The following is a 68,666-nucleotide window of genomic DNA, read 5'->3' on the forward strand; positions in this document are numbered from 1 at the left end:
AAAATGGCTGTTGCCATGGTGCCCTTTAGGACGTGCTGTGGTTGCCAGGCCAAAGTGCCGAGCGGATGATTCCACAGCAGCTCCCCACTGTTTGCTTTTCTCCCTCAATCCCTGCAGATAGTCTTCTCATCTGACTTTATCTTTGTCGCTTCGCCTTTCAGAATCTAGCTGAGGGAGAAGGCTGAGCTGTGTCCAGGGGATTTGGTGACTTGATGTGGGATGTGGGCAGGTACGGATTACCCAATAAGCAAGGTACCACGGGCTTACTTGTGCTTACTTACTAACCTGTAGTGCACAATTTCACCTGTTTTTCACATCAGTGATGTGGTGAAACTCATGTGAAATTGTGTACTACAGATTAGTAAGTAAACACAAGTAAGCCTGGGCGTACATTGCTTACTGGTTAATACGCCCCTGGATGCGGTCACCAGAGAGGTGGTGGGGGAGGCCAGACGGAGCAGGTGGAGGAGAGAGTGGGGGGCCGGGGAGGAGGACAGTTATGGGCAACTCTTTCCAGAAGGCTGTGTGCGGATGGGAAAGAGACAGGGCAGTGGCCAGACAGAGACACAGTATCCAAAGAGAACATTTGGGATGGGAGAGATGTGTGATATGGGGAGAGGCCAAGAGGCTCTGGCTGGGGGAGGCTAAGGATGAAGGGCCCCGGCCTTGGGGCTGACCTGGGTTCATTTCCCCACATCCCCCTGACCTTTTTCCCTTCTATACTAAGGGGGTGATGCCTGGACTTCAAAACTAAAGCCCATCCAGCTTTGACGCTCCTCTGGTGCAGCCTCTGTGTAGCCTCAGGCCCTCCCCTGCCAGCTTGGGTCTCAGGGCTGATGTAACTGGGCCTCAGCTGACCTGGGGAGGAGCGGTGGGGGCGGCAACAGGGGCAGGGCTGGTGCTTCAGACCTTGCTCAGGATAGTCCTGATGCCCGAAGGTCCTAATGTCCTTCCTCCATTCCTTTCTCCCCTTAGTGAGCTCCTACACAATGTCTCTGCACCAACCCTGATCCCCAGTGCCTAGCTGGAGAGTACTCCAAAGACTGTCTCTTCCCTCAGCTGGCCTCCCAAAGGCAGACCAGAGTAACTGGGGCGGGCTGTGTACCCTTCAGCCTGCTCCCAGTGCTACGCTGGGCCTCGAGGCAGGCTCCAGGCATGGTGGATCTCCATCATGGAGTCCCTGGTGCCAAGCCCAAGGCCAAGCTGTGAGGCTTACCTGGGAAGAGGGCAGAACCCCTGAGTTCTTTCCTGCTGAGTTTGAATGTACTGCGAAGACCATCCGACCCACCATGGTCTCCCTATCTTTATGCCCAAGGGCCCTACCGGCCAGCTCAACCTCTCTGAGGCAGCCCCACCCCAGCCACGCGGGGACAGACCAAACAACACACACTTGGGGCTGAATGCTGACTTCTTTCCACAAAGGACCAAACAGTCTAGGTGTGGCAGGGGGACAGAGCCAGGTTGGGGACCTGGACATTACACACCCAGGGGGCCCTTGGCGGACGCAGACAATTTAACAACTGGTCTGAAAGTCAAAAGAGAGAGAGCTGGTTAGTGGGGTGAGCAGCAGTGGCTGGGGGCAGGCAAGGACTGTGGTGCTCAGGCCCAGACAGCAGGGCTGGCCAGCTCAGTCCCATCTTGGCCCTACCCTGCCTGGGGCCCATTCCTGGGGGTGACGTGGTATGTCCCAGTCCTCTGTGTGGGTGTCCACAGCAGTGCTGGGCATACTGGAAAGACCTCTAAAACCTGAAGTCAGAGGGACCCGGGCAAGTCTCCTGGTCTCTCTGAACTTCTGTTACCTCGTGTACAGTGCGGCATGTTTGCCATCCCACACTGCCTCCTCCATGGGCTGCTGTGGGGAGTCAGCGGGGGTCAGGGGGCCAAGTGCTTTGCCCACACAAGTTGCTGGGCACTAAAGTCTCTCCTGTCCTCTGGCGTATCCTCAGGGCCTGGCACATAGCAGACACTGTTCAGTGAGTGAGTAAATGGACAGGTGAAAGGGATGGCACGTGAGCTGATGTGTGTGAGCCCGTCCATCTGGTGCCCACGAGGCTGTGTGGGCAGGTCTGAGGGCCTGGACCTGACCTGTGCCTGCACCATGTGGCTGGGCCCCTGCCACTCGGCATGTGTCTGGGCCTGGGTCTTGGATCTCAGGGTGGGTATCTCTGTGGGGGACAAGCTGTTCAGGTCCCCAGAGTTGCTCGGGGGACATCCTGTGCCCCACTGGCCCCAGCTGGAGTGCTGGGCAAGAGGGCCACTGGGTGGATTGGCTGCCAGGGCAGGCGGGGCTCAGACGTACTCTCGGGCAGCAGCTGAGGGCCCGGGTCGGTAGGGCTGTGGGCTGTTGTTGGACCGCTCGGGCTCCGGGCATGTGCAGCAGAGAAAGGAGCCCCCCAGGATGGCCAGGCCGGCAGAGGCCCAGCCCACAAACAGGGCCGGGCCAAATTCATACCTGCAAGTATAGGGAGGGAGCCGTCAGGTGTGGCTGCACTCAAGGAGGGATGCCCCAGGCCCTCCCTCACCTCTGTCCTCTCAGGGTCCCATTTCTTGCCCAGGGCCTCCCCAACCTCTTCAGTGGCAGAGGGTGACACAGTGAGGGGAGCCAAGGCTGGAGGCCTCACAAGCCTCCCCAGTCTCTCTAGATAAGTCAGGGTGAAGGCTCAGCCTTCCCCAACTCCCTGCTCCAGCATGTCCACGCCACACAGTGACCCAGGCCCAGGACAAGCCCTAGTCCCTGCTCTGTGCCACCTTGGGCAGGCCCTTGCCCCTCTCTGGGCCCATTTTCTCATTAGGCTTGTGGAGGGCGCCTGGGAAGGGCTTGAGGTCTGGTCAGGGAGGAGCAGAGCAGTTCCCTGCATCCTCTTCCTCTTAGTTCCGGTCTGGCCCACAAAACTCTCTGCAGGGCTCCCCACTGCCCTCTGCGGAAAAAGCCAGACTCCTCAGCCTGCACTCAGCTCTTCCAAAGGGGCTCTGCTGGCCTTCCTGGCTGCCTCTACCACACTCTGGGTCTCCGCCTCTGTGCCTTTGCACAAGGCCCCCCTTCTCCTAGGACATCCCCTCTTTTCAGCGCCTACTGAGCTCCTCCACCTTCAGGGTCAGTTCAAATGTCACCTCCTTTTGAGGGCTTTCAGTGATAAACCCCACCCCAATACTCCAGCCTCCCGCCCTGACCACTGACTCTGCTCACAGTCACTCATTCGTTGTCTGGCTTCTTTTGCCCCCTGGGAAGGAGCACCTTCAGGGCAGAGGGGCAACTGATTCCTTTGTCCCCAGTACAGGGATCGAGCCTCATACAAGTGAGGGCTCCTCCTTTCCTCCCACTCCACAACTGTTTCCTCCAGGAAACCCTCCTGACAGTGACAGCCCAGTGTCTTTTCCCACCCTCCCTCCACCACAGGATCTAGGCCCACTGGAATGCCAGGGTTGAGACTCTTCCATCCTCAGCTCTGGGCCCTTCCAGAGCCCCCTGTCCTGCCCCCATGCCCTTGGTTTTACCAGTCTTGCCCATTTTAATCTCCTAAACATCTTTCAGCTTGCTCTTCCTCCATCTCCACTGCTGCCTCCCTGGCCCCAAGCTGTCTTGCAGAGACTTCTGCAACCGCCCTTTACTGGGGGACTGCCAGCTGCCTTTGACCCCCAGGATGAGGAACCACATTCTTCCTAGGGCTGCAAGGCCCTGCATGATCTGCTCTGATCACTTCTCCATCCTTCTCTCTGACCGGAAGTAACTGCTGTCTCCTGCAGGAAGCCACCAGCCCTGCTGCCACCAGCACAAATAACTACTAAGGCTTATTGGGAACCCCAGTGGCGTAGCGGTTAAGAGCTGTGGCTGCTAATCAAAAGGTGAGCAGTTTGAATCCACCAAGTGCTCCTTGGAAACTCTATGGGGCAGCTCTACTCTGTCCTTTAGGGTCGACTACAAGTAGGAATGACTTGACAGCAATGGGTTTTTAAGGTTTATTGAGCACTCTCCAGCAGGCCAGGCATGTGTGAAGTTCTTCAACACATCTTCTCATTAAGCCCAAACCAGGCACAGAAAGATTAAGTAACAGGCCCCGGCCACACAGTCAGTACCTGCAGAACCAGAATTTTAACGCAGAGCCAGAGTGCTTCACCCTTACCACTCTAGCTTCTTGGGGAGTTCCTGCTATTCCTGGGTGCCCACCACTGGTCTCCTGCCCCTTCCAAGGACCCAGCCACAGCCCACCTGGCTCGCCACTCCAGAGAGCTTCTCAATGGCAGCACCTGGGTCCTGTCCCCCTTCCCTCCACCAACTGCCCTGTGAAGGTCTGGCTCTTAGGTGATAGCTGGACAAAAACCAGTGGCCCTGACCCCAGAGGAGGGGGAGCAAGGAAGCCCAGGCTGTCCCTGTGGCCCAAGCCACGCTCTGGCACTCACCTGGCATTGACAGGTGTGCTTGGGTTGAAGAACTCCTGGGTCACCAGGGTGGCATACCACGAGACAGCCGTCAACGTGCAGAGGCCTAAGGACAAAGGATGGGGTGCTGAGCTCAGCTCCAGCCCCGGCCATCCAGGGTTGGGGCTGCCTGCCATGGCCAAGATGGTGGAGAAGGAGTCAGGGGCACTCACCTGCCAGGAGGAAGAGGACACCCCCAGAGATGGCCACGCGGCCCTTGGCGATGGGGTTGCTGTCTCCGACCCGCGTGCACTTCATGCCGACCACGCTGAGGACCATGGCCACGAAGCCCAGGAGCACCGCCACCACCATCAGAGCTCGTGCTGACTGGATGTGACCTGGGGCGGGTGGCAGGGCACCGAGTGAGCTGCCCGCTTTGTAGAAATGGGAAGAGGGGCACCCTAGGGTCGGACCTGAGGTGGGAGGAGCCCCACTAGGGGAGGGGCTTGAGCAGGAGCTGGGCCAAAAGTCTGACCCATGCTGGCAGGTGTGAAGAGATAGTGAGGGGTCCTGTGTGTGACAACCAGGGTGAGGACAGGGCTCTGTGTGTGTTGGGGGGGCGGTGAGAGTCCCCTTCACAATTAACCCCATTTTTCACTCCTATGTGTGGACAATTTGGCTGGTGTATGTGTTTGGGTTGGGGGAGCAGTTTAAGTTCTCTCTTCTGATGCTTTCTGGCCCAGGGACTCCCTCTTGGGCCTGGCCTGCCCCTCCCAAGCAGCTGGGGCGGCTCCTCCTGGGGCCCTTGTGGATTCAGCAGGAGGAAGAGCTGAGGTGTCTGAGGCCCAGCTCAGCCCAGTTTGGCCCTCCGTCAGGGACTCCTCACCTCAGCCATCTGACTCTCATCATCTTCCCCTCTTAACCTTAAGTTGCGCACACCTACCTGCCATGTGCCTGCTTCTCTGTGGGTGCTTGGGTCAGCCCTGGGCCCCATGGTCCCTGAGGGAGGCCTGAGGGTCTGCTTGTGACCAGCGCAGCCAGAGCATGTGACGGCAGCCTGCCTGCGGGGCCCTGGGCAGGATGAGGCTGGGTCACCCTCCCTACACCAGGGCTAGAGGCTGCAGTGGGGCCTGTTTACAAGCCAAATGTCAGTCTCAACTCCACAGCCTGGGAGGAGAGAGGCGTGTGTGTGTGTGTGTGTGTGTGTGTGTGTGTGTGTGTGTGTGTGTGTGGTACCCGACTGGCAGGACTGGTAAGTAGGTGTGTGTACCCAAGTGTGTGTCCATGTATGGAGGATGGAAGAGGTGGAGGACAGGGTCTTCACTGAACATTTCTGAGTGCCAGGTACTCTTCTCACTCAAACCTCCCCTGGCCCTATAAAGGTCTTAGTACCCCCCTTATAGATGGGGACAGGACAGGGGGACACAAAGAGGCTTAATGACTTGTTCAAGGTTAGAGTGGCAGAACAGGAATCTGGGCCCATGGCTCTAGGCTGTTCTGGGTTTTTTAATGTACACAGGGGTAGTAGTGAGGGGAGGCGGAGTGTGTGTTGGGAGCTGGAGAGTGGAGCACAGAGCTGACGCAGACTGTAGAGAAGCTGGTTCCAGACTTCCCTGCACCCCGCATTCCATGTTCTCTCGGCTGAGCCCCACCGTCCAGGGAGGCTCACTCCCCACCCAGCCATGGAGGCCCACCATCCAGGGAGACTCACTCCCTACCCAGCCATGGAGGCCTACCTTCCAGGGCGAGCAGTGAGTCGTAGAGCTTGCACTGAACCTGCCCTGTGCTCTGGGAGGCGCAGGACATCCAGAGCCCTTCATAGAGGCCCACGGCGGTGATGATGGCGTCTCCTGCGTAGGAGGACTGCTTCCACTGTGGCAGGGCCGTGCTGGCGATGATGCCCACCCAGCCACCCAGGGCCAGGAAGTAGCCCAGGAGCTGGAGGCCCGAGTTGGCCATGGCCCAGGGGTCCCAGGGCTCAGAGCTGGGCCAGGGTCCCTAGGAGGGCCGGGGTCATGGCAGGGTGAGAGCGGCAGTGGAGGGGTGAGTGGTTAGAGACAGAGGAGAGGTGGTAGCAGTGGCGGCCAAGGCAGCGGCTCCGGCTCCAGGCTCCAGAATGCAGGAGGAGGCCCAGGGACTGGAAAAGGCCAGGGGCCCGCCCACAGCAGCAGCCTAAGCTAGGACTGGGTCCCCAGTAAAGCTCAGGCCCAGCCCCCTTGGGTGGGAGGTGGGGCCATGGCCCAGGTGGGCACCCCTGCCTCTGCCCTCAGGGATAGAGAAGGGATTGGCTGGGAGGAATGACCCTGCTTGCCCTCAGAGCCTTCTGTCCAGGGAAACCTCTTGCAGAAAATGATACAAATGCCCTGAAATTCTCATCATTCCCACCCAAGGCTCCAGCCCCAGATGGTGGACATTGCTTTTTCGAGGCTGATCTGACCCATAGGGCTTTCTGTCCTCTAACTTTAGGACAGAAAGGAAAAGGAATTCCAGTTTGCAGCAGGTAAGAAAAGAGTTAGGCATCAGGGAGAACTTTGTGGCGAAAGGACTGAGGCTAGATGTGTAGTCTGGGCTGGAGAGTGGGTGTTGGGAAGAGGGGATCCTGGGGGCTGTGTGTATCAGGAACAGGAGAGGTCAGACCAGGAGACATGTACTGTGGGGTCTGTTGGAGATCTGGGCCCCCCTCAAGGCGAGGCCACCCTGGCTGCTGGCCAACAAGGGGCCTGGCAGGGAGGCAGGAGACAGTACCGACCTGGCATGCTTAATCCCCTTGCTGGCTAGCTTAGCAGCTCCTGCTGGGACTTGGGGCACCTTGGCCCTGGCTCACAGCTCCAGGACGGCCTGGTGGGGAGCAACAGCCTCTGCACATTCCTGGGGTTCAGGCTGCCCCTTCTTAGCACTCCCACCTCCCCCTTCTCTCCCAGACCCCAGTTCAGCCCTTGGTAGCAGGGGAATGTTTAACTCTCCTCGACCTCATTAGCAATCCCCTCACGTTCAGCCCCACAGGCTCCCAGTGTGGGTGCAGAGGAATGTCACAACCCTGCTCCCACTGCCAACGGCCCCCAGGCTGCCCCCTTCGTCCCCATCGGCCCACCGCCATTCCTGGGCTGCACTGGGGGGAGGCGGGGTCCAGTGTGGACCCCAGCCAGCCTCCCTCCCCCATAGCACAGCCCCTCTCTGCAGGGAGAAGTCCCCAGCTTGCTCTCTCACATTCTTCACGTGGCTATGCAAACGAGAGAGTGCCAGGCACAGAGCAGACAATGGCAGCCCTGTGTGCCCGCCCAAGGCGTGGGCCCCTGGTATGGCCTGCAGCTCCGGTGGGGGGCTGGGGAGCGGGCCACTCTCTGATGGATCAGGGGTGGGTGCTGTTTGGCCTGCGGTCCTCCAGTTCTGCACCCAGGGGCCCTCTGAGGGAAAGGTGACCAGAGCCACGTGGGTTTGTGGATGCACACACCTGTTTCCCAGAACTGCCCGTGGGTCCCAAAAAGCACACAGGGTCTAGAACAGGTGTAGAGAAGTCAGTCGTGAGTTCAAATTCTCCTTCTGCCACAGGCACTGCGTTCAGGGGGAGCAGGGCAGCCAGAGTGGGAAGAGGAGACAGAAAGACACGGGACTCCTGTGTGTGCAGTAAGGACCCTGTGTCTTGTCCCTGGTGCGTTTTACATATTAATTCATTGAATCCTCGAGGCAGCCCTTCCAGGTAGGCTGATCTCTGCAGATAAGAAAACCTCTGCTGAGGGAGACAGCTTACCCCAAACTAAGAATTGCCAGGGAGGGCTTCCCGCTCAGATCTGTGGGCTCCCACGGCCTTTCTGGGAGGGAGAATGGGGGAGAGGGGCAGTCATAGATGCATCCTAGAGGTGAGGGGTGGCTGAACTGCACAGCCTCAATTTCCTCTCCTCTAACGGGGACATCTGCTTCACAGGGTTGTGATGATATTAGCGGGCGGGCAGGGTACCCTGCACATAGCGGCCACTTAGCACATTTCCCAAAGGGCTGAGGTCCCCTCCTCTCCCACCTTGGGCCTTGGCAGGCCCCTTCTCCCTGCCTTCTGCAGGGGCTCGCTCTGTAAGGAAGATCCAGGGATCATCCCAGGTTTCTAGGAGGACCTGGGTCAGGTCCCTGTGCTCTGGAGCCTCAATATCTTTAGCACAACCCAGAAGCCAAGGGTCACAGCCACACAGGCCGGCAGAGACCGTGGACTGCAACCCCCTCTGTTGACAAGTGAGGAAGCTGAGAGGGGCAGTGTGCTGCTTGGGGTCACTCAGCCTCCTCAGGGCCCAGGTCTGTGGCTCTAAGGCCTTGGGGGCATCAGAGTGCCCAGTGGGCTCCTCCAGCCTGCCCCCCAGAGCTCCTTTGTGACCTAGAACAATGCTCACATCTTCCTCTGAGGCTCTTCTGTTTATCCCACCTCTGTTATTTGAGGTTTTGGGTGTTCTGCCAAAATTGCCTTTCTTACTCTCATGGCCTTCCCTCAATAATGTTCAAAGCCTTTTGGGATTCAGATCTTCTCCCCTCTGGGTGCAGCTCCCTAGCCTGGTGTGGCTTCTCCACCCAGGGCCCCTCCCAACCCAGTGGCTCCCAGGCACGCAGGGAGAAGAGATAGACCCAGGGTCCCTCCCCAACGTCCACATGAGAACTAAGTGTAAACCCCCCTGAGGTGTCACACTTCACCGTAAAGTGTTTTCATGTACAGGACCAGAAGCCAGGGTTCTAGCTGTAGCTCTGCCACTGAGGAGCTGTGTGACATTCAGCAAGTTCCTTAGCTTCTCTGGGCCTGGTTCCTGTAATGTAGAAACGTGGTTTTCTGGATGCAAAGCTGAGTATCACCTGCTTGCACCAGGCCAGGTGCTCTCTGAGCATCCCTTCAATGCTCTCAATCATCAGGGGAGGGAAGGACTCTTAACCCATCTGACTTGTGAGGAAGCATAGTTGCTGAAGGTCATATAATTCCAAGTGGTGGAAGTGAGTCTCAGTATGTGGGTAAAGCTCCAGCTGTTTCCATTACACTCCTGAGTCCCCTCACTGTATGGTGAGTCACTAGACAGGACGTGGGAAATCAGTAATGATAAAGGTAGTAGTAGCCAGCGATACTAGAGCACTTCCATTGGCACACTAACACGGGTACTATCTCCCAGCTTGAGAAAAATCCTTCCTTGACTTCACATTTCCCTCCAGCTCTTTTTCTGCTCCCCTCTAGAGCCGAGCCCCTGAAAAGAGTAGTCCAGACCCAACATCACCACTTATTCTCCTTCCATTCTCATGTGAACTCACTCCAGCCCAGCTTTCCTCCACACCTTACCAAAACATCTCTTGCCATAGTTCGCAGTAACCTCCATGCTGCCAAACCGAAAGGTTGACTCTCAGTTCTCATTTTGCTCAACCTCTGAGCAGTATCTGACACAGTCGCTCCCTTCCTCCTTGAAATGCTCTCAGTCTGTTTCCAGTACACTTGCTCTTGTTCCACCTTCCTTCTCTCATGGCTGCTGGTCCCAGTCTCTTCTGTTGGGTCTCCCTCTTCTGGCCCTCCAATCACTCCGCCAGGCTGCCTTGACTCCTCCTGTATCTGCACTCATCTTCATCTCCCGGCTTTGAACACCATCTACATGCTGTTGAGGACTCCCAAGGCTACATCTCCTACTTAGACCTCTCCCTGAACTTCAGACTCACATACTTGACTATATGATATTTCCACGTGGATGTCTAATAGGCTTGTCAAACTTAAACATGTCTAAAACCAAACTCATTTCCATACCCCGCCAACTAGCCTCCCTGCTGTCTTCCCCATCATAGGAAAAGGCAATATTTTTTCCAGATGCTTAAGCTGGGGTCCTTCTTGATGCTTCTTTTTCTCAGACTCCACACCCACATCCAGTCCATCAGCAACTCCTGTTGGTTCTACAACCTTTTTCACTACCGTGACTCCCAACACCCTGATGCAAACCGTCTTCATTTCTCTCCTGGATTACTGCAGTAGCCTCCTCACTGGTCTCTTGGCCTCTATTCTTGGCCCCACAGCCTTTTTTTTTTAAATTGTGCTTTAAGTGAAAGTTTACAGTTCAAGTTAGTTTCTCATACAAAAACTTCTACACACTTTTTTATGTGACCCTAGTTGCTCTCCCTACAATGTGACAGCACACTCCTTCCCTCCACCCTGTATTTCCCATGTCCATTCAACCAGCTCCTGTACCCCTCTGCCTTCTCATCTCACTTCCGGACAGGAGCTGCCACATAGTCTCATCTGTCTACTTGAGACTATGTATGATTTTATGTCTTATAGTCCAGTCTAATCTTTGTCTAAGTTGGGAATGGCTTTAGTTTTGGGCTGAGAGTCCAGGGTCCATGTCTTCTGGGGTCCCTCCAGTCTCAGTCAGATCATTAAGTGTAGTTTTTTTTTTTTTTTTTTTACCAGAATTTGAGTTCTGCACTCCACTTTTCTCCTGCTCCATTGGGGACCCTCTGTTGTGTTGTCAGGGCAGTCCCCACAGCCTATTCTTGACATACATTGTTCAGCAAGGCTTTTAAAATATTAAGTTAGATGCTGCCACTCCTCTGCTCAATACCTTTTAAGGATTCTTGCCTCATTCAGAGTAAAAGCCCAAGTCCTCACAATGGCTGACAAGGCCCACCTCAAGACCTGACTTCATCTATGGCTGTCTTGCCCAACCCCTGCCACCACGCTGGCCTTCTTGCTGTCCCTTCCACCTCAGGACCTCGCTTTATTTTCTGCCTCAAAGGTTCTTTTCCAAGACTTCTGCAGGCTTGCGCCCTCACTTTCTCCAGGTCTTTGCTGTAAAGTTCTTATTTAAGGTCTTTGTTGTTGTTAGCTGCCTTCGGGTCACCCGACTCATGGCAGCCTGTGCACAGCGGGGTCCAACCCTTGTTATCCACAGGGTTTTCACTGGCTGATGTTTGGAAGCAGATCACTAGGCCCTTCTTCTAGTCCATCTTGGTCTGGAAGCTCCGTTGAAACCTGTTCAGCATCACAGCAACACGTAGGCTTCCACTGACAGGTGGTGGCTGTGCCGGATGTGTACTGACCAAGAATCAAACCTTGGTCTCCTCATGGAAGGTAAGAACTCTACCAGTGAACCACCACTGCCCACTGTTAGAGGTCTCACCATAAATAAAGAAGCAATTCCCTTTAGTATTCCCAATCTCTTACCCGCACTCTTTATAGCATTTTTCATTCTATGATACATACACACGTATGTATACACACATATACATCTACTTTTTATCTGTCTCTCCTACTAAAATAAAAGCTCTATGAGGATGGGTGAGCCCTGGTAGCGTAGCGGTTAAGAGTTAAGGCTGCTAACCAAAAGGCTGGCAGTTTGAATCCACCAGCTGCTCCTCGGAAACCCTATGGGACAGTTCTACTCTCTCCTACAGGGTCACTATGAATTGGAATCAACTCAAAGGCAATGGGTTTTAACATGGGGGGGGTGGGGGCTTCTATTGTTCGCTACCATACCTTCTGCTAAATAAATATTGGTTGATAAATAAATAAACGTGCAAAATTTGCTCAGTGCATAGGTTCCTAAACTCGCTACTCTACAGCATCTCAAATACAGCAGGGGAGAGAGTTCACGGGGTGTGGCCTGAGGAGCTGGATCTCCAGCCCTGCTCTTTTCTGCCTCCTCTAGGCGTGCGGCCGGACACGGGGGCCCTGTGGTCAGGCAGCAGAGCCGGAAGCATGTGGCTGACCAGGGGCCAACACATGCCAGAGCACTGCTGACTGGCTGGTCCGTGCCAGAAAAGGATTAGTCGTAATCCCTACCAGTTATCCAGAGCTTTACAGTTTATAAAGTGCTGGCACATCTAATATTGCATCTGGGCCACACAACGGCCCCAGAAGGTGGGCAGAGCGAGGATTATGATCCCCATTGTACAGATGACAGCACTGAGGCTAAGCGTCTGGCCTGAAGCTGCCCGGTAGGTGGCAGAGCCAGGTCCTGAGCTGGCCTCCTCGAACCACATGGCCATTCCACACTGCCGGGACTAGTTTTTATCAAGTGAGACTCCTGCAGAGAACAGGCATGTTTCCACACTCTGAACAAACTACCAAGTAAAAAAACCACAAGTCCTTTATTTTTTGGTTGTCTACCCTAGACACTTAAATACAGCACCACAGTCACGGGGCCACCTATGCAGACACCCTGGGAGTGGCTCTGGGTCTGCATCCTGAGCCCTCAGCCAGGTCCGGCAGGGGGCCGGCCGGCCTGTCACTTCCACTCCCAGAGCAGCGGCACCATGCAGATGGCTGTGAGCAGGTCCCCTCGGTTGGACAGATGTCAGTTACCCACTGCTCCACGTTCCTGAGGGGCTGGCCAGTCCTGGTTACAGGACAGAGTACATCTCCGTGGGTCTCCTCATTCATCCACACATGACGTGGGCACTGTCATAGCTCATCCTTGTGTCTTGACTCACTGCCTGAGAGAGATTCTTCTGCAGGTTGAGGGGGGTCCTGCTGGGCTCCCAGGGGCTGCTCCTGGGGGAGGTCCATCTCTTCAGGGCTAAAGAGCATCTTCACTAGGTCGTCTGCCTGTACTCTGTCCTGCAAGCACAAACCCCTGCCTATTCAGAGCGGCCTCTGGACCAGGTACTCTGTCTACCTCCTGGAGAACAGTAATGATCTGGAGTCTATCTCCTTCTCAGAGCAGGCTTACTCTCTGGGTAGACAGCTGAGGGGGCGCCCAAGGAGGATCCAAGAACTCAGAACTGCTCCCCATCTCAGCACCCCAACCTACCTGGAGCCCCATTTCCAGGTAGGGTAGAAGGCCCATGGAGGTAAGGAAGTGCCCCAAGGTGACACAGTTGGAGCTGGGAGGCTCTCTGAACTCCAGGTCCAGTGCTCCTTTCATGTCTAAGCTACTGGCACAAGGGTTTGGGGAAGGATGAGGAGCACAGAAAGGGCCTTCCTGGAACAGATCATGCAGCCCACAACTCTCACCCGCTCACTGTGGCGAGGGTCCAAGGTGAACCACAGGGCAATGGCACAGCGCTGCCCCCTGGTGACGGCCTTCACTCCATGTGGGTTCTCAGTGCCAGACGAGAATCCCACAGCCCTTCCACACTGGGGCTGCACCTCCGCCTAAGGCAGTAAAAAAAAAAAAAAGGACTGGGGGCTGTGCAGAGGATAAGACTGCAACCGCCCTCAGAAGAGGTATGGGGTCACTAGGGTCCAGAACTGGGGGGCCTTTCAGCTTGGCTTCCCAAAGCCCAGAGCTAAAGAGAAAGGGTGACCAGTCAGAGGAGTGACTGACACATCTCAAAGCTCCTCCTCTGGTGGGGGGTTGGGGCAGGGGGACTGGCCACCAGGAAGCTCAATTGCCCATTCTACCTCCTGTACTGTGGGGACATCAGCCCTAGAACACAGGCTTTTGTCTCCAGGGCTGAGGATGAGGGGCACTCACCGTCACAGTCTTGGCATCTAGTTCAGTGAAGTAAAAGTTTCCTCCATCAAAGTCCCCATTTAGGTAAAGAATGGCACTGGGAATGGCAGAGAGCACCTCAGCATGGCCTGTCCTCCCCCTACTGCCCAGGTGACCCCCAGCACTGGTGCCTTCACCTGCAGTGCTCTTAGCCAGCAGCTAGAGGGCAGTCTTTTTGGCAAGACAGCCCTCCTCAAGAGCTTTCTCTGAAGCTGCACAAGCCCAGCTCCCAACCTTCCTTCTCCTCCACCCTGCCCCAGAGAATCCACCATGCTTTCTCTGGGTACTTCTGTACCAAGTCCACACTTCACTATCGTACTGATGACACTAAGATATAATGATTCCCTGGTTCTCTATCTTCCTATCCAAGAGGTCTGGTGACAAGGGATTGGATTCTGGGAGCACCTGTATCAAACCAGTGTGTGTGCGTGTGTGCGTGTGCGTGTGCGCGTGTGCATGTGTCAGATGTAGGGCACTGGGGTGACTAGGGAGACAGGGCCTCAGAGGGAGAACTGGCACCTGTAGTCCCGGAAAGTGTAGGCAGGGGGCTCCTTGATGCACACGAGGGCCTCGGCGTTCAGGATGCAGTTGTCCACGTGAACTGGGTGGCTACTGTCCTTCCTCTCAGCCTGTGACTCTGGGGCCAAGGTAACCATGTTAGTGCTGGGGCACCTCAGGAAACACTGCAGTGCCAGTGATGGCATGGTGGGGGGTGCTTCCCAAAACGTGTTGGGGTCTAAGGCTTAAATGTCCTCCCATCACCCCCTGTGCACTCCAAAAACTCCTGTTCATCCTGCAAAACTGTAATCACCTCCTCTCGGAAGCCTCCCGACGCCCCAGGTGGGTTGACTATAACTTCCTCTGTGCTGCTACTACTTCTCACACTGGATTGCCAGTTATTTGTCTATACTTGGCTCCCTGACTGGAGTGAATGGGACTGCATCCTGTTCTCCATGTCTCAGCATCTAGCACACTGCCTGGGGTGCGGCCTGGGCTCAGTGACGCTGTGTGTGAGGAGGCCCACCTTCGATCGCAGTGCGGCACACCAGGTGGGAGTAGGAAAAGTAGAGGGGTGTATCCAGGCGGAAGTAGGACTCCATGATGCGTCGCACCTTCTCGGTCACGTTGTAGTACAGGTGGGCACTCTGAAGGGGAACTTTCCCTTCCTGTCCCAGCTGCCAAGGAGACCAGAGGTCAGCTGCCCCTGACTGCCTCTCCCCAGATCAACAGGGACCACTGAGGCATCAGGCCCCACTCCTTGTCCCCCCACGGAGAGGGCAGTCTCTCTGCTTCCCACACACAGCTCCCTGATCACATCACCCTTCCCCTCTCCTTCATGCTTCTTTTCATGAATGACTGCATCCTGCTCAGAATTACAACCCATGGAATCAGCCCATTCTTCAGACAGCATGCTTATAAATTTGGATATAGTTCTTGTCTTGCTTGCACTCTTTTTATTACGCTTGGTCTAACAATCAGGATTCAAACGCTAAACTCACTCAACCTACTTCACCCTCTCTCTGTGGCAACTGGAACATCCACAGGCAGACACCGTTACCTCTCCTACCACTGCCTCCAACTTCTCCTCAAAGCCTAAGCCTCCCTTTCTTCCCCTACGGGGCCAGGCAGATTCGCCTTCTTCATGCTCTAAAAGGCAGAACATGGAGTCTACCTTGAGGGCTTTGAAGACAGTCACGCCATAGAACTTTTCGTTGGGGGTGTGTGGGGAGGTTTGGCCCCGGTAGCCATCTCCTGCAGTTGCTGCTGCCTACAAGGACAGGAAAGAAATTAGCCAGGGCAGCTGAGGGCCCAGTAAGAGGCAGACAATGGGAGCAAGGGGCAGGCAAATGCTCAACACCTAAGAGGCACTTGGTAGGGAGGGAAGTTGGACCCTTTGGGCAAAAGGTAACATCACTGGGTTTTCCTTACATTAGTCAGTCTCTGCAGCTCCTGACACTCATCATCAGAGATTACACCATCTATTACCACCCGCTGGGAACCATTCAGGAGCTTGGAGTTCATGGTGAGACTGATTCCTTCATAGAGCAGGGAGCCACCTGCAAAGCAATGACAAGACTCAGGCTAAATTGGGCAGCAGCTTAGCCAGAGGCTCTCCATCGGATACTGTCTCCCTGTAAGGAATAGAAATTTCAGTTGCTTCCTGTTAACCAGAGAAACTTCTAGCTCAGTCACTTCCAGAGGTACATGGTCCTAATGGAAGGGCTTAGTGCTGAAAGCCAGGAAATCCAAGCCCTCGTCCTAGCTCTACAACTGAATGGCTGCTGGCTCTTTGGCCTTCACAAATTACTGAGGAAACATCATGAAGACATTCCTAAAAAACATGAGCTTCCGAGTCAGAAAGAACTGGGTTTGACTTCCAATCCTTTATTTAATAGCTGTGTGACCTTGGCAAGTTACTTAACCTCCCTGAACCTTAATTTTTTCATCTGTAAAATAGCAGCTACCTCCTAAATCTGATGCTACTTTTATGTAAAGAACAAGGCAAGTCAAAAGTTTAGCACAAATCTGGCACAGAGAAATGTTCAAAACATTTTGCCCCCATCATATCATCATCATCCATCCATCCATCCATTCGTTCATTCATTTATTTAAAATGTGGATCCTACAATCTGCCCAACTCACCTTAAATTAACCACTGCTAATTTAAGCAACTGTTGGGCAAGGGCCACCATTTTTCTCCTGTGTTTCTCATGGTGTTGCTTTGTGCTGGGGCAACCTTACATCTTTACTGAGGCTTTTACTGTGCTAGACAGTAAGAAGGATTGATACTTGAAAACAATACCTGTTCTCCAACAATTACACAAATACCCAGCACGAGGTAGACCACAAATGCCCTAACGAGGTATAAAGTGCCTTGGAAGTTCAAAAGGAAGAGGGAGGGGATCCCAGCCAGCTGGGAGATGAAGAGAGGCTTGGTAGGGTGTATCTGAGCTGCCTTCACGGGCAGAGGTGACAGGCCATGCATTAGGTGTAAAGATGAGCATGAACAAAGACTCGTGGGCAGAAAGCAGACTCAGGAACAAGGAGCAGTCCAGTTTGCAAGAAGGGAGGGCGTCAAGAGGGGAAAAGCAGAACCTGTGGTTAAAGGCGTAGGCAGGGAGGATGGAAAACTGGTCCAGCAACCACAAATGGGAGGGGTGGGCAGACTGCACAAGGAGAGGTGAGTACAGAGAGGAGACAGCAGGGGCCTGAAGCAGACCTGTTGCAATTGAAAAGGCCAAGGGTTGGGAGAGGTGAAAAGCAGAGCAGAGACATAATCGGTGGATGAACTGGAGGGACAGGCAAGGGAGGAGAAGGAGCCAAAGACGACCTGATGGTTTTCAGTCTTGGTAACAAAAAGAAAGATGAAAGTTGGAAGAGAACAGTTTAGAAGTGGAGGGACAGGATGAGTTTTGAACATGTCCTATCAATACTTCCTGAAGCAAACAAACCAAGAACCAAAACCAAACCCAGTGCTGTCAAGTCAATTCCTACTCATAACGATCCTATAGGACAGGGTAGAACTGCCCCACAGTTTCCAAGGGGAGCCTGGCGGATTCAAACTGCCGTCCTTCTGGTTAGCAGCCGTAGCCCTTAACCACTATGCCACCAGGGTTTCTGAAGCAAACTAAGCTAGCGTTATTATGGACAGGAATCTTATTTCCTAACCAGAGGCCAATTCTCGGTGCTCTTCCCAGGCAGAAGTCCTCCTGGCGGGTTAGGAAGGACACAGAAGCTTCCAAAGGCTGGCCCACAGTCAGCTTTTCACTACTTGGGGCACTGCCTAGCTAATGCTGATGCCCCCAAATGCCCTCTCACCTTCCCGAACCAGCATGCTCACATCCACCGACTCCTTAGTCTTCTCTTCCACAAGTGTCTCAATTTCCTTCATAAGGTTTCCGATCTCCTGAGAGATGCGTACGGCTGTTTCCCGTTCTGATCTGTGAGCAAAGCCCCTCTGAGGACTGTATTCCAGGGCCATCCCTGGGTTCCCACCCCAACTTCCCAGACTGGGCCACCCCTCCAGGAGCTCACAGCTGCCTGGGCCCAAGAAACCCTCCAGTGCCTCGTCAGACCGATCCAATCATGCAGTGTCTTCAAGGTCCTCACTTCTGTTTCTCTAGTAGTCTCTTGGGGATCACCTCCTCTGGAGTCCATGAATCCTACAAGTAGGTCAGGAAAAAATGACTAACCTACTTCATCTTTTAGGTCTCAGTGCATACACTAGGGTCTACAGGAGAAATCTAACTTATCACCCTGACTCCTTTCAGGAGACAAAGTGGGAGGCTTCTGAACCTAAGATACATCCAGCTGCCAGGATTCTCTTTTTAGTTTTCTGTCTCTCACCCATGGGTTTTATAGATGCCGTGTTTAGCTCAATCCTCCAATAATTTTCTCCCCAGAGTCACACAGTGCACCACACTCACCCACCCCTTGACCCTTCTTGATCTTTCCTCCCTCCCCGTTGGCTCCTGCATCATGGCTCACCGGATCAACAAAGGGAATTCCAAAAACATCGTAAGCGAAGAAAAGCAGTTCTTTCTCCACCAGGCTTCGCTGTCGGTACTCCTGGGCACTCTGAGGAAACACAGTGGGAGGAATCACCTAGGACTTGACTGTGGCCTTTAACCCTTGGGGGTGCCCTTCCCTGGCACTCTTCACTGCTGTTTCCTGTGTGACCTGAGCACGCCCCCTCAATCACTATTAAGCCTGGTCCCAGCTGGGGACAAAAGCCACACTTTTGTGTTCAAGTGTTCCTCTGGCTCTTGCCCAGCACACGCAGTACCTCTGAGGGTATATACCCAGACTCCTCTTGAAGGAGAAAAGGACTCCCCACCTGATCAATCTCTCAGGCAGATGATCTAATGATTCCTGGGAGATGTGGAAATACAATTCGAAGAAGAATTCCTTCTTGATTTCTACAGGGGTCTGATACTCAAGGAGGGAGCTAGGTGTTAGGCAACTCACACAGAATTCATTTAATCTTTACAACCCCTTTTGAGGTTGATACTATTATCCTCATTTTACAGATGAAGAAACTGAAGTGCAGAAGGGATATGCGACTTTTTAAGGTGACACTATAGGAAGTGGTAGAGCAGGGACCTAGATTCAAAACCGGGTCTCCCCAGTCCTTAGGCCCAAGCACTTTCTGCTATGCCACTGGCCTCCCCACAGACTCTGGCAGGACCACGTCCCTCTATGAAAGCAGCTGGGTCCGGTGCTCTGGGCCTTCCCACACTTGCTCACTACTAGGGCTTACCCAGGGCAGGGACACTGAACACCTCCCAGGTCGCATCTCTCCCTAGGTGCCATGCCCATCAGGTGCTTTCACACCGAGCCCTGCTAGTCTCCAAGCAGCAGCAGAAGGGAGAGAAAAAGACACAGTCAGTTGAAATAAATGATGATGGCAGTTCAAGGAGGAAAATGTTAAAGGAGTCAGTGAGTCCCATATCATCTACTATATTTACCCAAGAGGAAGGTGCCAATTTTCTCCTGAGGAATTTAAATTATGGGCTTCCTTCACTAAGTGCTGGGTATGTCATCTCATTTAACCCTCTCAACAGCTCTATGAGGCTTCTAGGAAGCAAGTTCACCTTCTATCATTTATAACGAAGAATACTGAATATACCACGGACTGACAGAAGAACGAACAAGTCTGTCTTGGAAGAAGTACAGCCAGAATGCTCCTTAGAAGTGAAGATGGCAAGACTTCACCTCACATACTTTGGACATGTTATCAGGAAGGACCAGCCCCCGGAGAAGGACATCATGCTTGGTAAAGTAGAGGGTCAGCAAAAGAGAGGAAGACCCTCAATGAGACGGATTGACACTGTGAGTGCAACAATGGGCTCAAACAAAACAACAATTGTCGGGATGGCGCAGTGCTTTGTTCTGTTGTACACAGGGTCATAATGAGTTAGAACCAACCTGACAGCACCTAACAACAACAACATCATTTACTCACTCAGCAAGTATTTACGGAGGATCAGGAACTGTGCCAGACTGGGACAAAGCAGGAAAACAAAGAGGTTCTGGTTGCTGCTGACCAGCCACAGCCCATTAGGCAAGTTACTTTGCTCTCTGAGCTGCAACGTCCTCATCTCTAAAGTGGGGAGAAGAGTAGCCACCACACAGGCAGGACGGCTATGATGAGGAAATGAATGATGGGTGTAAACCACCTAGCACAGTACTTGGCTCAAGACAGGCATTCAACAAATATTAGTTACACCTCCTTCCCAGAGAAGAGTTCTGGTTAAAAATGGTAGATTGACCACATAGGCTTATTTTTCCTCTCTTCCCCAGACTCACTAATGTAACCATAAAAAGGAAGGGGGGAGGTATTACCAACCAAGACAAAGACACAGGAAGTGCCATCTTGTTCATATAGATGGTCACCACCTAGTGGCCAAAGAGGACAACTACAAGGACTATAAGGTAACAGGTACCCGTGGGAGAGAACGGCAAGGGAAAAGACTCCTGATCAATTTCTACTGGAGACTCTCAGAGCTCCAGAGCTGGCAAGGAAGAACCTTAGTTCTTTGTCTTCAGATCAGGGTGGTGACTCCACTTCACTGGGTTGTCACGAGAATCAAATGAAATAAAGGCTCTGAAAGAATTTTGTGAACTATAAAATGCCATATACATTTGAGAGGTGGTTATTTTTAATAACTTAGTGAGCTCCTCAATAAGAATCGGAAGTCTGTTACTGCCACATCATCTACCTGCTTATGCTAATGAACAGAGGAAAATTAAGGCCCCTGGGCTGGATTATAGGTAGGGCAGGGGCCTCTAAGGAAAGCACCCTGCTCCTCCTCCTGTGTTCCCTGGCTAGGTGAGCTCCATCCCTACTGTCTCTCAAGCTGGGAACTTGGTGCCTAGCTGGATATGAAGAGCTGGGAGGAGTGCGAACATCCTCGCATTCTGCCAATTCTTCCTCTACTCTACCTAATCGACCCCACTGTCACTGAGGCTGCCTCGCTTGGGCCTCACAGCTCTCCTTTGCTCACAGCGATGCCTTTAACTGTTCTCCTGCCGCCAGCGTCTTCCCGTTCTGAGCCATTCGCCATCACAACTCGTCATTCCACTGCTTAAAGGCCTACAATGGCTCACCACTGTCCACCCTACAGAAGAATGTCCAAGCTCCTTGGTTAGGCACTCAAGGCCCATGAGAATTTTACCCACTCAGGCCTCATCTCATATCACAGTTCACCTGGATGGGACAACTGTCCAGGATGTTTGCACATGTTGTTCTTTGTCTAAGAAGCCCTTCTCGGCCTCAGTTGTCTACTGAAGGCTTTTGAAACCAATCTTAAACATCACTTTCTCTTGAAGTCTTCCTGACTTGCTCCTCAGTTGATTGCTTCTCCAGGCTTCCACTGTAGCTTGCATACACCTCTGTTACATTCACTACCTGTTAAAGTAAACCAAACCGGCTGCCGTTGGGTGGATTCTGACTCACAGTGACCCTATAGGACAGAGTAGAACTGCCCCATAGGGTTTCCAAGGAGCACCTGGCAGATTCGAACTGCCGACTGTTTGGTTAGCAGCCGTAGCACTTAACCACTACGCCACCAGGGTTTCCTATACTCACTACAGTATGCTTTAAATTTTGGTTTACATACCTATAGGGTTGCTATGAGTTGGAATCGACTTGACGGCACTGGGTTTGGTGTTTTTTTTTTGTTTTATACCTTTCTTGGAGTCCAAGGACCTAGTCTTTTCTGTATCACCAGTAACCTAAGGTGTGTTTTAGGTGGCATTCAAAAAGACATAAAGGTAATACATACATGGCCAAAATAAATCCACAGAATATAAACAGACATAAACGTTGTTGCTGTTCCTATCAGTTGCTGTTGAGTCGGCTAGAGCTCATGGTGACCCCACATACACCAGAACAAAATGTTGCTTGGTTCTGCACCATCTTTGGGATCATTGGTATGCTTGGGTCCACCACTGTGGTAGTGTATTTTGAGTGCCTTCCGATCCAGGGGGCCCATTCTCCAGCATTAATCAGACAATGTTCTGTTGTGATCCACAGGGTTTTCATTGGCTAATTTTTGGAAATAGATCACCAGGCCTTTCTTCCTAGTCTCTTAGTCTGGAAGCAGCACTGAAACCTGCCCATGGATGACCCACCACAGTACAACAAACTGACAGACGGGTGGTGGTAGACATAAACAGGAAAGTTCAAGTCTCCCTTCTCACCCCTGACCCGTTGGCCCACACCTCAGGGATAATTCCTATTCACAGTTTCATATCAATCTGTCCAGAAAATTTTGAAGCATATATATGGATTTCAAAAAAACATAAATAAGATATAGTATAATTATCGGTCTAAATCTTACATGTTTTCTCTTTACCTGAAAACGTATCATGGAAGGCTTTTCACATCAGTGCACAGTAATTCACCTCATGCGATGTAATAGTTGTCTGCATGTCACTGAATGAATGCACCATAATTTATTCTACCAGTCTCCAAAGGGATGGCAGTTAGCTTGTTTCCAGGGGTTTTTTTTTTTTTTTTTTTTTGCCTTTAATAACCACTGTTGCATTTCAGTGCATTTCATTCTAGTCTGTGTTACATAGATTTTCTCTGGTTTTGAGTGAGATGGAATAATGTTGAGATGGGAGAGAACAGACAACGGCAGGAAAGACGGAACAGGGAGGAGAAAGGAGACAGCCAACAGGTGAGTGCGGAATAAAGACAGGTGTGAAGTAAGAAATGATGGCTCCTGGCCAAATGGTATCAGGTGCCAAAGATGGGAAAGAACATGCCTGCAGAGAACAGATTTCTGGGCTCATAAGGCTAACTAAGGCTGTCATGCATCCCACTCACTTCCTGTGCCCCCTTGTTCTGCGTGTCACACGCCGGGCCAGTGCACTCACACCCAGCCTGACATCCTGCCCTGCCCTGCACAAGCAGTGCTGACTCCCCTCCCCTACCCCACTCTTCTATTCTCTGTCAGCAGCTGCCCTAGCTAATGTGGGCCCCTCACCTCACGGGGACCAATGGATCTGGCTTGCTCCTCTCCAAGCACAGCTGTGTAATAGGCCAGATTCTGGCTCATCACCTCATCATTGGGGAAGAAGAGAAGATAGGTCTTGGCACATTCAACAGCCTGTGTATAATTCCCGACTGCAAAGAGGAAAAAGAAAGGCTTAGAAGAAAGGGTGCAATCCTTGTGTACCAGGGACCACTTAGTCTTCAGTCTCAGCAAAGCCTGAAGGCAAGGCCATGACAAGGTGGCCCCTATTACATAACACTCCTGCCTGATTTTGGTGGGAGAAGTTAAAGAATATACACTACACATATCTTCAATTTTAAGCTGTTCGATGACCTCAGGGTTGCCTAATATTGCAAGAGAAAAGAATTAGAACCTTTTGTATGCCCACATCTTCAAAAATTCTGGCATCTCTCAAAGTCCTGGCATCCACATTCCCAATCATTGGGTCCACTTCAGGAATATTCCCCTTGTCTCCCTACCTTCTTTTCCCTATAGATTTCAGGAGGGGGGAATGTTACAATAGCAGATTGCCTTTTTGGCAAACTGGTTCTTGTTCATGTGTGTTAGTCATCTCAGCTTGACTATGTTGTTGCTCTGGCCGTCAAGTGGATTCCGACTGATAGCGACCCTATAGCACACAGTAGAACTGCTCCACAGGGTTTCCAAGGCTGTCATCTTTAGGGGAGCAGATCACCAGGTCTTTTCTCCTTTGGAGGTAGTGGGTTTAAACTGCTGACCTTTCAGCTAGAAGCCTAGCTCCTGACCATTGTGCCAGCAGGGCTTCTTTAACCTGACTGTAAAAACCTTATACTCTCGAATATGCTGTAATGCTTAGCATACAACAGGAACTCAGTAAAGACCTGCTGATGTGCTGTTTTTTAGGATACAGATACAGCCCCCAGTAGCATTAGTGCTACAGTATGGAGAATGGCTGAGAAATGTCCTGCGAGTGGGTTTAAATGGTAGCGCACCCTTACCTTTGTTATTACTTTTCACTTAAATGCATTTAATATAAATGTTATAGACAGGGCAAGAGAGAGAGGTCCTAGAGTCTCTTTCTCCCAGCTTTCAGGCTGCTGGTACCAGCCAGTGGCTTGTAACCAAGTACCCAGGGATCATCTGGCAGGGTGCTTCCCAGAGCCACAAAAAGAAGCCAGCTGTGTTGAAGAAGTAGAGAGGCCATAATCCCTGCCTACTTCACTTTTAGCTCCTTAGTCAAAGGTAGCAGAGAAAGAGGAAAGAAGGCCTTACTGTTATAGTAGGCAAACTGCAGATAATTATAATGCGATGGCAGGAAGTCTTCAAAGGGCTTCTCTCGGCTGGGGTGGGTGGCAAGCTCGGTGACACAGTTCTGCTTACAGCTGAGGACCTGGATGTAATGATCTGAAAGAAATCAAACAGGGGGAGTAGCCATATCAACCTCAGGATTCAAAGGCTGATTAAGAAGAACAAATTTAAACAGAAGCAATTTTCAGTCAGATGTCCCAAATTGAGAAATGTAGGAATGAGGGTGAAGATGCTCTGTCTGTATGATCACAGCATTGACCCTGGCCCCGGGAGGTCTGTGGCTGCGCACCTGTGATGGCTTGGAAGAGGTCAGCATTGTAGTCGAGGTAGTTGTAGCCGTCGTAGTCGTAGGGCCCCTCGCAGAGTGCATGGCACTCCTCGTAGGCCACGAAGTATTCTTGCAGCGCCGCCTCTAGGTGGCGCACGGCTTCCTGCGGCTGCTCCTCTGAGTACAGTCGCACTCCCAATCGAAAGTCGTGCTACTGGGAGAAAGGAGGACTCGAACTCAGGCCACAGAGGAACCCTCTCTCTCCTTGCCTTCGGCCACCTTCCCTAGGTTCCTAATTTCTTGTTTGTCAGGTTATGGGTGGTAAGGGGTGTCCTGGGTGGCTGCTACATAATGAAGGCCTGTGCGAACGGTCTTCACATGTTCCTTTCAAAATTTAAAAAACATTTTACTTCTAATCTAGCTGAAAGATACATTCATTGTAATAATCTTGTATTTTTCTGTAGGAATAAAAGTTTTCAAAATAAAAATTTAATTAAAAAAATCCTATCTCTTCAATGTTAGAACGTGGTCTGCGGTGAAGCTAGCAATTGTTCTGGTAATAAGGGAAGATTTGGGCTCCTGCAGCTGATTACAGACTGCAATTTTGCTGTCCGTGGGATAGCTCCCATTCTCAGGGTCAAAAACCATTTTCGTTTGTCACAGAATCACTATAAGGAATATTGTGTACAACTGTGTAATGTATTAGACTTATAGTTCATGTTTAAGTTATTCTGGTATTGTTTCTAACACCCCTATTTCTAAACTATTAAAATTTAAGAGAACATAGCTCTTCATTAAAATCCTACATCATCATAAGGAATATCTCTTACGGAATGCAGGCTTTTCCTGTTAAACAAGCAGAGTAAGAACACTGAGGAACGCTGCACCACTTACGGAGCCCTGATGGCACACTGGTTAAGAGCTTGGCTGCTAACCAAAAGGTCAGCAATTCGAATCCACCAGCCACTCCTTGGAAATCCTACGGGGCAGTTCTACTCTGTCCTATAAGGTCACTATGAGTCATTGACTATGAGTCAAAATCAACTTGATGACAACGATTTTGGTTTGGTTTTGCACCACTTATTGTAGTGAAAACCATCATGACCAAAAAAATGGGAATAGTTAAATTAATATGACATATGTATAAGATGGACTATCAGATGACAATTTAAAATCGTGTTTTCAGAGAAAATTTGAAGACATGAGAAAAGGCTCATGACTTAAAGCTAAGTCAAAAAAGCATAATGCTTAGGGGATACTGTGCTTTGTTAAGGGCAATGGAAACATCTGGAAACTATAAACAGTGATGGCTGAACAACATGTTAAACACAATGTCAACTGTACATGCAAAGAATGTTGAAATGGCAAATGTTTTTTGTTACATATATTTACAGTTTAAAAAATGATGAAAAATATATTGACAAGATGGTATCAAATTAGGTTAAAAATGTAAGATATGGAAGACATAAAAAATAGGCTAAAATACCAACTAGTGTTTTTCTTAAGGTGACAGTAATACAGATGATTACTGTCTTTTACTTAACTGTATTTTTCTAATGTACAACTAACATATATTACTTCTGTAATTAGAAAACAACTCTAAGAAATGACACTTTGAAAAGAAAAGGGAATATAATCTTTTCACCATATGGGGTTTGGCCTCAAGATCCTTGAAGTCGGTCTCCTTCACCCCAGACATGGTTTGGTAATAGTCTAGGTTCTGACGCATCTCCACGTGCTCCGGGTTGCCCACAAAGAAGGTGTGTGCTGCTGCCACAGCTTTCTCCAACTTGTTTATCTAAGAATGAAGTACAAGAACGTAATTCTCACATCCGAGCTCTGAACGTTTGCTGGGGATTCAACCAAACCGAGCACTTGGTAGTGGTGTCCAAATGTGCAGGCCACAGTAAACAAGGAACCTCAGCTTTCCTGAGCCTTTCTGAGTGCCATGGCTCAGCCTGCCACTCAAACATGTGCCCAGCTCCTGCCAGCCCCAGAAAACACACTGACTGCAGGGACTACACACCAGAAGCTAGGAACACAGTGTCCTGGGCAGATTTTCAGCTATTTCCCACATCAGGCTTGGGGAGCCCCCAAATTATGAGAGGTAATACTTTAGGAGTATAAATGTCCCATTTTAAAACAAAGGTCGTATTGTAGGAAGCATGATGGAATACTGACTGCCCAAATAATATGTTTCAAGACTCAGATGCAGTGACTGAGCTGAAGAAAGTCTAAAGCATCAAGGATTTAGGGGCAGGGGAGAAGGAACAGTTAACAAACTGTGCCTAAAAATTTTCCTAGAAAATCCTTTTTTTTTTTTTTTTTTGCATAAAATAAAACCAAGTGTTTTTGACATATTAAGGGAAAAGGTGGGTGGCTGAAAAATCCTAAAGTTTCCTACAAAATTCAGACATGGTCTCTTCTAACTCAAAGCACAGGGCTCATATGAAGTTAAAACAAGTGGCTATGTAGAATCAAGAGAAAAAAAATGCGCTACAGGTTACAATAACGCCCACAGCAAGATTCCAGTATAGCCAAGTAACACAAGTTCATATAAACCAAAAAAAAAAAACCAAACCCAGTGCCATCGAGTGGATTCTGACTCATAGCGATCCTACAGGAAGGACAGAGTAGAACTGCCCCATAGAGTTTCCAAGGAGTGCCTGGCGGATTCGAACTGCTGACCCTTTGGTTAGCAGCCGTAGCACTTAACCACTATGCCACCAGGGTTTCCACCAAATAAATCACTGATGATCTGATGCTTAACCACATGGGCTCTGGTGTCAGACAGATGGGTGACAAATCTAGGTTTTATTACTTACTTGCTGGGGGCTTTAGATAAGTTACCTAAAGTTTCCTGTCTAAATTCACTTCCCTTATCTGTCATATGGAGATAGCACTACCTACTTGATAGGACTGTAAAGACAGTGAAATTGAGATATATATATCTTCTAAGACATGGTGTATTAAGTACTCAATAATGTTAGCTGGTATTATTAAGGAAACCCTGGTGGTGTAGTGGTTGTGTTCGGCTGCAAACCAAAAGGTCGGCAGTTTGAATCCACCAGGCGTTCCTTGGAAACCCTATGGGCCCGTTCTATTCCGCACTATAGGGTCTCTATGAGTCGGAATCGACTCAACAGCAATGGGATTTTTTTGGTTTTGGTATTATTATTAAGAAATTTTTTTTTCTTTTCTTATCACTCGTACTAATAAATGCACACTAAACAAGGAGTCAGTCATAGCTCTGCCCTTAAAATAACTTTAGGGTTAAAATAACTTTATCTATAAAATTAGAATTTCTCCCAAGTCTGTCCCAGCCCTGGCATTCCATCAGGACATGGAGCCCTTTTATGGATGTGTTCTCTTTCCATACCTCTTAGCGTGCTCTCATCTGATCCCTCCCCTGCGCGCGCGCACACACACACACACATCTCTCTCCCACCTCCCCTGCACACACACACACACACACACCCACCCCAGCCTTTTCTTACTCCCTGAGCACTGAGGCACATAACTTCCCTCTCTCATCTGGACAGCTGCAATGGGCTCCCAACTGGTCACCCTGCCACCACTTTCTCCTCCTTCCAGGACTTTTCTCACATTGCTTCCAGAATTAGCACGCTAAAACCCAATTCTGGTTGTGGCTCCCTGAGGCCTGCAGAATTCTCCTCCCAACCCAGCCTCACTTACTTTTCTAGTCTCCTCTCCTGCAACTCCCCACACACATCCAAGCCTCAGTCACAAAAAGTGACTTATTTCCTGAATAGATCATGCTTTGATTCTATTTTCCTTCTCTCTGGAATAGCCATCCTTCTTCTCTCCCCAACAATATTTAAGACCAGCTTCCACTGTCATCTCTTCTTTCAAGCCTCTAATTTCTCTGAGACAAGCATGACTCTCCCTCCTTTGTGCTCCCACAGTCCTATGCACATGCCACTCTTGTAATCCCTGCTACAGTGATCCATAACAGCAAAACAAAAGGTATAAAAGTCAAGCATTTTACTATCTGTACAAGAACTGGAATGTGGTAGGTATTCAATAAATGTTTGCCAACAAATCTTAGAAAGCTCTGTTAAACACATGACCAAAGACATAGCCCCATTATTTTGGTCTCAAGTCTAGTACGCTTCCCAGTAATCAGTAATGGAGAGAGACTGTGTAAGCATAATGCTTGTGGGGAGGTAGAAATCTCAGATCCCCAAGACTCTCTAAGTCTCCCTCTGGGTTGAACTGAAGGTCCTTTAAAATATAAAAAAAAACAAATCCGTTGCCATCGAGTCGATTCTGACTCATAGCGACCCCATAAAACATAGCTATTATCAACACACAGCACAGCACATTCTTTTTTATGTTTAAAATTCTAGCCAGCCCCTCCTAACCTTCCCCTTATCTGAGTTCTGCATTAGAATCCACCACTTATCAGGTGTGTGACCCGGGGAAATAAATTTAACTCTTGGTGCTTCAGTTTCCTCATCATTAAAACTGAACGAATAATAACATCTACCTACCAGATAGTGGTTAAGAGCTACGGCTGGTAACCAAAAGACTGGCAGTTCAAATCCACCAGTCACTCCTTGGAAACCCTATGAGGCAGTTCTACTCTGTCCTACAGGGTGGCTGTGAGTCGGAAGCTACTCAACGACAACGAGTTTGGTTTGGTACCAGGATATTGTGAGGATCAGAGCAAATGATTTAACAAACGTAAAGTGCTTAAAACCGTTCCCGGAAAATGGCACAACCTCAGTAGCATTGACTACCATCATCATCATCGTCATCGTCATCCTCACCGCACAAGCGAGAAGAGCTCAAGCCCAAGTGTACAATGGAACTCACTCGGGTATTCCTAAAAACACTCATCTTATTTGGAAACCTGACAGACTAGCCAGAGGGTCCCCCACAGGGAGGGGCCAGGCAGCCCCTGCCGGCGACGTGGCAATCTCAAGTCCTGAAAATGAGAGCTGCTGGACTCTGGCAGCAGGAAAAGCCTCGTGGAAAAACGTACCGGAAGGAAGATACTGTAGAAAGGTCCTAGCTTCTCAGGCGGACACATGCATTGAAGTCAGGATGAGAGACCCAAACTACCACCTTAATTCCGTCTAGGACGCCTCCCGGGGAACAAAAGGCCAAGTTTCACTCGGTCCTGCCTTAACCCCAGGCTGAACATTTGAGGTTAGCATTTGTCTAAGCCAACCGGGGGAGGGAGGTCTCCTGGCAGGGTCCCCACTTTTCCTGGGTCCGGGGAGAAGTCAGAGCCCGGCCAGAAAGCCACCTTCCCTCTCACAGACACTTCCCTGGCCCCCTAAGCTTCCCCGGATCGCCTGCAACCACGCCTCTCCCCAGAAAGGAGCCGGCCGCCCGGCCCTGGGCAGGGCTGCACCTTGAAGTAGGCGACCTGCAGGTAATTGTAAGGGCTTCGTTTGCGGAACTCGAACTCCAGCTCCTCGCTGAGCGAGTGGGCGCTCGGCGGCCCCAGGCAGCGGCGCAGACAGGCGGCACGGCGCAGCAGGCCCCCGAAGAAACGTAGGTCGTGCAGGGCGGCGGCGCCCGATGATTGGCCAGAGCTCGGGGGCGAGTAGGGGTCCAGGTCCCACGGCAGATCCGCGGCACACCGGGTGCGGCAGCGCAGGCGGAGGGAGCGCAGGGCTGCCCGGGAGCGCAACGCCCGCTCCATGCTCAGTACCACCGCGGGCCAGTCCCCGCGCGCATAGGCCGCGGTCCCCTCCGCAAAAAGTAGATCAGGCGCCACCATGTCCCATCCCGCCTCGGATTCAACCTCGGCCGGGGAGGCGGCGGAGGCGGCAGCCAGGAGAGTGGTCAGCAGCCTCAACACGCATGCCGCCATCGCTTCCGCAAACCTAACGGGACCGGCCGCCACCCGCCACGAAGACCAGAGTCCCACCCCCGGAGAAGCCCGGCCCCCGAGCGAAGTCCCGCCTCCCGAGCCCGGCGACCCATGCCCAATAGGTTCGCACGTCTCCAGCTTTCGACCAGCCGGGACCCCGCCCCTCAGCTGGAGCCCCGCCTCCGAACTCGGGCCGTGCTCAACAGCTCTGACGCCCAATGACCAAGGAATACGGAGGCCCCGCCCACGAACCTTTATGCGCATGCTCTTTCGACTTTCACAGCCCCCCTGGTAGAGAAGAGAAGACGTCGTCATGGCGGCAGCTGCGACGCCGGTGCGGACTCAAGGAGTCGCTGAAAATCAAGGGGTTGAGTCCGCGACAGGTGAGGGAAGGGTGCGTGCGGGTCGGGAGTCAGAAGGAGGAAAGAAGCCCTCACGGAGCACCTGGTCTCCTGGGCTCCGTAGGAGACCGAGGGCGGGAGCTCACAGCCTGTGTTCCTGGGTGTGTGTCGCAGGAGCCCTGGTGGAGCTCACCCCGACCCCCGGCGGCCTGGCCCTGGTGAGCCCTTACCACACCCACCGGGCCGGGGACCCCTTAGACCTCGTGGCGCTCGCACAGCAGGTGCAGAAGGTGAGAAGGCGCGACTGGGGAAGTAAATAACCATCTTCATTCACGTTTTGTCCGGCGTTTTACGGCTCGGACCTGACAAACACTTAGTGTGGGGTAGTATTTGTCATTGTACCCATTTTATAGACAAGGAAAGCTGGCTGACATTGAGTCAGTGGCCTGACTCGAACCTTAATCTTCTGAGACCAGAGGCTCCTTCATCTGCAACTTCGGTATCATAATCACCCTCCGTAGGAGTTTTGCACAGCACTTTTCAATATTCATTATTTGATTTGGGCCTTAGGGCAGCCCAGAAGGTAGGCAGTACAGAAGTTATTCTTCCTAGTTGACACACGAAGAGACAAGTTGCAGGGAAGTTTCAAGATCCTATAACCCAAATTATTGTTTTACTAGTTGCAGACGAGTCTATTCTGATTCATAGCATCCCATGTGTGGAGAGTGGAACTGCTCCTTAGGGTTTTCAAAGGTGTGACCTTTCGAAAGCAGATCACCAGGCCTGTGGTCCACTCATTTTAAACTCCTTCCGCTAAGATCTTTATATGTGACCTGAGAGTTTATAGAACCTAACATCTTCTAGGAGAGCAGCAACTCTTAAAGTTTTGTCCTGTGTTCTCATTCGTTGGACACAGTGTTCCTAGAGCTAGTGCTTAGACATTGGTTACCAAAAGAAGTAAAATAAAGAGGAAATGTGAAATAACAGAAAAAGCACTGGAATTTTGGATACATAAGTTTTAATACCACTTTTGATACTAACATGCAGTGTGACTTTAGGCAATTTATTTCTTTATCTGTAAAATGAAGGCTTTAAACTAAGAGAGTTCCAAGATCTAAAGCTCTGATATTCGGTGAAAAACCAAATTCCTTCTAGTCATTACCAAGACTTCTAATTGTAGAACTCCCTTTAATTAGGCATGGATATAGGACCCTGCTGCTTTAAAGCTTAGAATATCCCCTCACCTTTGTATACATTATCAGATTTGGCCTTTGTTATGTCCAGAGGCCTTATTTTTGCTCAAAATATTTAATATTTAAAACTAATGCTCTCAAATGCCCTCATATACATCTCTGTACTTTAGTCTTTTTTTTTTTATTAAGAAAAACTCAAATACTTATGAGAGCCCCTTTGATTCAAACCTTGTGCCTTTTCTAAAGAGACGGGAAGCAAAATACAACTTTTATGGATCAGGAGAATATCATAAGCCTGTTTAGTCTGATCACTCTTATTGGAGGGAGGCTGTCAAGGTCAAAATCTGGGGCAAACAGAACACTTTTATGTGTCACTGAGTGATCATTATGTTCATTACAAGGGTCTGAGCCAAAGAAATAAGGAACACAATTTTTGTCTTTTAGCCTGTAGTAAAAAAAAAAAAAAAAAGTAGTAGAGACTGTATTATTGTGCTACCTTCATTTTTCCCATATAATCAGTCTTTGAAAAGTTGAAGACAGAACAATCTAGAGACAAAACAAATTGAATCGAATGTATATACTCTCTGTACTGAAATGTACCTTCTAGCAGGGCTGACCACTAACTTGCCATTTAGGTATCAGTGTGTGATCAGAAAGGAGCCCTGATGTCACAGTGGTTAAACCCTTGGCTGCTAACCAGAAAGTAGGCAATTTGAACCCACCAGCTGCTCTGTGGAAGAAAGATGTGGCAGTCTGCCTCTGTGAAGATTTCATACAGCTGCGGAAACCCTCTGGGGCCAGTTCTATCCTGTCCTGTAGGGTCATTATGAGTCGGAATTGACTTGATGGCAGCGGATTTGGTTTGAGTTTTGGTGTGTTCAGAAAGCTCGGGAGGCCTAGTATAAAAGCATGGGTTTTAGAATCAGACAGATAAGTGTTCAAATCCATCAACTCCCGTTTATTAGCTTTGGAACCTTGGACCAGTTACCTCACCTAATTCCTAAAACGAGAAAGTAGGGCCATAGTCTCCAACTAGATAAGGTTGCTATAAGAATTCAATGAGATAATAAACGTAAAGGGCCTCAGGGTAGTTGGGACCAGGGTTAGCACTTATAAATGTGGATACTCTTTTCTTCATTTCCTTTTTAATTAGGCTCTCGTTTACAAGGAACAGATTTACTCCCACCGCCTTAAGGAAGATTTATTATAAGGCCACTCCTGACCTGGAACTGCAGTAACTCTAGAAACCACCTACTCTCATTGGCCATATGGTGCCTCATTGTCCTTGGAACAAAATGCAAATTCTTTTTACCGTGGGCCACAAGGCTTTGCATGGTTTGTTCCCTGGGCACTTCTTTTTTTAACCTCTAACACATATTTCCCATCCCTAATTACTCTTCAGAGTCCCTCGGTGGTGCAAGTTGTTAAGCACTTATCTATTAACCAAAAGATTGGCGGTTCAAGGCCACCCAGAGGCACCTTGGAAGAAAGTCCTGGTGATCCACTTAGAACCCAGCCATTGAAAACCAACGCACGTGGGGTTGTCACGAGTGAGAATCGACTCGCAACTGGTTGAGGGGTCCCTGGGTGGCACAAACGGTTAACTGCTTGGCTGCTAACCAAAAGATTCGCAATTCAGGTTTACCTAGAGGCACCTTGGAAGAAAGTCCTGGCAGTCTACTTCCGAAAGATCACAGCCATTGAAACCCTGCGGAGCACTGTTACATTTTGAAACACATGGAGTCGCCATGAGTTGGAGTTGACTCAGTGGCGACTGGTGATTTACTTCTCAGTTGCACTGGCCTCTGAAATGCCTGGAAGCTTCTTACTCCAGCTTTTTCGTGGCTGGTCCTTTCTTGTTAGTCACCAAAAATTATCAAATCCAAACCTGTTGCCATTGAGTCACTTCTGACTCCTAGTGACCCTATATGACAGAGTAGGGTTTTCTAGGCTGTAATCTTTAAGGAAGTAGAGTGCCACATTTTCCCGCAGAGCGGCTGCTGGGTTCAAAATGCCAACCTTTTGGTTAGCAGCCAAATGCTTAACCACCGCGCCACCTGGGCTCCTTTCTATCCACACTCAAGTCAAATGTGACATCCTCAGCGAGGCAGACCTTGTCTAAAGAAGGGTACCCCCCACCCCCTGTTCAAATTGAATTTGAATGCCTTTCAGCTTACACATGCATTCCAATTCCTGCAGTGCTCGCTAAAACTGAAAAACCAAACCCACTGCCAACAAGTTGATTCTGATCATAGTGACCCTGTAGGACAGAGTAGAACTGTCCCGTTGGGTTTCCAAGGCTGTAAATCTTTACAGAAAGATGGCCACATCTTTCTCCCACAGAGCCGCTGATGGTTTCGAATCACCAACCTTTCACTGCACTACCACGGCTCCTTCATTTGTTATCTTTGGCCTGCTTCTACCACATATCTCTGGTTATTCATAATAGCGCATCAGTAAACTGAGTACGTGCAACACTAGTTTTATCTTTGTTTTGGAGTCTGTTACTCACTAGAGCTGTGCTGTCTAACATGGTAGCTACACATGGCTATTTAGCAGTTGGAATGTGTGGCTAGTACGACTGAGGAACTAAATTTTTTATTTTGTTGCATTTTAACTTAAATTAAAAATATGATTAATACAATAATTGGAAACTTAAGTATTTGGAACAATCTGAGTATTGAACTGACCTTTTCAACTACAAATTTTATGCAGTCTAAATATTGATCAAGTATTTCCAATGAAAATTTAGTGTCCAGATTGAAATGTGTTGTAAGTATAAAATACACACAGATTTCAAAGACTTAATATGAAATGTAAACTGTCTCAATAATAATCTTTTATGTTGATTACATATTGAAATGATAATATTTTTTAGTACTGAGTTGAATAAAATATATTATTGCAATTAATTCTTCCTATTTTTACTTTTAACGTGGCTGCTAGTAAATTTAAAATTGCGTGTGTGGCTTGCTTGATATTTCTATTGGACAGGTGCACTAGACTAATGAAGGTAGGAACATCTCTCTCATTTCACCAGTGCACCCAGTGCCTAGCATGATGTCTGACCCACAGTAGTTGCTCAATACGTGTTTGAAACAAATAAAATGATTGACTTAGTTTACTTATAGAGTTTCTGTTCATCCATAACATTGGCTTTTTTTTTCTTTTTAATAATTTTTATTGAGCTTTAAGTGAACATTTACAAATCAAGTCAGTCTGTCACATATAAGATAACATTGGCTTTTACCTGACTGTCTTGGCCTTTCTGACCCTGCCAGCCTTTCACCTTTAAGTTTCTTCAACTCACCAGCAAATTCTCTTAATAGTTCCTAGTTCAGGTTCAAGTTTAACCTCCAGATTTCATTTCCTTAACTTAGTTGTATATCACTGGAAGTTAATCAGCTTTTCTTGAAAGTAAGCTGAAAGTTTTGGCAGATTTCAGATGTCTGAGTGATAATCCTTCCCAGTACATAACTTGGTTGCACCAGTCTCTCCTAGCTTTGAAAATTCCTTGATCTGTTTTTAAGCAATTTCCATTGCCTTCGATTGCATTTCCTGGTAAATGATGGGCAGTCTTCTGTGAACATTATACCTTTGTTTCAGGTTTGTATCATATTACATTTTATAAATACATTTTAAAGAAAATAAGGATACAAATATAAGTAAAAATTTAACTAGATGTGATATAAATAATGCAGTTGAGATAACTAGTTCCTACATGAGCAGGTGATAAGAACCATTTCGCAGTGTCTTTTGATTTTCATTGTTAAAGACATCCCTGATTTCAGAAATGTTTGAACATGAGAAAATAGATGGATACTTAAAGAACAAGTAGAGTTAGTCAGGCAAAGAGCAAAGGGAAGAATGTATTGGAGGGAAGAGCATATGAGGGCATATTCAAGTATTTGACAGTAAGGGAGAGCAGATGTTGGGGACTGAAGCTCAGTGTGACTAGAGTATGAAAAGGGTGGAAAGCTATGCTCATTCTGTGGTGTGGGGTAATGTCAGGCTTTTCATAAGTGGTGCTATTTGAGTTGGGCATTGGGATGAGTGGGAGTTCACGGGGAGTGATGAGGATGGAAAGAATATTTCAGTAATAAGTAAAAATGTTGACATAACACTTCACATTGGGATCTAAATAAGAACATCATAGAAGTCATCCTTTTTCAGCCCACAGTGAGTTCTTCTTTCTCCTGCAGGCTGATGAATTCATCCGAGCAAATGCCACCAATAAGCTGACAGTCATAGCTGAGCAAATCCAACATTTGCAAGAACAGGCCAGGAAGGTAAGTAATGACTTCAGAAAGGCTTTCATATTCATTTAGTTCACAAGCCGCATTTGTTTATAATCATCGTACCTTCAGTAGCTCCTAATAATGTAAAGGTGTTGAGTAAGATAGAAGGAGTAAGTCTGGGAGGTTCACTATAAGTTTTTTACTGGGAGAAAGTTCAGAGATAAAGCATTTAAAGAAAAAAAAAAAAACTTTATGGTTACAAAGAAATTACTCATTACAGGAAAATAGGAACAAAATTTAAAACTACCCAAAGCCAACAATGGTCAACATTTTGAAGCATATTCTTCTAAAGGCATTTTTATAGCATAATAGTATAGTGTAATCTGGACTCCACTAGTGAGTCATTGCCGCGAGGGAGCAAGAGCCTAAGCATTGAACAATTTCCAGATATTGATTGGGATGATCACTGATTATGAGTGCCTGATACTTTGGGTACCTAATTTGCTACATCTCTGTGACCCTTAGATACTGGAAGATGCTCGCAGAGATGCCGATTTGCACCATGTAGCTTGTAATATCGTGAAAAAACCTGGCAACATTTACTACCTTTATAAACGAGAGAGTGGTCAGCAGTATTTTTCCATCATTTCCCCAAAGGTAGGAACATTTATTCTTTGCTCAAAAATCTACTCTGGCCTTTGAGAAGCTCCTGGCATGTGTGTGTGAAAATGTAGGCATGGGGACGGGTAAATGCTTTTCTAGAAAATTAGGGATGATGTGAGCCCAGATATAACTCTAAAATATATTTTTTAAAAAAGAAAAAACCAAACCGGTTGCCGTGGAGTCGAGTCGACTCATGGTGACCCCACGTGTGACACAGTAGAACTGTGCTCCACAGGGTTTTCTTGGCTGGAATCTTTATAGAAGCAGTTCTCCAGGACTTTCTTTCACAGAGCAGCTGGATGAGTTTGAACCACCAACCTTTAGGTTAGCAGCTGATGTGCTTAAATTATCTCACAGTCATTATTTTTGTTAAGGGATGTATCTGATGTGTAATCTAACAGCTTTCCAAGGGTGGTCCTGACTGGTCTGTAATGAAAAGCCAAAAAAGAAATATGTGGCATAAGTAAGAAATGAGCTCTGCTTGTTTACGCCCTACCCTGATCAGAACTGACTCTTTTGCCTTCTCTAGGAATGGGGGACAAGTTGTCCACACGAATTCCTTGGTGCCTACAAGCTACAGCATGACTTGTCCTGGACACCGTATGAGGACATTGAGAAGCAAGATGCTAAAATCAGCATAGTGGACAAGTTGCTAAGCCAGCCAGTGGCCCTGCCTCCATGCACTGAACCCAACTTCCAGGGACTGACTCACTGAGAGTGGACTCTGACTAACAGCTCTCAGGTCATGGAACTGACTGTCGCCTCCTTGTTGCCCCCATTCTTTGCCTCAGTGGGACGCATCATGAGAGTTGAGGGGATGTAGGTGAATCATGAACTTCATGGAAAGAGAGCCTGTGTGCATGGAAGTGCTGTCATTATTTCATTTAGTTGGGGTGGTAATGAGTTACATTGCTTTGCTTTGGGATCCCCTCAGGGCTGCAGATACTCGACCAGTTTCAGTGTATTGGCCACTGTGCTTTCTTCTCCTTTGGCGCCATCTGTCCTTCCCACAAGGTTTTATTAGAGAAAGAAGAGTTTCTTCTTCCCACAAAAACGTTGATGAGTCAATTTCCAGAGAGGACTATTTCCAGTCTTTTTGTAGCTACAGGTGTTCAAGATTGGAGTTGAGGTCGTTTGACAGTTGCCTATGAAGTGATGTAACTCCAGCTTCAGATTCCTCTGGGAACAAGAAGGTTGGGTATTGGAGGATGACAGACGGTTTGGCTGGACCAGAGAGTGTGTCATGGGACGCACATTAGTGGTACAGTAGTTGATTCTGTCTGCAGAAAATTTCCCGGAAGGTTCTAACTGCATGGTGCTGGCACATGTTGAGTAGGTGCTTGTATTAGTTATGTATTGCTTAAAAACTTTATCTATTGCTCAGAACAACACACATTTATTATTTCAGTTTCTATGGGTCAGGAGTCCAGGCATAGCTTAGCTGGGTCCTCTGCTTCAGGGTTTCTCACAAGGCTGCAATCATCGTTGGCCTGGGCTGGGATCTTACTGAAGGCACAACTGGGGAAGGATCTGCTTACATTGCTGTTGGCAGAATTTCATTTCCTCAAGGGTTGTTGGACTGAGGGACTCAGTTTACTAGCTGACTGTTAGGCAGAGGCTGCCCTTAGTTCCTTGCTATGTAGGCCTTTCCAACATGGCAACTTCATCAAAGTCAACAAGGGAGAGGTCTGCCAACGAATCAAAATCATGAAAGTGGCATCCCTTCAGATTTGTCGCATTCTATTAGAAGCAAGTCAGTATTAGAAGCAGCTCTCATTTAAGGGAGCATATTACACAAGGGCATGAATAACAAGAGGCAGAGATTATTGAATCATTGAACAGATCTTAGAATCTGTCTGCCACAGCGCTCAGTTGAGAAGGCCCACATTAAAAGAGGCGGTACAGGCAGTCCCCGGGTTACAAATGAGATCCGTTCCTAAGTGTGTCTTTGAGAATTTGTCGGTAAGTTGGACCAGGTGCATGTGGTTCTTATGTAGCTTTACTTTAGTGCAAGAAAAGACTCAAGCATCTTCAGTGATTTAAAAGCTGCTGAAGTGATTCGTTGCAAGTAGGGGTTGGCTGAGTCATTTCAAAGTGAAGAGCAAATTTACATAACATTAAAGGGCAAGTACTAGTTGTCTGAGTTGTCCATAAGTCAGATATTAGTAGCACGGGGACTGCCTGTGTTACAGAGTGGTTAGGCATTTGGTGTTGAAGTCACGGACTTGGACTTGACTCAATCCTGACAAAATAACCTCCCAGCTGGTGTCCCTGCACCTTCCTCTTTCCCCTCTCCAGTCCGTTCTGCAGATAGGCATCAGCCTGATCTTTTGAAAATGCAAATCCCCCTCACTCTTGATAGTTCCTAACCACTGGAACTGGAAAGTATTAGAGTGATTCAAAGGAGAAAACGTCTTCTGTCTGGTAGGATGTGCTCCCTGCAAGGACCACCAGGTAGTGCCGTTGCTTGTCCCCGTTACAGCAAATTAATAAATTTAGACAAGTTTAGTGGCAGTGTGAGGTGATTTTAGAAGTAACTCTGGGGGACTAGGACCCAGAGATTATGTACAGTAACTACTTCATTCACCTAAACATCCATCCATCCAATAATTTAAGTGTCTTCTAGGCTCCAAGTTCTGGACGTAACAGCTGAATTAAGGCAGGCTTCTATTTCTAAGCAACTCACAGTCTAGTGGGGGAGAAAACAAGTCACCAACTGCAATACAGTATAAGAAGGGCCATGACAGAGGTGTGTATGGAGTACATGGAGGCACAGGGGAGGAGTACCAAACTCAGCTTGGAGACTTTGGGGAAGACTTCTTGGAAGAAATGACATCTTGGATATTTACAAGCAAATAGGAGTTAGAGCTTGTTTGGAAACTCCAATGTCCAGTATAGGAAGGTTGTCTTTTGGGGGATGGGGTAGAGTTCATTTTTGGATGGAGTTTATTTGCGAATGAAGAGACGGATGTCCGTTTAACAAGCCATCATCAATGAAGTAACTGGCAGGGCGGAGTGAAATATGTCCTGGCAAGAAAACACTTATTTCTAAAACCTAGGAGATAGGTAGATGAAGAGTGGGAGGAAAAGCATTCCAGCCAGGAAATAACATGTAAGGGACATCGATGAGAAGCAATGTGACTCGGGGAATTGCAGCCGATTCCAGAGTGAAGACTGCGCCAGAGGCTATGGGAGAAGAGCTAATTGAAAGATCCAGGGTAGGTTGTGGAGAATATTGACCATTTAGAGACACTGTTCTGGCAGCGGGGGGCAGGGGTGGGGACAGAGGAAAGACCATTAGGAGGCTGCATCCCTAGTCCAGGCAGGAGATGATGGAGGGCTGAACTAAGGTAGCAGTGGTAGAATGAGAGTGCCTCATTTCATTGACTGTGCAATGTACCTTCCCTTCCTTCCCTAATTTTAACATCACTGAAAGCAGCATGTCATAGTTTAATTGGCAGCATTTTTTTAGAGGGACATAAAATAATGGTGTGGCCTATAATTGACTGCATCTTAGATTTGGATGAAATATGGCCTTTTGCAGGTACAATAGATCCCTATTTTGTCTGGTTAACAGACATGGGGGATTTGTGAGAGAAAATCTAAGACAATGCTTGAGTTTCTGGCTTCAGTGACTGGATTGTGGGAATCCACTCAACAAAATACAGAAGAAAACATGCAGAGTATTTTTCAGAATAGTAATCTATTGTTGCTTCAATAATCCACCTTGCTGGCCCTGCCCAGGTTCACTGGGTACAGGTAACAGCTGACTGTAGCTCCCTTTCTCCACCCCAAGGGTGTAAGAGGAAGAAAAGAAAGCTTACTTGTATCTTTCTCAAATTACTACTAGTCAGTCCACAAACAGTATTAGTGGTATAGATACAAAGATGATACTGTTTATTGAGCTTTTCTTCTGCCAGGCATATCCACTATCCCATTTAATCTTCATGGTTTTCCTATTTTGTGGAATGGGAACTTACACTCAGATTAAGCAGTAACAGTCAGTGATAGAGGTAGGATTTGAACACAGGCCTTTTTGATTCGAGCCTGTTAACAGCCATAACTGTTTCCACTGAATAAGACAGTCCTAGAGGATCTCGGTCTAGAGGAGTCAGCTGTAAAAGAATTAGACTGATAAAGATGTGTATACGAGATACTATAGTAGTGTTCACTTGAGAGTTTACTGTGAGGCACCTTACTGTGCTAAGTGGTTATTTTCTCATCAGGTTCTCATAAAATTAGGATGCAAGTCAAGGCCGGAGAAGTAACTTATCCAAAGTCACTTACCTAAGCAGTTGAACCCACATCTCTCTGGCACTGAAGCCCATGTTCAAAACCCCTGTGAACAGATAAGGTTCATTCCTTCCCTTAAAGAGCCAGAGCTTGGAAGAAGAAGCTACTAAGTGCCTGGAGAAATTAGACTTCTGTAGTCTTAAGAAGCATTTGATTCAGTGGACCATTCCCTACTTGAAAGCTTTTTTAAAATTTTGATTCTAGAATATTGCCATTTCCTGTTCTCCTGTTTCTTCACTGGCTGCACCTTTTCTGTCTCCTGACCCTCCTCTTCCTGACACCTACATTGTGGACTCCTCTGGAGCAGAGTCTTTGGTCTTCTCTTCTTCCTTCATCCTCTCTGCTGGGTGATCTAATCCGTTCCCGTGGCTTTAAATACTACCCATATGCTGCTGACTCTCACATGCATGTCCCCAGCCCTGATCTCTCCCTGAGTTTCATGCAGACTTGTTTATCCAGCAGGCCTACTTGACATCACCGCTTGACTCATAGTCTTTACAGACTTGATATGTCCAAAACTAAACACCTGAGTTCTCCCCCAAAACCTGTTTCAACACCAGTCTTCTCTTTTTCCATCACCTGTCTCCCCTTGTTGCTGAGGTCAAAACCCTAAATCATCCTCGATTCCATTTATTCTCACCACACTAATCAGCAAGTCTTCTTGGCTCCGCCTTCAAAATACATTCCAAATCTGACTGCTTCTCACTCCCTCCACACCCCTACCACCTTGGTCCACGCAACCAACATCTCTAGCCTGGTCTAATGCAGTAGCCTCCCAACTTGCCTCCCTGCTTTCACTCTGACCCTCCTTCAGTCTGTCAGAATCATCTTTTTAAAATATAAATTGGAGCACAACACCTCTACTTAAAACATTCCAAGGATTTCTCATTACAATTAGAATAAAACACAAACTTCTCGCCAAGGCTCTGTGTGCCCCACCGAGCTACACTCACTGTGCCTTGCTGTTCTTCATACTACAAATTCCATTTTGCTTCAGGGCCTTCACATTTGCTGTTCTGTCAACCTGGGACATCACCCCCACCGTCTTTGCATGGTTTGCAGCTTATAATTAGGGCCCTGCTCAAATATCACTTCCCCTGTTAGAAATACCAACTCCTCTCACGTGATAATAACTTCTTATCCTGTTTTATTTTCATAGTGCTTACCGTGACCAAACTTTATTTGTTGCCTCTCCCCACACTTGAGTGTAAGCTCTGTGAGGACAGGAACTGTGTCTGTCTTGTTTACTGCTGTATCCCTAGTACCTAAAATAGTGCCTGCTACATAACCAACATCCAGATGATAAATGGATGGACATCTGTAGCTCTGCTTGGACTCATCCTGCAAAGGATCCAGGTCAATGCAGCTAATAGAAAATTAATGTGAGCTGCATATGTAATTTTAAATTTTCTCGTAGCCACATTTAAAAAATAAAAAGGAACAGGTGAAATTAATTTTAATAATTTTATCTAACCCAGAATACCCAAGATAATATTTCAATAGCTAAAATCTTATTAGTGAGTTATATTTTCTTTTTAAGTATTCAGATTCTGGCGTGTATTTTACACACACCTCAGTTGGGAGTAGCCATGTTTCAAGTGCACTTGGCTGGTGGCTACCCTAGTAGACAGCACAAGTCTGGATAGCCTAACCTGACTGTTCTTGTTTTCTACTTTGCTGGGGCCCTGGTGACGCAGTGGTTAAGAGTTCGGCTGCTAACCAAAAGGTCGGCAGATCCACCAGCCTCTCCTTGGAAACCCCATGGGGCAGTTCCAGTCTGTCCTATAAGGTTGCTATGAGTTGGAATTCAGGTTGGTTTTTTGGTCTGGTTTATGAGATCCAGAACTGGAGGAGGATGGAAACTTGTGGGGGGCGGGTTGTCTTTCTCCCCTCTTCCTTTCCCTCTTCTGAAGGAAGCCTTGGGAATGTCCAGGCTATTAGACGCATGATCATATTCTTAGAATAGTGAAAATGATTGAGTTTCTACTCTGTGCTCAGCATTTTGTAGAATTTCATTTATTCTCACAACAATCCCATTTTACAGATTAGCAAACAGGTTCAGGGAAGCAAAATAACTTGCTCAAGTTTCACATCTGGTAAGTGTTAGAGCTGGAATTTAAATTCGGTTTAAAGCTAGCATTATAACCCTTATACTTAGTTTTAAACTGATCTACTTTATTGGTTCACACTGGCATGGACAAATTAAAAGAAACACATAAAGGATAAAAAGAAGCTGACCTGACTACTGGGCTTGGATTCAGCACACCTTTATTATTATTTTCTTTATTGTGCTTTAAGTAAAAGTTTACAGTTCAAGTTAGTTTCTCATACAAAAATTTATACACACATTGTTATGTCGCTCTCCCTATAATGTGACAGCACACTCCTCCTTTTCATCCTGGATTTCCTGTGTCCATTCAACCAGCTCCTGTCCCTTTTTGCCTTCTCATCTTGCCCCTGGACAGGAGCTGCCCATTTAGTCTCATGTGTCTACTTGAACTAAGAAGCACACTATTCACGAGTATCACTTTGTGTCTTATAGTCCAGTCTAATCTTTGAAGAGCTGGCTTCGGGAATGGTTTCAGTTCTGGCCTAACAGAGTCTGGGCGCCCTGTCTTCCGGGGTCCTTCCAGTCTCAGTTGGACCATTAAGTCTCTTTTTGCTAGAATTTGAGTTCTGCACCCTACTTTTCTCCTGCTCCATCAGGGACTCTCTATTGTGTTCCCTGTCAGGGCAGTCATTGGTGGTAGCCTGGCACCATCTAGTTCTTCTGGTCTCAGGCTGATAGAGTCTTTGGTTTATGTGGCCCTTTCTGTCTCTTGGGCTCATATTTTCCTTGTGTCTTTGGTGTTCTTCATTCTCCTTTGCTCCAGGTAGGTTGGGACCAATTCGTGTATCTTAGATGGCCACTCGCTAGCTTTTAAGGTCCCAGACACCACTTACCAAAATGGGATGCAGAACATTTTCTTAATAAACTTTGTTATGCCAGTTGACCTAGATGTCTCCCGAAACCATGGTCCCCAGACGCCTGCTACACTGTCCCTCGGAGTATTTGATTGTATTCAGGAAACTTCTTAGCTTTTGGTTTAGTCCAGTTGTGCTGACTTCTCCTGTATTGTGTGTTGTCCTTCCCTTCACCTAAGTTAATTATTATCTACTATCTAGTTTTTTTTTTTTAATCTAGTTAGTGAATACCTCTCTCCCTCCCTTTCCACCCTCGTAACCATCAAAGCGTGTTTTCTTTTGTGTTTAAACCTTTTCTTGAGTTCTTATAATAGTGGTCTTATACAGTATTTGTCCTTTTGCAAGTGACTTATTTCACTCAGCATAATGCCTTCCAGATTCGCCCATATTATGAGATGTTTCACAGATTCATCATTGTTCTTTATTGTTGGTAGTATTCCATTGTCGGAAACCCTGGTGGCGTAGTGGTTAAGTGTGCTACAACTGCTAACCAAAGGGACAGCAGTTCGAATCTGCCAGGCGCTCCTTGGAAACTCTACCCTGTCCTGTAGGGTTACTATGAGTTGGAATCGACTCGACGGCACTGGGTTTGGTTTTTTGTGACTCCATTGTCAGCACACCTTTAGTTGCTTCCATCTTGGTTCTCCCTTTTAGTTTCTCAGAGACACGTTAGGTCTGCCTTTAGTGTCAGACTGTTGTCAGGTTTCAGCTCCACTAATGACTAATAGAATAACCATCCACAAAATGAACTCTCTGATCCTCCATTTCCTCTTCTGTTGGATGGGAGTGCTAATACTAACCTCTGGGGCAGTTGAGAAGATCCAGTAAGATAATGTCTGTAAGGCATCTAGCACAGTGCCCAGTGCCTAGTAGCCACTCGGTGCACACCAGATCCTCTGCTTCCTTTTCCTCTTCTAGTTGCAAGGGTAAAGGAGCACTGGTGATACAATGGTTAAACAGAAATGGTAGTTAGAACCCGCTCAGCGGCTTGGCAGGAGAAAAGAGCTGGCAATCTGCTCCCATAAAGATAAACCCATTGCTGTGGAGTCAATTCCAGCTCCTACAAAACCCTATGGGGCAGTTCTCTTTGTCCTGTAGGGTCGCTCTGAATCGGAATGGACTAGACACACAAGAGCAGTTGCAAGGACGGGCAAAATGTCACTTGGCCTCCTAGCTGCACCCTGCCTCACCCTCCTTTGCATATTCTGCTGGCTCCTGGAAGATACTGCTGCCCCAATTTAGCATGAGGGTAGGCTGGAGAATGTGGGGCAGGTGAGTGTGGGGGCCCTCGCTGAGAACTGGTCCTGGAATCCTACTCAATACTAAAAAGCCCCCCTCCCTTTTGTAGCACACTGTCCATCAAATTGCCAAATCTACACACCGCAGAGACAATTTTACCCCTTCCCTTACTCCTCATCCGCACCCTCGACATTCCACCTCAATGGCTCCTGGGTCTGGCTACTTCTTCCCATTCCTTCTGACCCTATCCAGCAGTTGGCCATTCGTCACGACCCTTCATCCATCACGCAGTATTACAGATCCTTCCTCCATGTTGGTTGCCGGAATAATCTTTCTAAAACAACCTGACCACTTCCCTACTTAAAAGCTGCCTCTTCAGGATTGAGTCTAAGTTAGTTTGTCACTCATCCAATCAATACTGAGGGGAAGAGGAGTTTACTGTGTAAAAGAGCCCCCCAAAATCTATGTGCTTGGCATAGGAGAGGCTTCTACCCAGGGTACAGGCTGAACTCCATTTTGTATTGTGCTAACAGACCTGAAAAATAAGAGGCATTTGAGCCGAGTTCACAGTAATGGGTTAATTTGCACTGACTGAGGGAGAAAGGGGAGAAGCAACAGAACTGCAGTTACTCTCAGAAAGAATGCTTTTACACAAGCTGCTCCTCCTGTGTTTGAAAGATAAGGAAACCATTCTTACAAAGTGCTTGTGCAGCCTTGCGAAGAGGTAGGCAGGACTCTCTTGATTAACTGATGTATGATGTACTGGAAACCCCGGTGGTGTAGTGGTTAAATGCTATAGCTGCTACCCAAAAGGTTCACAGTTCAAGTCCACCAGGCACTCTTTGGAAACTCAACGGGGCACTTCAAATCTAGGGCAATGGGTTTTTTTTTTTTTTTTTAAATGTATGACTGGTTTCCCTAAACTTCTCCTATATAAAAGCACCTTCTCATTTTCTGTACTTCAGGGCAATTTGTAACTTTGCAAGTTGTTGCCCAACTGCAGTTGTAATATCCTTCAATAAATCTTTCATTTAACAGGGACTGTAGTTTTACTCTGGACAACTGCACGCCTAGGTGTTCTTACGGGGAGCCCCTAGTGGCCCAGTGGTTAAGCGTTTGGCTGCTTACCAAAAGGCCAGCTGTTGGACTCCACCAGCCGCTCATTGGAAACACTATGAGACAGTTCTACCCTGTCCTGTAGGGTCCTTATGTGTTGGAAACCACTCACCAGGAACGAGTAAAGAGGCGTTCTTATAGAGGCACAAAGATACAGCAGTGAACCAAATCCTGCCCACATGGAGCTTACATTCTAGGGGCTCTTCACAGTCTGGACCCCCACATCCCTTTACAGCCCCATCTTCCCCTCCTCACTTCCAACAAGCCTCTGACACACCAAGCACTCTGAAACCAGGAACTTTGTACGTAGCGAGTCAGGCCACGACTCAGGTCTCTTATCTGTGAAGCCTTCCCGGACCTGACGAGATGGAGATCGATCGAAGGTCCCTCCTCTAGGTTCCATCCACCCTTCTCTCCCGCCGCCACCCCAACTCTGAGACCTTCCGAGAAAATTGAGGCCCCCCTTCCCGAGGCTAAAGACCCGCACCCCGCCCCCCCCGCCTCCGGGATTGTGAGCTAAGAGCTGGGATACGAGGCTAGGGGCCAGTGCGGGGGTACCCCTGGCCTGGGCTGGGCCCCTCCACGCCACAGGAAGTGGGGAAGGAGTGCAGGCCCCCACCCCGCCTCTAGCAATGTCTTATCCCCAGGTAAGCCATCGCAGCACGGAAGGGCGAGAGATGTCCCTCCCCAGGGTGCTATTAGCTACCAGACTCCAGGAGGAATGAGATGTCCAGAACGGCTTCGTCCCTTCCTGTGGCCCTGGAGTCGAGTGAGGCCTGGGCAGGCCGTGGGGCAGCCCTGAAAGAGGGAGCGTGGCTGTCTCTGGCTCAGGTGGAGCAGGGTCCTGGAAGAGTCTGGGTCTCCGGGTCTCCGTTGGGGGATGGGCTTTGGCCTCTAGGGACGAGGTCTGCAGTGAGGTGGGTGGAGGCGGGGAGGGAGAAGGGCGTCTCTAACTGGAGTGAGGGCCGGCGGCGCGGTCTCGGCAGGGTTGCCCGCTGCCTGCTGGAAAACTCCTGGATCGTTCTCCAGCGCTGCGCCATGTTTTCCGCTAAGGATGCCGCATCGCCATTCATTTCAACTCTCCCCTTCCTTCCGCAGCCTAACAGTCCCAGCGTCCTGCAGTTTCTGTTGTTCACATCTCCCTCACGTTGTTTACTAGTGTCATTGCTGGTTTACTTTTCTCCAGCCTTTCGCCTTCCAAACCACCCTTCACTACCTACGCCTATATGACCAAGACACTGGCTTACCAAACATCACACTGCCGCCTCACTGCCTGCAAGCCGAAGATCAGACTTGCCTGCCTATCACACAAGGCCACTCCCTACTGTGGCCTCCTGGCCAGCCTCAGATCCAGCCACCCCTCTCTCTCCCGGGATCCAGCTCCCTCGTCGCACTTTTAAGCTTGTAATTCCCTTTCCCAGGAATGCCCACCACTCCTTGTTTATCCTTCCAGACTTCTGTGTCACAGTATTCATGTATTTTTCCCCTGCCCCCCACCCCAGACTCGTCTCTTCTTCCCTTGTGCACCATGACAACTTGGACATTCCTTGTCCAACATAACACTTGCCACGTGGCGTTTGTATTGTCCATACACATGTCTGCTTCCCCAAGCAGATTGAGCTCCTTGAAGGTGGGGCCTGGGTCTTGTTCTCCTCTGTGTCCCCAGGCATACCAGGCCTGGCACCAAGTAGGCACAGTAAATAATTTTTTAATGAAAGAAAGATCTTGAGTAAATGAAGGCTCATAAGAGCTGGGTAGTTGCTGGATGTGTTGAAGGGTTGGGTTGCTCAGCATTCCTCTGAGAAGGCTCCTTGGAGGACAAACTGAGCAGGGTTTGATGCAGGGTCCAGGTGTGATTTGGTGCAGTGAGAGGACCCAGGGGAAGCACCAGAGCAAGGTTCTCTTCATTTAACAACATTGAACAACTTCCTTTGTCAGGCTTCATGCTGGGCACGGGGGACCTCGGTCTGCACTCAAGTTGCTTACCCTGTAGTAGGGGAGGAAGACAAGGTAGGTGATGACAGTACAGAGTGCTGAGTGTCACATGGTGAGCACAAGGAGATGTAACAATACAGAGGAGGGGCATCTAGCAGGGTTGAGGGGGGACGGCAGAGAGTCTTCCTAAAGAGCAACACCTCCCAACCTGACACCAAAGGGAGAGGTAGAGAGAAGGGGCAGGTGGGGAGGCTCCAGGGGAATACAGAGAGGAAGCTGGAGGTGGAGCAGGGCCTCATCATGGAGGGCTGATGTACCAAGCGAAGCAGCTGGACTCCATCCTGAGGCATTGGAGGAACCCCTGAAGCCTTGCAAGAACCTGGGGAGGGACGTGAGGTGCTCATGCAGGCCACTGCTGCTGAAAGCCTCAGCTGTGCCCCTCTTCTGAGAAGCCTTCTCCAACCCCTGCCGGCGGGGCCGCTCTGCTCTGCTCCTCTAGCAGCCTGGTCACTTCTGCTCTTCTGTGCAGGGTCAGAAAGCCCTGCTAGACTGAGCTTCTGAAGAGATGAGACCAGGTCTTCTCTGTGTCCCCAGCACTAGGCACTGAGCCTTGTCCTGATCAAATGTTTGCTGAATGAATGGAGTATTCCTTTCTTCTCTGAATTTCTACAGCCCTTAATCCCAGACCCATATCCTTTTACACCTGGGAGTTGTGCATTATGCGGGAAATAGCATTTAATTGGGGACGGGGAGGCCTGATTCAAATCCTGACTTCATCACTTACTGAGGCAAGTTACTTAACTATCCTGAAACCTCAGTCTCCCTATCTGTAAGATGAGGTGCCACCATGAACAGAGTCATGCATGCATGAGTCTTGTTTCCCTGGACAGACTCTAAGTGCCATGAAGGCAGGAACCAAGTGTTCTCCTAGCACTTGGCTGAGCACATAACCAATACAGTGTTGGGTCCTGTTGGTTGGTAGACAGCAGAGTACAGAGGAAAGAACAGTTAACGAGAATCTGTAAGTCTTGTTCTGCCGTTTCGTGTGTGACCTTGAGCAAGGTTCTTCTCTTCTTTGAGGGAGTGTGTGGCCAGACCTTTGTTCCCATCTCCTCCCAGGTTTATTTGGCTTACATTGCTTCCTGGTGTAAGAAGGTCCCAGGAGTCCTGAAGGCTTTGGCGATGTAGCTACTGATACCTGTTGGTGAATGAGCTGGTCTATGGGAGCAGTGAGTCCCATGGTGCTGCCTGATGCTCCCATCCCAAATCCAAGTCCAGCCCCTCCCAGCCTCTGACACCTTGGTTGGCAGGATTTGTGAGAAAGAAACATCATTTGTCTCAGCTCTCGCCCTGCCCCAGACCAGCAGGGCATGGGGCTGTATGGAAGCAGAACCTCAGCTTCCTCACCTCTAAGATGAGTGAGGATTAAATGAGGAAACAGACGTGAAAACGTGTTGGAAGTTGTGTATTTTACACAAGTGCAAGATTGCTATTTGTGGCTGGTATGTTCACCCCAACCAGTGGGGCTTTTGTGTTTCAGAGAGGGCAGGGGCTCTTTCCCCAAAAGAGACTCAGTTTTATAAGCAGTTTGTGTGCAGGGAATAAGCATGGTTGGTCTTAGAGTAAGAACAGAGATACAACAGGCTGTGAAAATGGGCAGGACCAGCTGTTCCCTGCTGCTGTGAGAGCTGGGAGGAGTGAGGCGGCTGTGCATGGTCTGTGCCTGCCCGCGGGGGTGGGTGCTGTGCCTGCCCAGCGGGGCTGGCCAACTCAGAAGCAATAGCTGCTTTTCCCCCGACCAAGCTCCCCCTGCCTCCTGCCCACAAACCCCCTCCTGCAGATATCTATGCTACTAGCAGAAGAAACGCCATATTTAGAGTCAATAGACAAGGTTTGGTCCTACTCACCTAGTATGTGACTTTGAGCAAGTCTCTCCAATTCTCTGAACCTCAGTTTCCTCATTCATAAAATGGGGAAAGTTGTAGCACCTGTCAGAGCCAGGACCCTAAGGAATCTCAGCCACAGCCCTGTCCTCAGCAAGTGGGCTTGGATTGTGGGACAAAGTGGCTTCCTGACTCTACTTCTCCCTCAAGCCAACTCTTAGTCTGTGACAAAGGGCCCATATCTCAGATGGAGGAAGAGCCCACACCAGCTACCCTTTGTACTCTGGGCTATGGGGTGCCAGGAGGGTCAACATATAGGCTGGAGGGAGGTCTGTGCCATGGGACAAGGGGTACAGTCAGAGAGGGAGTAGAAACCGGTTGTGTTACTTCACTTACTCTGCTATTGACTTTTCCCAAGACACTCTGTCTTTAGCACCTGTGTTTTTTTACCCCCTGGGTCTGGGTCTCCTCCATTTACCCCCTACCATTTACCTTAGTCTAGAGTGTTGGGAGGGTGCAATACGAGGGTTAAACATACAGGACCTACCAGGTCCTTGGGAGGTTCTTTTGGGACTCCTTGACCTTGGGAAACCCCTGCCCTTCTCCCCTGAAACCCAGGTCTGAGTCAGTGTACCAATTTCTTCCTGGCCCACAACCAGAGCCACCCCCGGCTGGATGAATCTTCCTGCAAGGATATTGTCAATGCGTTGTCCCTGGTCAACATGATCCTGGGGCTCTTCTCCATCTTCTGCAGCTTCTACAGGTAGGCATGGGGCCCAGCAGGCTGTCAGCTGAGAGCTGGAGCCAAGGGCATGAGGGAAGGAGACAGGAAGTTAGAGAGCCAGGCCTTGAGGCACAGGGATCAGCTGGTGCAGGGGAAAGTGCAGTGGTGGGGAGTCACAGGGCCGAGGTCCTAGGCTGAATTCTACCACCAGCCTGGTATGTGACCTTGGCTAGGTCACATACCCTTCCTGGGCCTCAGTTTCTCTATCTGTAAAACGAGGGCCTTAAGCTATGACCTCTATAATTCCTTCCAATTCTATCAGTTTAGAATAGTTTTGGGGAGAAAATCAAGAAATTCTATTCCTCTGGCATTAACACCTCTGTGGTGGCGTAGGCGACTATTCGTATTTTCTGATTCTTAAATTAGAACATATGGTCAGGCAGGATATTGGAAATGAGCATGTTCTGGAAAATCTGAGGCATGTATATAGCTCCCCTCAAAATTGTAAGTGAATTATTTTCCTGTAAATTAAGTGATATTTCAATGCCCTTGGGAAATCAGCTCTTTAAAGCAAATCCTTCAGACTGCAAATAAAACCAAAAAACCCACTGCCATTGAGTTGATTCCGACTCATAGCGACCCTATAGGACAGGGTAGAACTGCCCCATAGAGTTTCCAAGGAGCACCTGGTGAATTTGAACTGCTGACCTTTTAGTTAGCAGCCATAGCACCTAACCACTATGCTACCAGGGTTTCCTTGCCAATCTGGCTCTCTATAACCTTCAGCAAGTAACTTCTCTTTGGATCTGTTCCTTAACCATAAAATAAGATGCTTTGACCCGACGACATTTAAGCTCCTTTCCAGCTTGAAATTTATATGATTCTCTAAGTCTGGGCTTTCAGAATCCCACAGCATGGGACATACCTGCAGCAGAAAATCTCTTTCCTTAGTTTAGCCATTGTTCTGGGAGTGTAGTTTTTATCTGACCATGGTGAGTCCAGTATGCTTAGTTAGCCTCAGTTCTTTTTAAAAAAAAAAAAATTTTTTTTTTTTCTTTTTAGACCCACAGGCCTGGGTCTAAACAAAGGAAACGCTACAGTTGTTTAGGGATCGCAAGGTCTGAGGCCAGGCTATCTGTGGGCTTCTGCTTGGCCGTGCAGTAGTAGGGGGCCAACTTGGGAAGGAAGGGGCCTCCCAGCGTTTGCCTGGGTCTGTGGTAGCACCACAGAGGGGCCTGGGAGCAAGTGCTAGCTAGACACAGAATCGCCAAATGTGGGATCTGGAAGAGCCCTTATAAATCCTTTAGCCCCCGCCCCTCATTTTACAGATGAGGAAAAGAGGCCTAGAGGGGAGAGCGATTTATCCAAGAATTCACAGCGAGATGGTGGTAGAGGCTGGGCTGGACCCAGGCCCCATGCATGGTGGAAAATGCCTGGAATTTAGAGCTGGAAGGGACCTTAGTGATTGCCTAGGGGGTTCAGAGGACCCGCTTTAAGACTGTGGGTTGAGAGTATTGGAGAGATGCAGGCATGTGTGAGGGTGTGTGTTTGTGAGGAGGTATGTAGGGGTAAAGCAGTGTGTGTGCGCGTGTGCGTCAGAAAGGGTGGGAGTGTGGAGGACACACAGGGGTGTGTGTGTATGTGAGCAAGTGTAGGAAGTGTGTAAGAGATGTATCAGTGTCCTAGGGGGACGTGGAGTGGTTGTCCACTGGAGACTATAAAGGGCCTGGTCTGCGCTCTAGGAAACCCCACTATGCCTCCTGGCTGCTTCTCATCAGCTTCCTATTAGACATGGCGGTCGGGACCATGACCAGACGCCTCAGCATCTGCCCTAAAGCAAGTAAGTCCAGGCCTCAGGCCCCTAATCCCTGCCTCCTGGAGCATCCATCTCAGGCTACCAGCTCCATCCTCTAACACCCAACAGGCCTTCATCTGTCACCCACTCCTGCCACACCCCTGAGAGTACACAGGAAAAGTCCCAGAGCAGGAGTTAGGGAACCCCTCACCCTAGTCTAGATCTAGCCCCTCTGCTGCCTCACCTCATGATCTCCAGCCAGTCCTTGCCCTGGCTTTCAGCTTCCTTATTTGTCCTGCCTCCCAGTTCAGGGCTGACCCAGGTGCTGGTGGTGGGGGTGGGGTGGAGGGCAGGTGGGGGTGGCTGGGGAGCAGGGAGATGAAAAAATTGCCCCAAAGGGAGCAGCTGGTTTAAAATCTTTCTATGTAAGATTTTGCTTGAAAAAGTTTATTAATTATTATTTAATTTTAATCCAATCCTTTCATGCTAAAGAATGGGAAAAGTAAGACAGGTGAGAGAAAGACTTGACTGAGGCCATGTGGTCAGTTGCAGCAAGCTGGGAGGAGACCCCAGTCTTTGGCCTAAGACCACCCTGGGGGAGCAGCTGTTGCTGCCTGGACCTCAGGACCCACTTGTCCCTCTCACTACTCCAGCTCCCCCACCAGGGGGAGGCTAAAGTGCCAGGTACATGGTGTATGTTCTAACCTTGTGCTGTCTGGAGCAGGAGCTGAGCTGAATGACTTTGCTGTCTTCACCACCTTTGGCCTGGCCTCAGCCCTGCTCCTAGGTGTGGACGGGCCTCTCAGTGGGCTCCTGGCCATCATGTATGTGTTAGCTACTTCCTTCCGCCTGTGCTTCTTTTCAACTGGTGAGTGGAGCCCAGGAAGCCTTGGGGATGAGGGCAGGGAACCACGGAGAGGGTGGAGCTTTTGGATGCCAGAAGCCGGGTGCAGTGACTGACTCATCTCTTTCCTCCTTGGAGCCTCTCTTCCTTCCTTCTCCCATGCCCCATGCCTGCTGGAGACTGCGGGCTGCCTCAGCAGAGCCCTGGGCTGAGAGGCAGAAGCCCTAGGTTCTTGGGCCAGCTCTCCCTCTGTCTCACTGTGTGACCTTTGAATAGAGCACATCCATTCACAGACTCTAGAACTGGAGGTCATACCCCAAAACAGGAGAAACCACACTCTGCAGAGGCCAGTTGTCTTGTCTAAGGTCACAAAGGGAGGGGTACAGATACAGCTCAGACCTTAGACTAGATCTCAAAGACCCTCTTAACAGATACTCCTTGGGGCCAGGGCATACTGCTTTGCCTTGGAAACCCAATGCAAAATGCATCATTAATGCAACCAAGTGCATCACTTCTGTTTGTGAATTACCAAATGCTTTACAGCCTGCCCCTCCCCTCCTCTGGGTTTAAGGGAATTTTGAGGTCTGGGGGTGGGGGAAGACCCCAAGAGAGAGGGGCGTGCTTCATTTAGATATACCTTTGGAACAGTGGAGAGGTCCCTGGGTGGCATAAATGGCTTATGCTTGGCTACTAAGCAAAAGCTTGGTGGTTTGAACCCACCCAGCAGTGCTACAGGAGAAAGGCCTAGTGATCTGCTTCCATAAAGGTTACAGCCAAGAAAACTCTATGGAGCTCAGGAGCTCAGTTCCACTCTAACACATGGGGTTGTCATGAGTTGGACTCCATAGCAACAAATTTAGTTGTTTTTTTTTTTTTTTTTTTGGAGCAATGAGAACAGCTAATCCTCATGGTTTCTTTCCCTGGCAGGAGTTCCCTTTATATACAAGGGTCTACCCTGCCATTACGCTTCCTGTGTTTTGGCCTCCACCTCCCTTCTGACCAAAGGCAACACATTCATTCTGTGCTGCGTGGCCTCGCTCATGATTCTGTTCATGATAGACCAGACCTACTATCCCCATGAAGAAATCTTGGAGTCTGAGAACTGGAAAAAAATCGTTTATCTTGGGGGTAAGTGAAAATACAGCTCTCAAATGTTGCCATTGGTGGGTTTATTATCACTGTTGCCACCTCATACCTCACCCCAGCTGTCTTAGTCATCTAGTGCTGCTATAACAGAAATACCACAAGTGGATGGCTTTAACAAAGAGAAATTTATTTCCTCACAGTAAAGTAGGCTAAAAGTCCAAATTCAGGATGTCAACTCTGGGGAAAAGGCATTCTTTCTCTGTTGGCCTTCTCATCAACGTCCCCCTGGACTAGGAGCTTCTCTGCGCAGGAACCCCAGGTCCAAAGGACACGCTTTGCTCCTGGTGCTTCTTTCTTTGTGGTATGAGGTCCCCAACGCTCTGCTTCTGTTTCCTTATATTTTTTTGTAAGATAAAAGGTGGTTCAGGCCACACCCCAGGGAAACTCCCTTTACATTGGATCAGTGACATGACCTTAGTAAGGGTGTTATAATCCTACCCTAATCCTCTTAACATAAAATTACAATTACAAGATAGAGGACAACCACATATATAATACTGGGAATCATGGCCCAGCCAAACTGATACACATATTTTTGGGGGGGGACATAATTCAATCCATGACACCAGCATTCCCTATTTCACTTACTTTGCTTAAAATATATATTTACTAGTTTCTTATTGTCTATAAACACTAAACCTACCTCCCACAGAAATATAAGCCCCATGAGGGCAGGAACTCTTTTATTCACACTGTAATCCCCAGTGCCTAGAATTATGCCGATCACATAATAGCTGCTCAATAAATATTTGTTGAAAGTTATGGAAGTTCTGTGGGCCCATACTCTTCTACCTTCTTTTGAGCTCTCTGAGGGAGTCTAAGTGTCTAGTTTTTAAGAGTCAGGCAGACATGGGTTTGAATCAGGACCGTGTACAAATTACATCCCCTTTGCTTCCTCATCTGAAAAATATGGTTAATTCTAAATCACAGAATTGTCATGAAGTATAAATGAAATATGTATGTAACATACCTGGCAGAATATCTAGCACAAAAATTATATTTCCCAAATGTTGGTGCCCTTTTGCCTTTTGGTAGTGAAACAGGTTCAATTGTGTCAAGAGTCCTCAAGATCACCCCAGGTTTGATAATTTGGTAGAAGGACTCCCAGGACTTAGCATATAGTCGTCCTCATAACAAAAATTTATTACAGCAAAAGAATACAAAGCAAAATCAGCAAAGGGAACAGGTACACGGGAACCAGAAACAAGCTTCCAAAAGTCCTCTCCCAATGGAGTCAGACAGGACAAGCTTCATTCCTCCAGCATTGGATTGTGACAATACATGTGAAGTGTTGTCTACCAGAGAAGCTCATTAGAGACTCAGTGCCCCAGGTTTTTATTGAGGCTTGGTCACATAGGCACCTCTGCCTAGCATATACCAAAATTCCAGACTCCCAGAAGGAACTCAGGTGTCCAGTATACACTACTTTGTTTGTATAGTCTAGGCACAGTGAGCCACTCCTCTCAGTTAGGAAAAGTTTTGTATTAGCATAGGGATCTATTTACCATGCAAGTTTCCAGTCGCCAGCCAAGAGCCAACCAGGCCTTTGTAAGGATAGCAGTCTCAGGCCTGCTTATGTGAACTCTTTTCTGTAACAGATGTTACTGTATTGGCCACTAAAAAAAAAAAAATTTTTTTTTTTTTTTTTTAGCACATGTTAAACTTGAAACAATTAGGAAGATTTTCTTTCTTTTTTTCCTAATGAGGGATCTGGGCAATTCCAATTTATTCTTGTTTAGGACTAAGTTCTGATCTGAGTTTGACAACTCAGTGGAACCTGAGATTCCATTATGTTATAAAACTGACTAGTTATCAACCAGTTGCCATCAAGCCAATTCCAACTTATGGCAACACCATATATATATCATAATGGAACTGTTCATAGGGTTTTCAATGGCTGATTTTCGGAAGTAGGTTACTAGACCTTTCTTTTAAGGCACCTACCTGGGTGGACTTGAACTACCAACCTTTTGATTAACATTGAGTGCTTTAACCATTTTAAACTGAGCTTCTTAAAGACAGGACATATGTCTCATTTGTTTTTGTCTCTTAGGCACTGTGAGAAAGGATGAAAGGAATAACATGGCACAATGGGGATTGGGAGGGTGGAAAACAGAAAGCTTCATAAAAACTGAGTGTTTGCATGTTTTCTTCTTCCAGGTGTCATCATGCTGTTTTTGTCTCCATTCTCTCTGACTCCTTTTTACTGCCTGGTGTGGTCCATCTCCTACATCTTCTTTCCAGATTCTCTGTGGGGAAAGACAATTTGTCTTAGGCCACAGCACTGAGGAAACTAAACAGCTCCGCCAGCTCCCTCTGGCCTCTGTGCTGTTTGTGTCAGCCTGTTGGGACAGGTCTTGGCTTATTCTTACTAAACCTTTCCTTGTCCCTGTGATGTACGTGTGCTTTGAACCAGAGAAACCCACGGTAGGGTCAGTAGCCTTCATTTCTTTCTCTCTATTCCGAGTTCCGAATCCATTGGGACAATAATTATTTGTCATATAGGACAAAGATTTTTCCAAGCTAAATTTGGGCGGGGTTGAATTCTGGCTCTGTTACTACCTGGGTAACCTTTTGCATTAAGATTGGAAAGGAATGAAACCCTTTGGAATTGGTATAGCCCCCAGCCCCTGCCTACCAGTGATGGGTGGGGTTTATTGAAGCATTTCTTACACTTGCAGACTCTGACTCTGTGGAGCAGAGCTAATTAGGGGACTTCAGTTGTCTAGTTTGAATGTGTATAAATTTTACAACTTAAAATTCTGTATTTTAACCATTCAAAATTTCTGCCATTTGCTTCGCTTAGAGATTGGCAGCCGGAGGCTATTTCTAAAACTTGAAACTATGTTCCAAGGATGAAGATCTGTTTCTGAAAGAGCATTTCCATATTCCTTTTGAGCCATAGCAGCAGGGTTAAAATAAATATGTAGACTCCCAAGAGTCTTTGAAAAGGAAAATACCCATTTAGATGTGTAAATTGTGGCTTGTTGGTAACAATAATTACTCATACTTCATTGCCTCAAACTTTTTGTGGATTAGTGACACTTGGATAGTTGTAGGTCAGCTGAGAGCCTCTTGATTGAACAGGGTGTGTACTCCTTGTGACTATATGGAAGTATGGCCACTCGTCTACACTGGCTCCAGGGTCTCGGGATGCTAAAGCTAATCATTCAATACCTTTATTTCCATGGGCTGGTGTTTTCTACAATAGAATGGCTCTTCTTGGACTTTCTCTTAGGGACAAGTGAGAAGACCAAGATATTAAAAATATACTTCTCAGAGGAATAAATGAAGTCGACTTCCCTCCTGGTACACCTAGTCCTGTTATGCAACCTATAGTACTACTCCTTGTGTCTGGTGAATGGAAATCAAGTGCCTGAGAATTCTGCTACTTTTGTAGCTCTGTGACCTTGAGTAAAAGGCACAATCTCTCTAAGCCCATTTCCTTATCTGTGAAATATTTACTTCCTCTCAGGGATGTTTTGTGGATTAAATGTACTGACACATAAAGCACGTAGTGAGTGGCATGTGAAAGGTGTTAAATAAAAGTTGGTTCTTTCCTTTTCTTCCCTCTAGCTTCCCTCCCTTCCCGTACATTTTACATTTAAAGTGACAGTAATAACAATAGTTAACATTTATTTAGCTCTTACTCTGCTAGGAACTGGTCCTTGCACTTTACTCTCTCACTCCCCAGAACAGCTCAATGAGGTGTAGGTGTCATTAGCACCAGAGGCTTAAAGTCAGCGAGCGTGGCCTGCAGACTCCTGAGGTTCCTGAGACCCTTTCAGGTTCCAAATCTTTTCTTAAAACCCTGAAACAGGGACTGAAATTTCACTGTGTTGACATGGTACAAATGGTGAATAAAACTGCCAGCGCCTTGGGGTGAACTGAGGCAGTGGAATCAACTGGTACACTTTTTTAAAAAATATTCTGTGCAATGAAGTGGAAAGCACCTGCATACTGAAGTTATGATAGTTGTGTCAAAGAAAAGCATTTGAGTTTGAGCTTAATTAGCTGCTTTTTTCATGAAACACCAAAGGACGACAGACAAACTAAGGTTGTTCAGACTTGGATATTTGGTTTTCTTCAAAATGAACTAAGTGAGCCTGTCGCTTCAAGAAAAACAAGTTTTTGTTGCAAAGGATAAAATTTTAGCTTTCAAGTGACAATTAGAAGTTTGAAAAACTTGTATCCACCACCATGAGCTTGACAGTTTCCCAATACTCAAAGCCATTTCTGATTAGATTGGTGGGGATATTAATGAATGTGTACTTTTGAAGTTGTATAATGAAATGTGTCAACATTTGGAAGATCATTGGAGCAGTATTTTCTAAATGACCAATGAATGATGCCACAAATCATGCCTGGATAAAAGATTGATTCAAAGGACAATAATCAAAGACCAAGGAATTTTTAGTGTAACAGAGTACAAGGACTTCACTGATAATGGCATTAGATCCCATGTTGCAACTAACCTTTAAGAAACTACCACTTGCTGAGTTTTGGTGCAGTACCAAAGAAGAAAACTAAAATTATCCAAATATTAAAATACTCTTCTCTTTCCCAACTACATAGCTGTGTGATGCTGGATTTTCTTCATTTACTTCAACTAAAATATTATGAGAATCCAGAATGCAGAAGCAGATTGAGAATCCAGCTGTCTGCTATTAAGCCAGGTATGAAAGAGATTTGCGAAACTGTAAAACAATGCTATCCTTCTCACTAAATGATTATTTGGGGAAATAATTATTTTTCATAAAAAATATTATTTGCTAACTTATAATGCATTTTTGCTATTTTTAATGCATTAATAAATATTTTTAAGCTTTTTAATTTCTAACAACAAATATGATAGACATAACCCACATAAACATAATTGGGGTCCTCAATTATTTCTAGAGTGTAAGGAGGTCCTGAGGCCAAAAAGTTTGAGAATCACAGACTTCGGGAGATTATAGCTTGCCCAAAATTCACACAATTAGTAAGTGGTGGACCGGAGTCAAACCCAGCAGCCTAACTTCCAAAGTCAGTGCTCTCATTATTAATTTTTTGATTCAGGGTTTCAAAAATATCTCCTCTTGAATGAAGAAAACCAAAGACATAAGGGAAAGATTAGTCCAAAGGACTAAAGGACCACAACTACCACAGTCTACACCAGACTGAGTCCAGCACAACTAGATAGTGCCCAGCTACTACCACCGACTGCCCTGACAGGTACCACGATAGAGGGTCCTGGACAGAGCTGAAGAAAAATGTAGAACAAAATTCTAACACAAAAAAAGACCAGACTTACTTATCTGACAGAGACTGGAAAAATCCTGAAAGTAGGGCCCCAGACGACACCCTTTTAACTCAGTACTGAAGCCACACCTGAGGTTCACCCTTTAGCCAAAGATTAGACAGGCCCATAAAACAAAACTAAATGGGCACACAACCCAGGGGCAAATACGAGAAGGCAGGGAGGACAGGAAAGCTGGTAATGGGGAACCCAAGGATGAGAAGGGGAGAGTGTTGACACGTCGTGGGGTCGGCAGCCAATGTCACAAGACAATATATGTATTAAATTATTTAATGAGCTACTAATTTAGTCTGTAAACCTTCATCTAAAGCACAATTAAAAAACAAATATCTCCTCTTATCTCTGAGAAACTGGGAAGGAATCATGTCAAGGTTAGGGAATTCCAGGCAGGTACACAAAAATGGTGTGTGCCTAATTTTCACTGATTATGCATATAAGAGCCTTGACATTCAATGGAATTCAGTGCTATTCCAATTATGGATGCCAAGGCCTCTGTTGCCCTTACTCTGGTATTTCTCAGAGGTAGAAGATGAAAAGTTTTTTCTTTATAATGTGAATAAAAAGATGATCCATTCCTGTCTTGGTTCAGGAATTTTTTTGTATCTCAAACGTTTCTGACCACAACTCACAGGTAAGAAATAACTTTTACATCAAACTCAGTATATACATTCATAAGTGTATATAAGACTGAAGCAAAAGCTTCATGAAATATCCTTACCACATGTGATATTGTCTATTCTTTCATTAAAAAGAAAAGCTGGTCATGATTCATGATCTATTAAACTGATTTCACAACCATCTGAGTTTGAAAATCTCTGCCCTACTATTTTTCCAAGACAAAATGTACTCAAGACTGAGACATAATTCAAGTACTTCCCAACTAATGAACAGAATCTTGCCAACACTCATGTTCCAACACTCAGCAGGGAGACAAAGAGGACACGGGGACAGCTTGAGATGTTCCCAGCACCAGTTGGGAAAATATAGGCAATTTCCAGCTCATGTATTACTTGGTTATTTGAAATTTGAAACATTTCCCATGAAACAGTCTGAAAGGTGGTTGGAAAGGGAAGTAACATTTGCTGAAGATCTATTACATACATTATTTTATGTAATTCTCAACAATGGTCCTGAGAGGAAGGAATTATTCCATTATATAATGAGAAAAATGAGGCTTAGAGAAGTTAATAACTTATCCAAAGTAGAACCAGTATTTCACCCTAGGTCATTTGACTCCAGAAACCATGCCCTTTCTAGCACATCACAAGTTTTCCTTAAGTTATAAGGATAGCTTCCGCCAATCACCAGTCCTAAAATAAATAAATAAATAAGATAATTCAACCCCAATTCAGCAGGGCACTATAAAACCTAATTACCATTTACAAGGATAATCTATGTAGAGATCATCCTTAATTATAACTTGGGATCTCAAAAACACATTCTCCACAGTGGCAGCAAGTTCCTTACCCCCCACTTACTCCCCAGTTTGCTCCTGAATGAAGCCAAAGCAATGGTAACAATATTCACAGTGACTTCGGAGGCAGCAGAGAGAGACAGAGGATGTGGGGATGTTCCCAGCACATCGGGAAAAGACAGGCATTCCCAACTTGGAGAGTAAAGGAAGTGGCAGTGTTTGGCTCTTTTACCCTCTCTAAGCCATCTGCCTTATTTCCAAACTTACTCAGTTCTCTGAAATAGCTTCTTTCCCCTACTCCCAAGGAATACCTAGAAATGAAATATCCTGAAAGAACAATCTCTCCTATTCCTCAGCATTACAATAACCACCATTCCTGATACAAACGTCTGAAGCAGAAACAGCTTTACATTTCTACACCTCAAACTGGCAGGTAGGTGGCTGGATGACTAATTCCTGATGGATGAGTCTGAATATGCTCATCACAAGTCTGTTTCTAGGCCTGATAAAGTATCCCTAAAACTGAAAAACAAAAAAAATCACCTGCAAGCCCTTCTCCCTGTGGGTGCAAGCCTGCTGCCAGGTATCTACAATCACAAGGGTAAGGAGAATCTTAGCTTCGAGATGCTAGCCCTGACTAGTGGGTAATCTGGGAGTAGAGAGCCACATTTTTGTGGCTAAAAACTTACGATCAGCAGGGTCTGCAGAGTTTTAGCCCTAGGAAGAATGAAAACTGGAAGCAGCCATGTTTTTTCCTCTTCTCTCCTGAAGGAGAAAGGGTTTCCTCTATATACCTCAACTTTTCTTACCTATTACATTTTTTCTGGCTCCCCTTTCTACAGCTAGGCACCCCCAAGCTAAAGTATGAACAAATGAACATTTTATTAATATTTTATTTGCGTTTTTGGTAAAGATAAACAGCTTCGCAAGAAACATTGATTTTCTCAAACAATAAAAAAAGGTTTTAAAAAATCTACTGTCTTAGAAGAAAATGTCTCTTCAGCAAGGATTGGGCCAATTCAGATGGGAGGAACCAGTGAAGTAGAAGCTACATACAGGAATTAAGTTCAGATTTCTCCAGTTTTAGAGATAACACAAATGTCTTTTTGTCCAGTTCTGTAAGGCTCCAAATGAGCCATCTCAGCTTAAAACTGATAAAAAGGCTCAAACAGCTTCCAGGGTCCCATCTAGTTTGAACACAGAGATGACTCACTCTCCAGGAGGCTGCATCTGTTTACAGAACTCATCAAACTGCTGCTGCTCCAGTTCTGTCATGACTCTGTTGAGGGCATAGATCTGAATGGGAGGCAAAAATATGTTAGCAATGGAAGCTAGGGCTCAACATATTTTCAGACACAGTAGGCTTTATCATTTGAAAATTTCAGAACTGCACCAGTAATGCAGGGATAGTGATATGGGAATAAGAAAGGTAGATACTACACCCACTCCTCACTTACTGACATGGTTAGGTTCCAAAAACCAGGTTGTTATGCAAAAATCAGCATTATGTGAAAATGGAGGATGACCACATCAGATTACAAAATGGAGGATGACTACATCATCACATAACTGTCAAATTACATCATTAAATAACTGCTAAACTACTGAGAATCATGGCCTAGCTAAGTTGACACATAACCTTAATCATCACAGCCAGTGTTACTGTCGCCTCACACCTTGGTGTTCGTTACCACCAGACATACGTTGTTAATGCACAAAATAGTCAGATAGTAGATTTTTTACTATTGTCATAAATGTGAAATGTCAGATAATGAGACTGTCGATAAGTGAGGAAAAGGTGTAATTCCATTTGGGGAATCAGAAAAAGCAGTGAGGTGGCTTGATTTGGCCTTTAAAGGATTGGTACGATTTGAGCAGGCAGAGATTGAGGATGCGACATGATAAATGATCCAGGGGGAAATATTATGAGTAAATAAATATAATAGAAAAGTATGGGATCAGTTCTGGGAACTCCAAGTCTGCTAATACGAAGGATATTAATAGAGTAGGGATTGGGAAGCTGGAAAAAGCAAGAAAAGTATGTTGAGGCCTTAAATGCCATGCTAAGACATCTGGACTTTTATCTGACTGACTATGGAGAGCTAGTAAAGATACGTGTGCAGGGGAGCACCTTGATTACATCTGCTTTGGCAAAGATAGCCAGAGGCAGGTGAAGGATGGAGTGGGGAGAAGAGAGATTATAGGCCACTTAGGAGTATCTGGAGTCACTGGGTGGCACAATTGGTTAAGTGCTCAACTACTAACCAAAGGGTTGGTGATTTGAACCCACCCAGATGTGCCTTGATGAAAGGCCTGGTGATCTGCCTCTGATGCCATGAGTCAGAATTGACTAGACAGGAACAGTTTTTTTGTAGGAGGTATCTTAATAGTCCAGGGAGATAGTAGTAGGAATATGACCTAGGGCAGGCAGTGGGGTGAAAAGGAGACAGTGAAAGGCATTCTAAGATGAAAAGCAGGGTCTCTATCTTATTCCTCACCATTTCTTTATCTTAGGAATAATCAATCTATCTACTAAAGAATGGAAACAGATCATAAAACTTCCCAACTTACAGAAGAAAAAAATGAAGGGAGGTATAACTTGGTTAACTGAAAAGAAGACAAGAAAAGGAAAAAAAGATTGAGAACTGGGACGAATAGAAAATACAAAATAAGAGCAAAAGTTAATGAAATAGCAACCAAAAACAGGATCACCAAAACTGCAAGAGAGTTCTTTGGAAATACTAAAAAAACCCACAAACCTTTGGCATGAATGATCAAGCTAAAAAGAGAGTAGCACAAAAAAACACGATTAGGAACTAAAAAGAGAATACAGCTACTGATGCAACAGAGATTAAAACAAAACATGAATTTGTACCAATAAATTTGAAAATTTAAATGAAATTCCTAGGAAAAGTAAAATGATCAAAATGGACTAGAATAAATAGAAAGCTTGAATGATCCTATAATCTTTAAGAAAAATGGAATTGCACAGTGATGAAAATAATTACAAACAACACAAATGATTCTGAAAAAAAACATAATGCTGAGTGAAGAAAGCCAGTCACAGAGTAGTGACATATATAATGTTCAGAAACATGCAAAATTACACAGTATGTTGTTAAAAACACTATTTAAGGATTTTTTTTATAGAAGTAGTAAACTAATACAGAACAGCAAGGGAATGATCAGCCTAAAATTAAGAGGTTATGTCTAGTGGGACGGCTGGGAGCACGACTAGAGAGGAATATGCAGAGCTTCCAAGTTACTGGTCATCACCTATTTCTTTAATTGGGAGGTAGGTACAAGGGTGTGTGTTTTATTCTTCCTTAACTGTATATATACACTAATACAATTTTTTCTCTTTAATTTTTATTAAGCACTACATAGACACTATATATTATATACATTGGCCCCCAACCCATGGTGACCCCATGCACAACGGAACTAAACGCTGCCTGGTCTCATTTTTTGGAAGTAGATCGACAGCTCTGTCTTCTACTCCATCTTAATCTGGAAGCACTGCTGAAACCTGTTCGGCATCACAGCAACATAAAAGCCTTTACTGACAGATGGGTGGTGGCTACGCATGGGGTGCAACGGCTGGGGATCGAACCAGGGTCTCCCACATGGAAAGCAAGAATTCTACCACTAAACCAGCACTGTCCCTAGCAGGGGTAGGTGAACAGAACTGAGTTATTTTTCATCAATCAGGAAAATGGTTCTTTAGTCAATCGATGTTCATACTAACATTGATACATACTAATGATTCACTTCAGATATCTGCCTATCTCTTTCCACCAAATTCCACTGACATGAACGATGGGCGATCCTTTTTTTCCTTGCCCCCATGAGTGAACACCTGATGTGCACCGCTCTCGGATGACAATTCAGGGGGGTATCTCAAGCCACATCAAGAATCTCCTTACAGGCTACTTAAAGGGAGCCTGGTTTCAGCTTCCTTCTAAGGAAGCTCAGTAGCAGTCCACAAGTGAGGCTGCGTCATATACCCACTGTGTGTGTGTATTGTGTGTGTGTGTATATGTACATATATAAACATAAACTTCTACTTTATCATTTAATAACTACTTAATTAGCATTTGTAATGTGCATATCACTATGCTACAGACTGAAAGGGATACTAAATAGCCTCTTAGAGACAACCAGATCAAGGAGACAGAATGGTAAAAAGGGGAAAATAAGTAGAAAATAAATAAGTGAAATAAGCAAAGAAAGAAGAAACTCAAAATGGGTCAGAGTGTCCAAGCCAAGGAATGAAAGACTTTCAAGAAGGAAAAGGTGACGGACAGTGTCAAATGCAGCTTCAACTGCCAAATGTGCCTTCAGCTCCCGTTCACATCTCTCTTTCACATCTAACTTTCTGGAATGTGGCATCTTTACAGAATTGAATGGTAACTGTGTCTTCATTCTGCCAAGGGGTCTTGACACATTCCTGTTTTAAGAAATTACATCCCAGGCAATACAGATAAAGACCACCGCAAAGCAGCTGTTCTGACAAGGGTCAGAAGTTCTGTGTTTAGATCCCAGTTCTGCCCCTCATTAACTGCAGGACTCTAGTCACGTCACTTCACTATAAAGTGAGGATAACATTTCCTACCTCATGGTGTCATGTATTTTATATCTATATTCCCATCTTGTTCCAGGAAGAATTTAAGGTTTATAAAGATACATTACAATTCTGCAAGTTAACGTAAACACGGTCAGTTGTTTGAGAGTCCACAAAATGAAAGGAAACCAACTGCTTGGAAGCACAATAATTCCTGATAACAATCACTACTGTTTATTAAGTGCTTTCTCTGTGCTGGAGCCCTGGTGGCACAACGATTGAGCACTTGGCTGCTAACTGAAAGGTGGGTGGTTCGAACTCACCAGCAGCTCTGCAGGAGAAAAGGCCTGGCAATCTGCTCCTATAAAGATTACAGCCTAGGAAACCCTATGGGGCAGTTCTACTCTGTCATATAGGGTCCCTATGAGTCGGAATCGACTTGATGGCACACAATGGTAAAATTGAAAATGTACATATCTTATGACCCAATAACTCTACTTCTAGTTATAGCCCTAGAGAAATTCTAGCATAGGTGCCAAAGGAAACATCTAAAAGGTTTTCACTACAGCAGAGTTTGTAATAGCAGAAAACGAGAACAAAAACCTATAAATAACCTAAAAGTCCATCACTGGAGGAATGGGTAAATATACCAAATAAAGTGTATTCACAAAACAGACTACTACAAGCAGTCAAGAGGAATAACTCATATTAACGTGGAGTTTTATAAAAACATAATGTAAACAAAATGTAGAAACATGCATTTTTTTATTAATGTTTAAAAAAACAACATAATATTGTATATTGTTCAAGGTATCTATCAATATATTTGAATGTAAAAGTATTTAAAAAACCCGTAATAGTGATTGCCCATAGAGAGAGGAAAAGGGTATAAGACAGGAAATGAACAAAGGTGACTTTAAATTTACATATAAGGTTTTATCTAATTTTAAAAAGACTCCAAGCAAATATGACAAAACGCTAACCACTACCAATCTGGGGTGCTGAGTAGCCAGCTATTTGTTATAATATTCTGTATTTTTTCATTTCTCAAAAAAAGGAATAAACAAAAAAGAATACAAAGAGAAAAAAGACCAGAAAGCTTTTTCCTGATATTAAACACTAAACTAAAATACTCAGGTCTGAGTGTGGCGCAGCATAGACAGTATAACAGTTTAAGCTTTGTATTCTCAAATTGATTTTAGGTGTTGAGAGAACAAAGGAGCACTTTGTTGGGTTTAGATTTTAGGTCTTTACTTCCTGATAATCAGCAACTTTCAGGGCCAAAGCCAGTACATCTGTGCCACGGGGTGTCTGACACTTGCTTTTTCTGTCTCTCACCCTCACCCTTACCTATTCCTTCTCTTTCTCTTTTCCTCATTCCCTCAGGTCCCAACCACAAAAGCTCTAAACCAGGAGTCCTTGGAAGACCTGGCTCTGATCCGTGTTCTGACACTAACTGGGCATGTGAATCAAGCTGCCACTTCATCATTCTGGACCTCAATGATCTCCTCTAAACCTGGGAGAATACCTATCTTTCCTGGAGGCTAGTAGGGCTCCCCATCACAGTTCTCTCTATTCCTCTACTCCATTATCATCTCTCAGCAGACTACAGGTATACAGACTTCCCCCTCCTTAATCTCACTTCTGGAGCCCTGGTGGTGCAGTAGTTAAGAGCTACGGCTGCTAGAAGGTCGGCAGCTAGAATCCAGCAGCCGCTCCTTGGAAACCCCATGGGGCAGTTCTACCCTGTCCTATACGGTCGATAAGAGTTGGAATCGACTCCACAGTATCATGTACAATCTCACCTCTGCTCTTTGTCTTTGTTTCAGCTCCTGCTGAGCCGATTTCTGCTTGGCCTTCTCAACTCTGCTGACAGTTTCTTTAACTTTGGATTTTTCTTTACGTGCCGGCGGATCCATGGCTGGGCTTCTCAATACTTAAGTCAGCTCTGACCTGCTGATCTGCACAGAAAGAGGCTGAACTTAAAAAACAACAGAAAGAGCCGTCAGTCACTCTCCATTCTAACCCCTAGCTCGGCCCCTTCCTTTGACAGCTGAGGCAGAGCCGCCTGTGGGAAGGGCCCCGGATTTGGAGGAGTAAAATTTAAGTCCCACAGCCACGGCGTGGCTCCAAACCAAACCCACTGCTGTCGAGTTGATTCTGACTCATAGCGACCCTGTAGGGCAGAGTAGAACTCCCTCTAAAAGCAAATCTCCTCACTTTGAGCTTTAGTTTTCTCCCTCAAGAACTACTGTGTAAGAACCATATAAGCAAATCGACGTGAATGAATTTCACACACTGTAGAGCGCTGAACCGGCGAGGGGCTGTTATTATTATGACACTGAGGCCCAGGAGGGACAAGCAGGCCGAAGTCTCGCAGCCGGCATGCCCGGCCTCGCACCCCGTCTCTGGCCGTCGGGGCAGGGCTTTCCCACTACGGTCCAGCCTGAGCGTTACCAGCTCAACTCTCCCCGCAGGGCACCCTGCCCCGGCGCCTTCCTCGCTGGGCACCTCACTGTTAGGCCCCACAGCCCGGCCCGGCCCGCCCACCGCCTCCCGACCCCGCCCCGGCCCGCCCTTGACCACCCAGCCCCAAGGGGCAGCTCCCACCTCCCTCCCTCTTCAGGTGCAAAATGGCGGAAGGACACCGAGGGCCCGAGCCGTCGCCGCCGATCGAAGGGCTCGGAAATCTATGCGTTTGCCTACCAAACCTCCGGACTGTGTGGCTTACGCTGCGTCGCAGACGCGGACCCAAACCGATCTTCAATCGGGGGCTCGGAAATCTATGCCTTTTCCCTACCTCTGGATCTAGCGTTG

At 47.2% G+C, this 68,666-nt stretch overlaps 5 protein-coding genes across 13 annotated transcripts; 2 read left to right on the forward strand and 3 right to left on the reverse strand.

The window, feature by feature from the left end:
- Positions 1-362: 362 nt before the first annotated feature.
- On the reverse strand, positions 363-7,177 carry CLDN19 (claudin 19). Of its 3 annotated transcripts, XM_023554602.2 has the most exons (5): positions 7,106-7,177; positions 6,093-6,354; positions 4,590-4,754; positions 4,399-4,483; positions 2,209-2,452 (listed from the first exon to the last, which is right to left on the reverse strand). In XM_023554602.2, the coding sequence occupies exons 2-5, from the start codon at positions 6,313-6,315 to the stop codon at positions 2,290-2,292; spliced, it is 636 nt and encodes a 211-aa protein (XP_023410370.1). In that variant the 5' UTR covers positions 6,316-6,354; positions 7,106-7,177; the 3' UTR covers positions 2,209-2,289. The 3 variants fall into 3 exon arrangements, with proteins under 3 accessions (XP_023410371.1, XP_023410370.1, XP_023410368.1); XM_023554603.2 differs by lacking the exons at positions 4,399-4,483; positions 7,106-7,177 and having other exon boundaries at positions 363-2,452; positions 6,093-6,927; XM_023554600.2 differs by lacking the exon at positions 7,106-7,177 and having other exon boundaries at positions 4,590-6,155.
- P3H1 (prolyl 3-hydroxylase 1) lies at positions 7,088-30,249 on the reverse strand. 6 transcript variants are annotated; one of them, XR_010321379.1, is made up of 16 exons: positions 29,734-30,249; positions 25,996-26,148; positions 24,372-24,561; positions 24,047-24,178; positions 22,787-22,926; positions 18,279-18,368; positions 17,901-17,953; positions 17,610-17,731; positions 15,720-15,847; positions 15,463-15,558; positions 14,815-14,965; positions 14,310-14,427; positions 13,773-13,848; positions 13,310-13,450; positions 7,808-9,137; positions 7,088-7,194 (listed from the first exon to the last, which is right to left on the reverse strand). XR_010321379.1 is itself a non-coding variant. In XM_003415539.4 (15 exons), the coding sequence occupies exons 1-15, from the start codon at positions 30,196-30,198 to the stop codon at positions 12,758-12,760; spliced, it is 2,211 nt and encodes a 736-aa protein (XP_003415587.1). In that variant the 5' UTR covers positions 30,199-30,248; the 3' UTR covers positions 12,426-12,757. The 6 variants fall into 6 exon arrangements, 3 of the variants coding, with proteins under 3 accessions (XP_003415587.1, XP_023410372.1, XP_064137889.1); XM_003415539.4 differs by lacking the exons at positions 7,088-7,194; positions 7,808-9,137 and adding an exon at positions 12,426-12,913 and having other exon boundaries at positions 29,734-30,248; XM_023554604.2 differs by lacking the exons at positions 7,088-7,194; positions 7,808-9,137; positions 29,734-30,249 and adding exons at positions 12,426-12,913; positions 29,359-29,647.
- Positions 30,250-30,340: 91 nt separating this feature from the next.
- Positions 30,341-37,483, forward strand: C3H1orf50 (chromosome 3 C1orf50 homolog). 2 transcript variants are annotated; one of them, XM_003415332.4, is made up of 5 exons: positions 30,454-30,581; positions 30,714-30,829; positions 35,935-36,021; positions 36,496-36,627; positions 37,163-37,483. In XM_003415332.4, exons 1-5 carry the CDS (start codon positions 30,512-30,514, stop codon positions 37,346-37,348), a joined length of 591 nt encoding a protein of 196 aa, XP_003415380.1. In that variant the 5' UTR covers positions 30,454-30,511; the 3' UTR covers positions 37,349-37,483. The 2 variants fall into 2 exon arrangements, with proteins under 2 accessions (XP_064137892.1, XP_003415380.1); XM_064281822.1 differs by lacking the exon at positions 30,714-30,829 and having other exon boundaries at positions 30,341-30,581.
- Positions 37,484-46,611: 9,128 nt separating this feature from the next.
- TMEM269 (transmembrane protein 269) lies at positions 46,612-57,282 on the forward strand. Its single transcript, XM_064279943.1, has 8 exons — positions 46,612-46,628; positions 46,837-46,892; positions 50,682-50,826; positions 51,181-51,190; positions 52,474-52,627; positions 53,307-53,450; positions 54,354-54,554; positions 56,733-57,282. The coding sequence occupies exons 1-8, from the start codon at positions 46,612-46,614 to the stop codon at positions 56,858-56,860; spliced, it is 855 nt and encodes a 284-aa protein (XP_064136013.1). The 3' UTR covers positions 56,861-57,282.
- A 4,814-nt stretch (positions 57,283-62,096) lies between these two features.
- On the reverse strand, positions 62,097-68,572 carry SVBP (small vasohibin binding protein). Its single transcript, XM_023554605.2, has 3 exons — positions 68,460-68,572; positions 67,655-67,810; positions 62,097-62,581 (listed from the first exon to the last, which is right to left on the reverse strand). The coding sequence occupies exons 2-3, from the start codon at positions 67,766-67,768 to the stop codon at positions 62,495-62,497; spliced, it is 201 nt and encodes a 66-aa protein (XP_023410373.1). The 5' UTR covers positions 67,769-67,810; positions 68,460-68,572; the 3' UTR covers positions 62,097-62,494.
- Positions 68,573-68,666: the final 94 nt, after the last annotated feature.

This window comes from Loxodonta africana, chromosome 3 (genome assembly GCF_030014295.1).
Source record: "Loxodonta africana isolate mLoxAfr1 chromosome 3, mLoxAfr1.hap2, whole genome shotgun sequence".
NCBI classification, from domain to species: Eukaryota; Metazoa; Chordata; class Mammalia; order Proboscidea; family Elephantidae; genus Loxodonta; species Loxodonta africana.

Coding starts and splice junctions, on each gene's coding strand:
- CLDN19 (XM_023554600.2), bottom strand. CDS start 5,007: ATGGGGTTAATTGTGAAGGGGACTCTCACCGCCCCCCCAACACACACA. Junction 4,484..4,589: donor TGTCCTCTTCCTCCTGGCAG/GTGAGTGCCCCT, acceptor CTTTGTCCTTAG/GCCTCTGCACGTTGACGGCT. Junction 2,453..4,398: donor AGCACACCTGTCAATGCCAG/GTGAGTGCCAGA, acceptor CTATACTTGCAG/GTATGAATTTGGCCCGGCCC.
- P3H1 (XM_003415539.4), bottom strand. CDS start 30,198: ATGGCGGCATGCGTGTTGAGGCTGCTGACCACTCTCCTGGCTGCCGCC. Junction 17,954..18,278: donor GAATTCCCTTTGTTGATCCG/GTGAGCCATGAT, acceptor ACCTACTTGTAG/GATTCATGGACTCCAGAGGA. Junction 15,559..15,719: donor AGCTGCAGAGACTGACTAAT/GTAAGGAAAACC, acceptor CTGTCCTTGTAG/GCAGCAGCAACTGCAGGAGA.
- C3H1orf50 (XM_003415332.4), top strand. CDS start 30,512: ATGGCGGCAGCTGCGACGCCGGTGCGGACTCAAGGAGTCGCTGAAAAT. Junction 30,830..35,934: donor TCGCACAGCAGGTGCAGAAG/GTGAGAAGGCGC, acceptor TTTCTCCTGCAG/GCTGATGAATTCATCCGAGC. Junction 36,628..37,162: donor TTTCCATCATTTCCCCAAAG/GTAGGAACATTT, acceptor TGCCTTCTCTAG/GAATGGGGGACAAGTTGTCC.
- TMEM269 (XM_064279943.1), top strand. Junction 46,893..50,681: donor TAGCAATGTCTTATCCCCAG/GTAAGCCATCGC, acceptor CCTGAAACCCAG/GTCTGAGTCAGTGTACCAAT. Junction 54,555..56,732: donor AAAAATCGTTTATCTTGGGG/GTAAGTGAAAAT, acceptor TTCTTCTTCCAG/GTGTCATCATGCTGTTTTTG.
- SVBP (XM_023554605.2), bottom strand. CDS start 67,768: ATGGATCCGCCGGCACGTAAAGAAAAATCCAAAGTTAAAGAAACTGTC. Junction 62,582..67,654: donor AACAAAGACAAAGAGCAGAG/GTGAGATTGTAC, acceptor CCTCCCATTCAG/ATCTATGCCCTCAACAGAGT.